Source organism: Chrysoperla carnea, chromosome 2 (genome assembly GCF_905475395.1).
Source record: "Chrysoperla carnea chromosome 2, inChrCarn1.1, whole genome shotgun sequence".
Taxonomy (NCBI): Eukaryota; Metazoa; Arthropoda; class Insecta; order Neuroptera; family Chrysopidae; genus Chrysoperla; species Chrysoperla carnea.
In genome coordinates, this window is record NC_058338.1 from 5,788,485 (window position 1) to 5,842,519 (window position 54,035).

General features: G+C 30.1%; 8 protein-coding genes across 12 annotated transcripts; 3 read left to right on the top strand and 5 right to left on the bottom strand.

Moving 5' to 3' along the window:
• Positions 1–3,280: 3,280 nt before the first annotated feature.
• On the bottom strand, positions 3,281–13,381 carry LOC123292109 (protein phosphatase 1B). Of its 3 annotated transcripts, XM_044872662.1 has the most exons (9): positions 13,337–13,381; positions 12,796–12,967; positions 12,484–12,726; positions 10,970–11,225; positions 10,645–10,902; positions 10,159–10,276; positions 7,669–7,774; positions 7,181–7,235; positions 3,281–3,395 (listed from the first exon to the last, which is right to left on the bottom strand). In XM_044872662.1, exons 2-9 carry the CDS (start codon positions 12,861–12,863, stop codon positions 3,393–3,395), a joined length of 1,107 nt encoding a protein of 368 aa, XP_044728597.1. In that variant the 5' UTR covers positions 12,864–12,967; positions 13,337–13,381; the 3' UTR covers positions 3,281–3,392. The 3 variants fall into 3 exon arrangements, with proteins under 3 accessions (XP_044728597.1, XP_044728595.1, XP_044728596.1); XM_044872660.1 differs by lacking the exon at positions 3,281–3,395 and having other exon boundaries at positions 7,086–7,235; XM_044872661.1 differs by lacking the exons at positions 3,281–3,395; positions 13,337–13,381 and having other exon boundaries at positions 7,086–7,235; positions 12,796–13,026.
• A 1,828-nt stretch (positions 13,382–15,209) lies between these two features.
• On the bottom strand, positions 15,210–16,648 carry LOC123294298 (gastrula zinc finger protein XlCGF71.1-like). The gene is made up of 3 exons (XM_044875432.1): positions 16,633–16,648; positions 15,840–16,015; positions 15,210–15,668 (listed from the first exon to the last, which is right to left on the bottom strand). The coding sequence occupies exons 1-3, from the start codon at positions 16,646–16,648 to the stop codon at positions 15,210–15,212; spliced, it is 651 nt and encodes a 216-aa protein (XP_044731367.1).
• Positions 16,649–17,816: 1,168 nt separating this feature from the next.
• Positions 17,817–21,190, bottom strand: LOC123294318 (zinc finger protein 2 homolog). The gene is made up of 5 exons (XM_044875466.1): positions 21,178–21,190; positions 20,754–21,112; positions 19,624–20,102; positions 19,156–19,467; positions 17,817–18,645 (listed from the first exon to the last, which is right to left on the bottom strand). Exons 1-5 carry the CDS (start codon positions 21,188–21,190, stop codon positions 17,817–17,819), a joined length of 1,992 nt encoding a protein of 663 aa, XP_044731401.1.
• A 1,251-nt stretch (positions 21,191–22,441) lies between these two features.
• On the top strand, positions 22,442–26,507 carry LOC123291737 (zinc finger protein 260-like). Its single transcript, XM_044872135.1, has 4 exons — positions 22,442–23,218; positions 24,579–25,072; positions 25,163–25,324; positions 25,686–26,507. Exons 1-4 carry the CDS (start codon positions 22,474–22,476, stop codon positions 26,241–26,243), a joined length of 1,959 nt encoding a protein of 652 aa, XP_044728070.1. The 5' UTR covers positions 22,442–22,473; the 3' UTR covers positions 26,244–26,507.
• Positions 26,508–28,890: 2,383 nt separating this feature from the next.
• LOC123292072 (importin-5) lies at positions 28,891–35,727 on the bottom strand. Its single transcript, XM_044872587.1, has 7 exons — positions 35,592–35,727; positions 33,481–34,048; positions 32,531–32,879; positions 32,177–32,408; positions 31,845–32,108; positions 29,929–31,635; positions 28,891–29,004 (listed from the first exon to the last, which is right to left on the bottom strand). Exons 1-7 carry the CDS (start codon positions 35,670–35,672, stop codon positions 28,915–28,917), a joined length of 3,291 nt encoding a protein of 1,096 aa, XP_044728522.1. The 5' UTR covers positions 35,673–35,727; the 3' UTR covers positions 28,891–28,914.
• Positions 35,728–37,266: 1,539 nt separating this feature from the next.
• Positions 37,267–40,966, top strand: LOC123292503 (growth hormone-regulated TBC protein 1-like). The gene is made up of 5 exons (XM_044873212.1): positions 37,267–37,290; positions 38,674–39,125; positions 39,786–40,039; positions 40,114–40,299; positions 40,596–40,966. Exons 1-5 carry the CDS (start codon positions 37,268–37,270, stop codon positions 40,668–40,670), a joined length of 990 nt encoding a protein of 329 aa, XP_044729147.1. The 5' UTR covers position 37,267; the 3' UTR covers positions 40,671–40,966.
• Positions 40,967–42,791: 1,825 nt separating this feature from the next.
• Positions 42,792–45,799, bottom strand: LOC123291980 (transmembrane protein 256 homolog). Of its 2 annotated transcripts, none has more exons than XM_044872474.1 (3): positions 45,729–45,799; positions 44,669–44,965; positions 42,792–43,457 (listed from the first exon to the last, which is right to left on the bottom strand). In XM_044872474.1, exons 1-3 carry the CDS (start codon positions 45,744–45,746, stop codon positions 43,314–43,316), a joined length of 459 nt encoding a protein of 152 aa, XP_044728409.1. In that variant the 5' UTR covers positions 45,747–45,799; the 3' UTR covers positions 42,792–43,313. The 2 variants fall into 2 exon arrangements, with proteins under 2 accessions (XP_044728409.1, XP_044728408.1); XM_044872473.1 differs by lacking the exon at positions 45,729–45,799 and adding an exon at positions 45,365–45,570.
• Positions 45,593–48,231, top strand: LOC123291981 (mitochondrial import inner membrane translocase subunit TIM14). 2 transcript variants are annotated; one of them, XM_044872475.1, is made up of 3 exons: positions 45,593–45,713; positions 46,983–47,193; positions 48,061–48,231. In XM_044872475.1, exons 1-3 carry the CDS (start codon positions 45,705–45,707, stop codon positions 48,204–48,206), a joined length of 366 nt encoding a protein of 121 aa, XP_044728410.1. In that variant the 5' UTR covers positions 45,593–45,704; the 3' UTR covers positions 48,207–48,231. The 2 variants fall into 2 exon arrangements, with proteins under 2 accessions (XP_044728410.1, XP_044728411.1); XM_044872476.1 differs by lacking the exon at positions 45,593–45,713 and adding an exon at positions 46,630–46,737.
• Positions 48,232–54,035: the final 5,804 nt, after the last annotated feature.

Sequence of the window (54,035 nt, forward strand, 5' to 3'; positions counted from 1 at the left end):
CCTTTTGTGTCCTTGTCATAATCATATGATACAATATTTAGTCAATGACAAATAGATTAGACAAAGACACATAAGAACTAATTGGCAGTCTTCTCTCTCATTCATTATATCGCAAATTTTGGACCATGGCGTTCTCTATGTATAATTTCTATGCAATTCACTTCCGGAGACTTTTTTTTCGGATTAAGTAATAAATTATAAATCTTTTTTAATCCAATGTTCGTCGTTTGTTCTTCATTGTTTGATTATTAAAATTATTTGTTCGATCGTTGTTTATTTATTATTTATTTTATCTAAAAACTTTAATAAGAAGAAAGTCTGTTAATTTGTTTTATGAAAACGTACAATATGATTTTTTCATGAAAACTTTAAACATTTTTTTTTTTTTTTGTAATAAATAAATAAAATTCGTTATATATATTTTAAATTTTGTTTTATTTTTAAAATTTCCTATCCTATTTTTCTTTCAGAACAAAATTATGAATTAATTAATATTTTATTAAAGGTCAGTATTTAGTTTATTACATTAATAATAAGCCAAGTGGCTGTGTGGATATAACACTTGCCTTCTATACAAAGTCACTGTGGTTCGAATCCAGGTGAGGATAAATTTTTACTTTTAAATTAAATGAATTTTTCCTGATGTTAAAAATTTTCCACTCTTTTTATAGTTTAAAATATCTATATAACCCGAAAATGAGTTTTACTTTTTGTTATAATTTAAGAAAGTCGAAAATATCAATATAATTATTTATTAATACGAATAACAGAGCCCTGATGGTATAATGGTTAGCGTATCTGACTTCGAATAAATAGTCCCTTGGTTCGAAACTAGGTGAGGACATATATTAAAAAAAAGTTCATTAAATCTTTTAAGCAAAATCTGATTTTTATTTTCATTTTTTTTCAAATTTCCACCACAGCATGTTTGCCTAGTAAATGATGAAAAAATTAGTTTTTTTTCGTTCAAAAACTTCAATTTTTTTCACATTTCTACTAGGAGAACATCAAGGACGGACGGAATAAGTAGTACCTGATAGCAAGGTAATTGTTGTCACCTCGTAAGTCAGAAAGTTAGTGGTCTGCACACCCGTGTTTGGTGAGTGTGACCTCTAGTGGGCAGACCAATAACTTTCTGCCAAAATAAAATTTTAGACTTTCGGGGTGAAAACACTTACTAACCTTTCTCCTTATCAGGAACTACTAATTCCCACTTATGTTCTCCTAGTACAAATGTTGAAAAAATTGAAAATTTTTTCGAAATTATATTATTTTTTGAATATAAAAAAAATTAAACTGACCAATTATTTATATTAGCTGACCAATTATCAGCGAATGCTTCCCGATCGCGCATAGGTGGAGTTTTTTCAATCTTTAATAAAAAATTTTCTGATGCTGACCAATTAATGAGACCAACTGACCTTTTATGACCAATTTCTGACCTTTCAGATGGTATAATTGGTCAATCGAAATTCCGCACATGAGGTGCTAAGATCGCGGAGCTTTCTGCTTGCTTTTTTTTTTTGTTGTATATGCTAAAACTAATATTCTTGTTAAATTTTATAATATTTTGTAATAGGAGAACATGTTATTTCCCAAAAAAATTAAAATTAATTATGTTAGTCCCACTTTCCTACTTAAGTCATAAATCACTCTTCTGTCAGAGAAGAGAGGGTGGGAATTAAAATAACATAAAATATACATATCCCCCTCTCTTACATATTTGTCGCTTTTGGTTCTCATGAAAATTATCGAAAAAAAAGACTTTATTTCGGCATATTAAAATTAATTGGGACAATGCTAGATACGAACCGAGGTACTCTGTAATCGGAAGCGACTGGGCTAGCCACCACTCTACCTTTGGCATATTATAATCATGGGAATTAAAATAACATAAAATATACCACGCTCTCTTACTTATGCGCAGTAAAAGAGGATCGAACAAATAATTTTAATAATCAAACAATGAAGAACAAACGATGAACAATGGATTAAAAAAATTTATATTTAACTAACCCGAAAAAAAATTTTGTGGGGGGTCAAATTACGTTAGCCATGTGATACTTAATTACAATAAGAAATTGATTACAAAAATATAGGTTAGGAAAAATTTGTGTTTTGGTATCATTGTCAACAGGGCTAATATATTTTTTAATTTGTTTAGGTATTCGTTATTTGAAAAAATAAAATTTATTAATTAGATTCATATTTGATCCTGTGTCGTCTGTTTAAGGCCTAGGTACTTAAAATTTTGTTAGTCACATTCTCAAAATTATTGGTCAGGGAATTGACATATGACCTACATAATTTTGTTAAAAAAAATTCTGATAACAGAGAATAGTTTCGATCTAGGGACCTCTGGGGTATGAGCCCAGCACGCTTCAAGTGCGTCACTTTGATATGATACTAACATGTACTAATTCTGTTATAAATACAGTAGTATTTACAGGACCCAAAAAGTCATATGAATCTAATCACAGAAATTAAGTACAAATATTGAAAATTTTCTTCTTTTTTTATATAGCTTTACAGAATTCTTTAGATATATTAATTGCAACAGTTTTTTAAGGGGAAATATAAATTTTTTATTTTATTATATAAATATATGTTTTGTTATATAAACGAAAAATAATCTAGCGTGTATTCTGAAATTCAATTTTGGATCTATATTAATTTGAAAAAGTTTAATTGTGTTAGCTAGTCATCACAGAAATTGAAGAATTTAAAAGCTTCGTGATCGACATAAACTTTGGCCATTATTATAATGAATGCATGACGATAAAAATAAATAAATTCCTAGTAGCATAAATGAGGAAACTTTCATAAATAGAGAAACAAAATTAGTGAATTTTACGGTTTAAGGTAGTCGCTTAATAAGGGTAATATAATAAATATTACCCTTAATGTGTAACATCTAACTTACGAAATTTTTATGATTTATGAAGAAATCCTTGCGTCAAGAATGGGACACTTACAGAATACAGAAGTGCTAAAGATGTTACACATCAATAAATGGCGATATTGAAGTATTTCTTTGTAGCACACAATAGAATGATTTTCATCTTCATACACTCATTACAATTTTCAATTCGAATTTCACAACTTCTATATAAGCACCTCTCCTAAATTTTATGTTCACGATAAATAAATCATTGTTTCTTGGAAATGCTTTTTGAAAATTTAAGTTTTTCACATTATGTTAAACTATTTAGAGACACTCTATTTAGATTCAGATATATTTTCTTATAATTTTTCACAAACTTAAAATATATAATTTTTTTTGTAGTTTTCTCCCAAATATGATGGGTAATACCAAAACTTGATTGAAATCAAGCAAGTCCAGTGTCCTCCACTCCTGATCCCTTCAGTCTTCTTACACAAATTCTGTACAATTACTACAAAATAAAACAGAAATTGAATGATTAACTACGAATTTAATTAAAAGTACAAAGTAAGCGGTATCATATAAGCATTTCACATCGTTTTGACTTAAAAAATGATGAAAAGATTTTAACATTTTCAGTTCATCAAAGAAATTGAACTTTCAACTTTTTAATTCAATTAGAGTCTTTCTACTGTGTTTATATCAAGAAGACTAGAAAAGAGGAGAGTTAACTCTGAGTTTTGAGTGGGTTCATACCTTCCGGTCCTTGTAAGTTCGCGTATCTGAATTTGGCGACGCTGATCATAGTATATATTTAATATCTACAGACTTAAATCAATGTTATTTAAAACACCAGTGCTTGCAGGTGATGCAAATGGCGATGATTCATCACCTTTCATGACGCATTAATCTCCTTAGAGTACTGGTAGTCTATAACGGAACGATTTTCTCTCCAGTAAAAGCACTGAGCAGTGTATATCGGAACGCAGCTGAAATTTGACACTAGAAGCTAGCGTCAAGCGTCATAATAAAAATGCACCTTAAGAAAGCGGTGCATCCCTAGCGTTCGAAAAATCCTGAAAGTATATGAGAAAGGAATCTTAACTCTTTATATTAATGCATTATCGCGAACAATTGTTTAGAATATAGTTCAGAAATAGTAGATCCTCGAGTCACACTCTCTGGAGTATCTGCGTCAAATTTAGCTGCTCCAAGCTAACGAAAGACAAATTTTTATCATGGTTTGGACGATTCGCACCATTCCTCCCACCAATGAATTATATATACTAAAAATATTAAGTAGCTAATACAAAAAATTAGTGAAATATTGGTGCCTAAACTAGCTATGCGATAAATAATTATTCAAATGCTAAAGCCACTTTCACACATGCGAGATATTTACGTATACAAAATTTGAAATACAATGATTTAAAAACTTACCAGATATTTACAAAATGTTCATATTTATTAGCATATAAATATTAATATGTACATGATAATTTATAATATACGCCGCGAACAATCACATAATTATTATCTCTGCAAAGCATATTGTTTTTTTTTTTTTTTTTGTTCAGCTCACACAATATAGGGTAGTAAAATATGTAGCTCAGGCAAATTTTTTAAAAATTAAACAAACAAAATCATACACGAACATTCGCACCACCAATTTTATATAAAAATAGAGTTCGCTGTGTTAATTTTACATGATTTAATATTATCTATGCATATGTAGAAAATGTTCAACCTGTGACCAAAATTATTCGAATAAAAAAGGGAAAAAGGCGATCACAAAAACAAACGAACAAAGAAAATTTTCAGCAAAAAATTTAATGAAAACAAAATCTATGATGCGTTAAAAAATATAAAGCACACGGAAAAAAAAACAAAGTTCCATTTTTTTGTAGTTTTGGTAGTTACAGTGGCTAAAAATATGGGTCGTATAGAATTAACAATTTCGTCATATTAATCTTCTATTCGGGACTAGACATTTAATTTAAAAATTCTGCTAGAACGATAAGAGTGGCGTTAAAAGGGTAGTAGTATCCTAACCAAAAAAAAAATAATAATAATAAATTTAAAATTAATGTTTACTTATATTTAAAAAAGATAATGAAAATATGCATACATACCAAAACTAAATAATGTAACACTTATTCCCATATTCCTTGTTTAATGGCAGCCCGAAAAATTACACCGATATAATAACAGACCGTGGAACACAGAAAGGGTGCTATTTTAAATGATTAGAACATACTTGAAATTTCATGAGTGGTTTTCTTTAAAAGTCTACCAAATTTCTCTACTACTTTAATCATTTGGTTAAAAAATGGGGTTATCTGGAAAGTTTTTCGGGAGTTTTGAAAGTGATTAGAATTTCCACTTTGCTTCCTCGTATCTTTGGCGCTTGCGCCCCTATATTGGAAAATCCGAAGAACTACCTACCTTTCATTCACAAAAAAACTATGCCATACTACCCAGCTACACATTTTAATGATTAGCTTAGTATTGGCCCACGTAATAGTCCTAACATATTCAATTTTCGGAAAGTTTAGGAAGCACTACCCTTTAAACGTCTCCTTATCTTCAAATCTTATAATTATTAAAATAATCAATAGACAGTACAAGTTTATACTTGAGCCAAAAGTTTTCGTACATTTTTTTTGCTTCTTTTACTGCTTATGCCGCTTACCACAGAAGCAAAATCCAATTCCCGTATGCGAGTGATGTCTTTAAAAGAGAATCGTCAGAAAATGACCACGGCATGATTCAATGAAACCTAATCTTGTAAATATTAGGAAGCATTTTATACGTTTGTCTCGGTACAATAAAATTATTTTATTTTAACAATTCAAAACCTTGGAACATAAATCTTTTCGATTATATTTCCACTTCTGTTGCTGCGAAGTATTATCCAGAATTTGCTCAAGATTTTATAACGTTTGGCTTATAAGATCTTGAAAACTTCCCAACGATTATATTCTAATTACCCCTTCCTCAGAATACATTTAAAAAAAATTTTATTGTTGAGAGACAAATGTATCTATATGTTGACCAAACCTAGCCCCAAGAATTTTAACTGTACAATAAATTCCCAAATCAATCATTTTTAGCGGTAAAAGAGAGCATGCAATGCAAAATTTTGCTCAGATGAAAACTTCTTACATTAATCTGGACTCGTAAAATAAACGGTATTTTGTAACAAAGTGAAGTTCACCGAATTCATTTCAAATATCTCATTCTCATTTCAAATATCCTCCAAGAATTTCGTGTATCTCTTGATCTTGAACTGTTTTTTACACCTGCAAGGTGTCCGGACGTCTTGCCTTCGGGTGACAGGTTGTTCTCTAGGAGGGCACAGAGGACCCCTTGATCTAACGCCTTGGTGCTAAGGACCTACTTGAGGTATAAGATGTAAACACATATGTCAAGTTAAAAAATAAGACATGTAAGATGTATGGACTTATATCCGATCTAAACTAATGTAAGAAACTTTCGTTCAAAATTTATCATTGCAGAGTCTCCAATACATAAAATGAATGATTTCAAATCTTTTTTCCAAAAAAATGAGTGCAACGTAAATAATGCCAGCGTGCTACCGCTAAAAAAACACATTTTCAAAAAAGGAAATTAATGAAAAATTAATCAATTGAATAAATTCTAACTATGTATATATAATATAATATATTTTTGATTTTTTTTTTTAAATTTTAATTAAGAGAAAACTACAATACAAGAAATAGAAGTATTTTAATGCAAGATAATACAAGCTATGTGTACATGCAAAAAAATAAACATTAAGAACTTTTATTTTATTTTTTTAAAACTTATTTTCAAAAATTTTGGTAAATGGAATGAACTATTACATTATTTTATGATTTTTTTTTTTTTTGAGAGTTTTTGGGCTATATATTTATACACATATACAGTGTGTCCTCGGATAAAGGTAACTGTAAATTTATAGTATAGTTACCTCTATCCGGGGGCACACTGTATAACATATATATCTATATACATTATATATGTAGATTAAAAATTTTGAAAAATTACTTAGAAAAACAAATGACCAAATTTGATTTTTAATGCACAATTAATATTAATAACAAAAAAAATAAAGGTAAAATAAAAATAAAAGATGACAATGAGAAAAAAATAGTATACAATAATAATAATTAAGAAAAAAAAAACATTACAAAAGAAATAATAAGCATAAGATATATTAGCTGGTTCTTTTTTAATACATAAATTGTGCAGCCGAATTTTTAATTATCATAATTATTGTTAAATTAAACATACACTATCTGCTTGTTCCGGACAAATTTTTTTAAATATGGTTACTATGTACGGTAGTCTGTAACAAAAATTATTAAAAAAATATATTTATTATTATTAATAGAAGTAATTAGGGTCAAAAAATTAATTCATTAATGTAGTAATTAAAAATCCCTTTTTTTTGCACGAGTTTAATTTTGATTTCCCGTTTTTATCGCTATTCTGTCGATAAAGTGGATGATTTTGTACTTCGATGAAATTATAATTATAATGACGATATCGTAAAATAATTTTAGTACAACATTACTCTGTCCACTTTGAAAATAAAATATTCAAAATCACAAAATATGCAGCCATGCGTTTCATCTTTAACAAATTCGTGATATTTTCCAAAAAAAATTGACCGATCGTGACGTTAAACAACTCGTAACACGAATATTTTTTTCAATCAACTTCAAAATAAAATATTCTATATAGTATGACTTTTGAAAATCAATATAAAAAAAACTTACTTTGCAGCTAAACCACCACCTGGGGGCAATCCAAGTTGAACATCTTCTTTTTCAAGTTTTTCTATGACATGATGGAATTCAACTTTGTCACCTTGTTCAACAATTTCTGAAATACAAAAAAAAAATACCATGTTAATTATTTCTCTTAATTAAAATTACCCTTGTACCGTTTGCTTCCGAATTAAATATGGTTTTTGAACTGTCGTCAATTTATTTTCTTATCTATTTGATATCAAATCACTTTCTCGACATTTTTTTCTTCTGAAAATAGGATTATGAGGAACATATTCTGGAAAAATTCTTTGACTAAACAACTAAACTATCCTGGAATAATTGTTTCCAATGTTTTTTTTTTTTTCTAGATAAAAGAAGGGGTAAATGTTTATTTGTTTTAGCCGCATGTTCTTAATCATACAACAACAGTTCAAACAGAAATAATTTCATTTATTTGAATTAATTTACAATATTTTTTTTTTAATATTAACAAACACAAACATAAATATTTATATATTTTTAATAAAAATATATTTGTCTTTCTCTAAATACAATACTTTCATGGTTAGTATACAAAGGAAAGGAAATGTCCATAGTGTTAGATATGTTAATGATTGTGTATTCGGACAAAATGAGCGCTAAGAGATCCAGATTAGTTTTCTAAGTGATCCAGATACCCATACATTTTTATCTAAGATCCGCGAACATATCTGGAGATCGGTCAATAAACTAATCGAACGTTCATTTCGACCAAACACAACTAATATCATTTTTGGCAAATTCACTTATACCATCAATTTTTAAACAACCTGTACATATCTATCACCGTGGACAAAAGAGAAGCAGGCAATCATATTTAAATTAAATTTTTGTAATATGAAAAACCACAACCGTAGCTGATAAGAACCAATGTAACAAATAAATTAGACCGTAAATTAGCAATCTAGTATGTATGATACAACATCTATGGTCACGTAAAATGCTATCAATATCCATTTTACAGCAGTAGAAAGAACCTGCAGTAAGCAAAGGAAATTTGTTTGCCCTACTGGATGCAAACTGATCTAATTAACGAATGAATATAATTAGTCGGATTAATTAGATAATTAGATGGATTTTGTTTATTCAACTAACACGATATATAAAGATATAGATTATATCTTTGTTAATATTAATAATTATCGAAACAGTTTGGTTAAATGAGCGAGAAGTCGTATAAATATTGCACGGCTCCCAATTGTAATATTAATAAGGCCTTTGATAAATAGAAAACAATTACCCTGCGCGGGTCATACTACTAAGAGCTACTCACGAAATACTTATGTTATAGCCCACGTAGATAATTTTCTTTCTATTCGTCGTTTTTTTTTTTACCCTGATTTCTAAATTAATACTGATATAGGATAATTCTTGGTAGAATTAGACAAGGTATGCTCGATAGAGGACGAGTTTTAGTTCAGTTCGCGCACATATCCAGTCGACGCCATCTTAGCTTGTTCCCGCTTCCTGATTCAAATGTTGTAAAAAACGTGAATACGTTTGCGTGAACAATCCTTGTGTGAAGAATAGTTTCTTACAATGAATGATTAATGATTAATAAACTTTTTCCGCCTCAGATTTTTTCAATTTTTTATGAGACGACTTGACATTGCAAATATGTAAACAAAAAATTGACCAACTTGACAGCTCGAACAATTTTCTCATATATAATTATGTGAGATTTTCTTTCGCTACGGTCTCGCTTTTTATTAACTAATGGTAGGCCGGAAAAATGATAAAACTTAACACTTACAATCGTGCTCGCTTCGTTGCTAGTAGAATAAAATGGTACAAATTTTCAATAACTTAGAAGCTATGACCGTATTAACAATTAATGGCCGTAATAAAAAATGCCCCCCCCCCAATTTTGAGCGATGGGCAAGCTGAAAATTTGGATTCAGCGGGTCAAAATACACGTCATGTTCGGTAGAACCTGTAAATTCATTCAAAACCTACTCAGTGCCTACACTATGAACAAATAAACAATATGACGGTGACTGGGTACAGTGCGAGAGAGTGAGAGAATGTCCCCATCCTACTTCTACCTGCATAAGAGCATACCTTGTCTAGTTCTACCATGGGATAATTGACAGATTAGTAATTTAAATGACTAAGCGAAACAATATGCTTCTTTTTACAACATTCCATAAAACTTGAAATATTTTTAAATTTTATTTTTATATCTTAGGCAGACAATTTGGTACGTTTCTCGTGAATTTAATGACTAATTTTGAATTAGGTAAAGGGTATTTTTCGGCTCTGAATAAATTTCATTTGTACTAAAGTACTCAATAACTAAATCAAAATTAGTATATGCCTTAAAATAATAAATACGTTTAAACTATTTCACTAAAAAAAATTTGCTAGGACTAGAAAAACATTGTAAATTTTTAAAAAGTAAGAGAAGAACGTTTTTTTAAGAGAAAAAATGTTTGAATTTATAACCAAAGAAATCACCTTTTACTCGTCGTTCCAAACATTGTTCTAGATGTTGCTCTCGTTGTATTGCTTCAACACAAGGACTTGGTGCTCCATCAAATACAACCAGAACAATACTCATATTATCTCGACTTCCCTGCAAAATTAAAAATAGTATTTTCAAATTTATATCAAACATATTATTCTGAGAAAATGTTTAAAGCAGAGTAAATCTACCGGATTTTGATTATCAATTCGGAAAATTTTGAGAGGTTCCGGAACTATCGTGAATTGTTTGTTCGAAAAAATTATTGGAATAATGCCCATGTCTGGGTAAATCTTAGTGAAACTCATTTATTTTGACCATATGACTTGAAAATAAAATAGTGTTTTCCGGACATCCTGTACAATAAGAAAAAATTAATAAGCTTAATAAGCCTTCCCAAAAACAAAATTTTCTTAAAATCAAACATTTTAGCGTTAACCTTTCGTGTGGAATAGCCCTTATATACAATTTGTCCGTACCTTATACAAACATGTATCAATCACTTGAGATGCGATCGCCTCTAGGTCATCGGTGACTTGTAAACGACTATGAATATATTGACATAGATCATAATTGCTCATAACATCCCAAACACCATCACATGCTAATACCAAAAATTCATCAGCATTATCCTCCCGATCCCTAACAAATATTTCTGGTTCAGGTGATACTAATTGTTCACATTGTCCTACACCTATCACTTTTTTGTAATCATAATCACCAAGGGCTCGTGATACCTATGCGCAAAAAAATAAATTCATTAAAAATTTGATTTGAAGTCATTTTAGGTCGTATGAAACTTACGGCAAGACTTCCATTCACACGTTGTATTAAAACTGATCCACCAGCTTTTTGTATACGCTCACGCTCTTGTGGGAGTCCAGGCTTATGATCTCGTGTACTAAATACAGTTCGGCCTTCACGTGATATGACAGCACGTGAATCACCACAGTTTGCTATAAATATTTGTTTAGGTGATATAAAAGCGCATACTGCTGTTGATCCAGATTTATCTTCACCACTTGATATTTCAGGAAGTGAACGCATTGTGTCATCCAACCTGTACAAATATTTATCGATTCAATTTGAATTCAAACGATGGAATACATTTAAAATTGAGGCAGTTATATAATTCAGAATTAAGGCTCTTTTATTTTAGCAGATACCCTAGCAAGAAATTTATGGCTTTTTCCATCGCTTTTGGCTTCGTTTGCTAATAATAGAAACTTTCATAAACCTAAATGACTTTGCATGTCGCTGTAAGGAAAGTTTAAAATAAATAAGGTCATGATTCTGGACAATTCCAAAGTCTGTGGAAATTAGAAGGGAGAGATTAAATTACAGCTTGTTTAAAATTTACTTTAAATCTTGAAAAGGGGAATTTAAGCAGATTACGGTCTGATTAATTAAAAGATCAAACTATTTTTTATGAGTGGAAACTCGTGGAAAATTAACTCGAAATCTGAAAATACTTCTTCGAGGATAAAATCTGTATTTTTTTTATTGTAAATGAACTAAGCTTGACCAAATGCCTTTTATGCTTCCAAGTGTCAGATGTCTAACTCTACGAAATTTAACTACAAATAGCATACAAAAACCCTGGTGGAAAAAATAATCGAAGAAAGAATAAGTCTTAAAAAGTCTTAGAAACTCTGAATTTCTCAACGTTTTTGGACTGTCTAATTCAGACTTGTCTGGATAACTCTGAATTAGACAATCACAAAACCTTGAGAAATTCAGAGTTTCGAAGACTTTCAGAGTTTTTAAGACTTATTCTTTCTCCAAAAATTTTTTCCAACAGGGAAGTAGTTTTTCGACTTTTATATAAAACGAAACGAGATATCGTAATATACAGGGTGGACCATTATAATTTATTATGGATAATAGCTCGTTGTTATTTATCAAAAAATGACTTAAACAAGGGTTGTAGAGTTTGATGGAGGGCATCATGTTCTGGCATCAGATTGGACCTGGTTCTCCAGGTTGCTACCTAAAGTTGTCAAGAGCAGTGGAGGACATTTGCTTGTGCCCATGACTTTGGCCTACAATTATCGATAAACTTTAAGCGTATTTTCTTTCAATTAAATGCAATAACATAATTTTAAGTCGCATTTCCTCCGAACTTCCTAGTTTAAAGTGTTATTCTATCTCTTGCCTTTTAGGATTTAACTTCAAAATTAAAGTAACGAGGAGAACTAAATCAATTTTGGTGTCCTCCATCAAACTTCACAACTTTTGCTAAAAATTTACTTTTAATCGACAAGTTTTCAAGGTACTAGGCCTATTAAATCCATATAGTAAAATAAAATATTAAAAACCTAAGAAAACCACTATGAATTCCTTTCGTAACATCCTCTCTAAATTCTTCAGTTTGCATTATACATTCTAATAAGTGTTCCGCACAATGTGCTGATACTTTTGCACCCGCATGCCCATCGAAAACCGCAAAATATGACCAATCATTCAACGAACTTCCTTCCATTCCATCACCAAGGCCTGTTACCGCTCTATGTGCATCTTCCATTTCCACTCGCCATCCTTGCATGCTAGCAACGCCATACCTATTCATAAAAACGTCCAGTTTTACAAATCTATATTTTGAAAACTTACGATGATCTCAATTTTCATACCTAAGACCGTTGCCAGCTCCATGTTCTGTATATTTATCGGTTTTAGGTTTCTCAAGAAATGCTCCCATCGCTCGATCGTGATATTACGCGTTAAGATTTGTTTTTAAAATAAAAAAAAACGTATTTATCTGCCTAAATGCAGCATGGTTACCACTTCTACCAAATTTTCATTCTATCATTCAACAAAAAACAAACAAAAATATTTTTATATCTCATTAATTAGAACTAAGTGTCAATCAAAAATTTTTAACACACGTATTTAATTTATGTAAACAAATTGGTAAAAAAAACACTTGATATTGAAACTACAGGCGAAAATGGATAAGAATTGTATAAGAAAAAAAACACATTATCAAGTTCTATTTTAAATTGGGAAACGAGAGAAAAATTGTTACAATCTGTAATTAAAAAACTACATAATCAACACACACAAAATTAATTTAGCAAACGTTAGTAATTAGTAATAAAAAAAACAGAATTAATACATTCACAGTAACATTTTAGTTTGAATCAAGTATTATTAAATGTAATAATTATTTACATCGTAATCGTATTATTATTTTGAAAATTATTACACACAGTATGATGATAACAAAATATATATGTATAGTCAAGTATAGCACACACAGATATACCAGAAATGGCGGTGCAAATTATTACTTGACATGCGCTGTAGTTGGTGTTCTATAATTTTATAAAAGGCTTGACGCTGACGTAAGATTACACCAACCAGAAGACAGGATACTTTAAAATAACCATGCTATGGTTACCAATTAAAATAAATGAAGAAAATTTTAAATTTGAGCGCGTTTTTTTATCATATTAAAAAATTACACAGGTCTATGACTATAAAAAATTGCATAGGATTTTTTTTACATTTTCTTATAGATTTTGACCTCCTAAAAAACGGGAAAAATATTAAAAACATTCTATCACATAGATATTAGTAACAACATAGTCTTAAAGTAGTATTATTGCACAATAAAAATAAATTAGCTTCGCTTCCAATGAGGTATTCTGTGCATATGGAATAAAACTAACCGTAATAATTTGGACATTACCCGAGGGAAAAAATCAAATATCAGGACCATCAATGGATGGTTTGTGGGGACTTCAAAATACTCACGATGTTTCTGGGTCAACAGGCAGGCTATACTAAATATGGGATAGTAGAGCCAGAAAACAGTACTGGACTAAAATTGATTGACCACCCCGAGAAACTTTACAGCCTGGGGAGAAAAATGTTATCATAATTATACTACTTTGGTGCCACCAGAAAAAGTTTTGTTGAAAATATCAAATTGGGGTCGATGAAACAATTTGTAAAATCACTGCAAAAGGATGGAGGCTGTTTTAAATATCTATTTACAAAATTCCCGAAACTGTCATAAGCAAAGTTGAAAGAGGGAGTTTTCACTAGCCCCGACATAAGAAGGCTTTTAACTGACACCATCTTTGTGGAAAGTATGATTGAGAAGGAAAAAGAAATTTGGGTATCGTTCAAGGATGTAGTGCCAAAGTTTTTGGGAAATACTAAGGATCCTGACTACAAAACCATTGTTCAACTATAGCAGCATACGAAGCTCAAGGCTGCAAGATAAGCCTGAAGGTCCATTTTTTACACTCCCACATAGAATATTTTCCTGAAAACTTGGGAGTTTACAGTGAAGAACAGGGGGAGCGGTTTCACCAGGATGTCCGCGATATCAAGAGACCGTACCAAGGAAAAGATGGGATGTCACTATGTTTGCAGGCTACTGTATAATTTTTAATAAACGAGTGCTTTATCTTTTTCAACGGAGGTTGTATCCAAAATCGTTTTACGTCATTTTTATTAAATGCCTTGTTTTACGAATATTTCTGGAAATTAATATCTGAAAACATGTAGGTAAGCTGGTTTTATGTTTGTTATTGAAATAAATACCACGATATTTGAAATAAAAGTGTATATTAAGAAATTTTATTTAAAAAACATACAACAGACTTATAGTTTGCCAAATATCGACATTTCGATTGCAATGCAATCATCGTCAGTAGCTAAATTTATTCACACATTACAAACATTTCTTACAAAGTTAAAAATAAACCTGTAAAACATTTTTATAAGTTGGATTAAAATTTGGTATCGTTTGTGAAATGGGTGTATCCAAGTTCGCTATAACTGACGAGAATCGTTTTATGGTTTTATTTTAAACAGTTTTATCAATTCAGAGTCAGGTATAGGACCTTTATCCTACTATAGGACCTAGTTCAGTCTTATTACCCGTTGGATTAAAATGCTTTCGCAAACATCGAAACTATTGTGAAACCTAATAAATTTTGTGTTTCGTACTCAAAAAACATGGTCTTCAATGAAAAATTTTTCGATTGGATGATTCTTGACATTGATTTTATATTCCTTTTTTTCATTCAAATTACGACTGTTTTACCAAATTAGGACGGTGAGTTCGTTTATGAGAATTCAAACTGCTACGCGCGCTAAATTTTTTATCACAAATATCACAAGAAAATGGTTTTTCTCTAGTATGAGTTCGTTTATGTTGAACTAAATGTTGAGACACGGAAAACCTTCTTTCACAAACATCACATGAGTACGGTTTTTCTCCAGTATGTGTTCGTTTATGTTTAATTAAATGAAAATTTTGATTGAATTTTTTATCACAAACATCGCATGAAAATGGTTTTTCGCCCGAATGCGTTCGTTTATGTTGTGTTAAATTGATTTGCTGAGAAAATTTTCTATCACAAATATCACATGTGAAAGGTTTTTCCCCAATATGAGTTCGTTCGTGATTGCTTAAATGATGACTTTGGGTAAATTTTTTATCACATAAATTACATGAAAATGGTTTTTCTTTGGGATGAGTTCGTCGTTTATGTTTGTCTAAGTATAGTTGTGAGGAATATCTTTTTTCACAAATAGTACAAGAGAATAGTTTTTCATCTGCATGAATCCGTTGATGGATAATTAGTAATTTACGTTGTGTAAATCCTTTATTACATGCACTACATAGAAAATGTTTTTCTGGAGTGTGAAATAGTTTATGCCTTGATAAATTTTGTTTTGAGGCAAACGTTCTGTCACAAGCCTCACATGGAAAACGTTTATTTCTAATATGAGTCGTTAAATTACTAGTAGAAGGTTCTAATATTTTTTCAATAATTTCTTCCTTGATAATTAATTCCGTATGTAAGCCTTGTTCAATTTTAATGGCTTCATCTTTAATTAAAATTGGATGATTTTCTTGAATTGCTTCATTTTCTTCTATTTCTTGTTTAATTAATAGTTCCGGATTAAATTGTTGCTCAACTTCAATATTTTCCTGTTTGATCGAAGATAAACTATTCAAATTAGATAATAAATAATTAGCCATTATTCGAATTGAAAGGTAGGTGTGTACTATTTTTAGTAGAATTAATTGTGAAAAGGCTTTTGAATCAATAAATTCATGAACCAATAAGCATATTTTATCTCAATAAGCCTAAAATCACGATATATCGACATTGGTATAGGGACTGTCGTCAGCTGCAAATGGTCGGTGCAAAATATTTTAAAGGAAAGGGGGTACAGTAAGTTTTTGGAAAAATTAATTTGGGGATCATAATTTTCATGACACAGAGATATGGCGATAAATTTCTAACTAAAATTACTCTCCAAACACATATAACCTACACATTCAACAAGTAATTTTTTCATCAAAATCAACAAAGATTAGTTGGAATTTTGATTTCCTGATTCTTAAATAGCCCTCTAAATAATATTAATTTGATATTTTTTTCCAATGAACAGAAACCACTTGCTGCAAGTGTCAGCGACCGATCGATTGTATCATTTACCTATTTGACAATTCATTAGGAGCCAATAAGGTAGTTTCCTGATATCGAATTTGCCAAATTACTCATAAAATTGTAAAAGTAGATTTAATAACATAACAAAATTTGAGAGTTAAATTAAAATTGATAAAAAAATGAAGAAGTTTAAACATTCAAAGATTGTTGTCTGTCTCTTTTTGGAAAAAAAGTTTTATATATACTGTGCAATGACGTCATTAGTCGATATTTTCCTTTTTGTTTGATTAGGAGTTTTAAACGTTCATATTTTGCGCATTTCTAAAGATTTTCCAAAACTAATGTCCGACTGAAACAGGATTTTTACCCGAAATCAACTTCATCCTAGGTATCGTTTGTTTTTCACGTCATTTAAGTGAAGAGAGATAGCCACTCTTAGATAGCCAGCCATACATACATATCATACACACATGATTGATATTCCCATATAATATATACTATACAATATTTGAACCTAATTTGCGCCCTCACGGGTAAACAGTGATGTTTTCGAAAAAATGTCTCAAACAAAAGTTGTTTATTATTTTATGAGGAACATGTCTTACATTTAAACTTTTGTTCTATCTCTAACGGTTTACAAGATGAGTCCTACGGATCCAAGACCCAATTGGCCTATGTTGCTCATTTACGAAGTAGACCTCACTTTTTACGACCTGAGCACGCTGTAAGACTTTCAACTTGATATCTTTTTTCGTTTTCGAGTTATCGTGATGACAGATGGACAGACAGATAGACGGACAACCGGATATAGACTAAATAAGTGATTTTATCAGTAGCATCGTAGCTCGTAAACGAATGAACCAATTTCGATTTTTGCAATGCCACACACAAAAAGACGCGTTAATTTCCTTGTAACTCTCTTCAAAATTGATTTTCCTGATACATAGCTAAGAATACTCCCGCTTAATTTTACCTTCAAACAAACCTAAAATTTTACCTCCTAAACATCCGTTTAGAAGCTATGATGCCACAGACAGATACACAGATTCGTGGAATTTATATAACACTCCTCTTTATTAGTCAAAATATGCAATTGTATAACTTTTATCTCAAGTTATACAATTACTTTTTTCGTTAAAACTGCAAGGGAATTCTGGAGATAAGGCAGAAAAAACATCCTTACAATCTTCCAGGATTATATAATAGTAGTCAAATTTATTTAAATAATTACATCAATTATTGTTTGCTAAAACATGATTTCTCTTCTCAATATGAATTCGTTTATGTGAAATTAATTGATTTCTTCTGGCAAATTGTTCTCCACAAACATCACATGAAAAATACTTCTCTTCTGTATGAATTCGTTTATGTTCGACTAAATGAGAAACTTGACGAAAACTTTTATCACAAATATCACACGGAAATGGTTTTTCTCCTGTATGAGTTCTCATATGTTGAATTAAATACTGACGTGCGGAAAATGATTTCTCACAAACATCACATGAAAATGGTTTTTCCCCTCTGTGATAAGCTCGCTTATGTCGTACCAAAGTATTTTGTCGACAAAATGTTTTATCACATTCATCACATCCAAAAATTTTTCCTTCTGTATGAATTACTTTATGTTTTATTAAAAATTCATATTCTCGAAATTTTTTATCACAAAAGTCACAAGAAAATGGTTTTAATTCATTATGAATCCCTTTATGTCGAAGCATACTTTGTTTATGTGTAAACTTCTTGTTACAAATATCACAGATAAATAGTTTTTCCTTTGAGTGAACTCGTTTATGCTCACTTAAATTTTGAAGTTGTGTAAATCTTTTATGACAAATATCACAGGAAAATGGTTTTTCCCCGGTATGTGTTCGTTTATGAATATTTAAATGTTGACTTTGGTTAAATTTCTTATCACATAAATCACAGGCATATGGTTTTTCGCCTGTATGAATTCGTTTATGAACAATTAAGTACTGTCGTTGCGATAATATTTTACCACAAATATTACAAGGAAATACTTGTTGATTTTCATCAACTAATTGTCGAGTTTCTTGAAAATTTCTATCAGAAATATTACAAAGAAAATGTTTTTCTTCTGTGTAAATTTGTTCACCAATTAATTGTTCTTCTTCATAATTATCATCTAAATTTTCACTTTTAATAATTTTTTGATCGCAAATTAGTTTATTTTCAAATTTATAATGATTTTCTTCAAATTTTCCATCCGATATATTACAAGATAATGATTTTTCTTCTGTATGGACAAGATAATCTTCATTTAAATTTTCACTTTTAATTTTTCCCCCATCAAAAGTTAAATTTTCAATCAAATATTGATTTCCATCAGAAGAAGAAAATTTTTCTTCCGTATAAATTCGATTTTCATCACCTAATTGTTCAATTTTGATGTTCATATTCAGATGTTCAAATAAATTTTGATTTTCTTGTAGTTTCCCATCAGAAATATCACAATTTCCCTCTTCAATTGGTTCACCATTAATATTTTTTTCATCATAAATTACTTGTTTCAATAAATTCTCGGTTTTTTGGAATTTTCCATGAGAAATATACGATTTTTCTCCCGTGTGATGAGTTCGTTTATGTCGAACTAAAACATTTTGTCGACTAAATGTTTTATCGCATTCATCACAAGCAAAACTTTTCCCCTCTGTATGAATTATTTTATGTTTAATTAAGAATTTATTTTCTCGAAATGTTTTCCCACAAACATCACCAGAATAGGGTTTTTCTTCGTTATGGGTACCTTTATGTCGTATCATACTTTGTTTAATTCCAAACTTTGTACCACAAATATCACAAGGAAAAAGTTTTTCTCCTGTGTGAACTCGTTTATGTTCCAGTAAATTTCGTCGTTGTGTAAATCTTTTATTACAAAAATCACAAGAAAATGGTTTTTCTCCGGTATGAATACGTTTATGGGTATTTAAATGTTGACTTTGTTTAAATTTTTTATTACAAAAATTACAAGAGTATGGTTTTTCTCCGGTATGAATTCGTTTATGTACAATTAAGTGTTGCCGTTGAGAAAATCTTTTATCACAAAAATCACAAATGAATGCTTTTTCTCCGATAAAGCTTTCATTTGTTAATTTAGATTCAATTGAATTGTTTTTCTCTTGAAATTCTTTCTGTTCATCTTCGATATGTTTTCGATCAAATAAATATTGATTTTCTTGTAATTTTCTATCAGAAGAAAATTTGTCTTCTGTATAAATTCGATTTTCATCAACTAATTGTTCAATTTTGAGATTCATATTCAGATGTTCAATTAAATTTTGATTTTCTTGTAGTTTTCCATCAGAAATATCACAATTTCCCTCTTCAATTGGTTCACCATTGATATTTCCCTCTTCAATTGGTTCACCATTGATATTTCCCTCTTCAATTGGTTCACCATTGATATTTCCCTCTTCAATTGGTTCACCATTGATATTTCCCTCTTCAATTGGTTCACCATTGATATTTCCCTCTTCAATTGGTTCACCATTAATATTTCCCTCTTCAATGTGTCCACCATTGATATTTTTTTCATCATAAATGACTTGTTTCAATAAATTCTCGGTTTTTTGGAATTTTCCATGAGAAATATACGATTTTTCTCGCGTGTGATGAGTTCGTTTATGTCGAACTAAAGTATTTTGTCGACTAAATTTTTTCTCACACTCATCACAACCAAAAAGTTTTCCCTTTGTATGAATGATTCTATGTTGCATTAAATATTCAATTTCACGGAATTTTTTATCACAAACATCACAAGAAAATGGTTTACCTTCTTTATGTCTACGTTTATGTTTGATCATACATCGTTTCGTCGTAAATGTTTGATAACAAATATCACATGAAAATGGTTTTTCCCCGGTATGAGTTCGTTTATGTTGAACTAAATATTGATTCAAACTAAATGTTTTATCACACAAATCACACGAAAATGGTTTTTCTTGTGTATGAGTTAGTTTATGTCGAAGCATACTTCGTTTATGTATGAATTTTTGTTCACAAACATCACAGGAAAATTTTTTCTCACCGATATGAACTCGTTTATGATCAGTTAAATGTGAATTTTGACTATATTTTTTCCCACAAATATCACATGAAAATTGTTTTTCTCCCGAATGTAATTTTTTATGTAGAACGAAATATGCGTAAACAGTAAATGTTTTTTCACAAATATCACATGAAAATGGTTCGTATCCGGTATGAATACGTTTGTGCCGAAGTAGACTTTGTTTGTGGGTAAATTTTTTATTGCAGATATCGCATACAAAAAGTTTCCCAGCTCCGATATCTTCATTTTTAACTACTCCTCTTCCAAGGAACTCTTGTTCATTTTTAATATTATCGTCATTAAATAACTTGCAATGTTGATGTTCCGTGGGAGAACTGTCGTCAAATATTTCTTCTTTAATAAATTCTGCATGAAATATTTGTTCGAACTTTTTGGTTTCATTTTGTTGATTTTCTTCCATTGAAGTATTTTCTTCTAATATTTCTTCTTTAACTTTTAATTCTGTAATTAAACTTTCGTTTTTTATGTCTTGACCATTAAATAATAAAATATTATTTTCTGAATACCTTGATATTCCATTGTAACACTTTTTTCTTAAAATTTTTAGCTTTGTTGTACACAAAACGTAAATCAAGATCAGAGGCATATCAGAGGAGAGAACAACAATTTATTGACACAACAATATTTTCTAGTGCCTGGTTAACATCAAGCAAGTTAAACGTTAAAGGTTCACTAAATTGAACTCTGCTCTTGCGCTTATGACATGATGAAAATGCCTAAATTCTTCGTTTATAAAAACCAAAATGAAATTCAAACTGAGAAAAAATCTGAGAAAAGATAAAAAAACTTAGATAATATTATGTTCACGCTAATCATCTACTCCAAATTATTTTAACGTGAGACTCACGCTAAACATACGATAGCGTCCGTATAACCTCACCCTTTTATTTAACCTAAAAATTACTAAAATCGAATATTTTGAAAGTATTCAAAATTTCAGACCTTTTCAATTTATAAAATTCATTTCTATTTTGTTTCGCGAATAATCTATTTTGTTTCCGTAACTTTATTGACTGGACATTTCAACTAAACCATTATTTTAGTAATTAATATCTTTTTAATTACTTAAAATTAATTAATAAAAGTACAAATTCAGTGAGGGCATTTAAAAATTTCTAAAACGGAAATTCAAATTTTTATACGGACGTGACATCAAAGTACGGGCTTGTCAAATTTGTTGACATACTGTATGATATTAATTACTTACATTTTATATGGTATTTCATTAAATTATATTATTCTACGGCTTTTTATTTGAAAACTTAATAATAACGAGTGTAAATTCTGTGTTGTAAACTCATTTTTTTTAAAGTGTAAATTATATATTGAACTACCACCAATTGACACGTACTTTACGTCATCAACAGAGAGCGCCAAAAAACTACGTTTAAATATCTCAAAATTATAATGTATTTTAAATATTTTTTTACACTTAATAACAGCATTTTTAAACAGTATTTATATTTTTTACTTTGTTATAACGGTGTAAATAATTAATTAAAAATATAAAAAAAAACACATGAATATTCTCTATAATGAAAGTGGACACAGTAGGGTACAAAAAGAACAAACTTATTATCTATAGTCGTAAATTGCGTCAAAATAGTAAAAAAGTTAAAGGAATTTATATTTAGATAAAAAAATTCACTTTAAAATGTATTTAACTTTGTAAATAAATAAAAAAAAATTCAATATAATTTTAAATAAATGTTTATCAATTTAAAAAAAAATTTATTACATTATAAAATCCAACCTCAAAAAGTTTCTTATTTTAAAATTTGAGTTCGCCAAACTTGGAAGCAATGAATGAAGAAAAATTCAATTGTATAATTTGTGATACAGATGTATCAATGGAGAATCGATATCCAATATTTGAATCATTTACACCGCATAGTGGCATACCATTAAAAGATTTTCTACATAAAGTAACACGAATTCGTATAAATGAGAATGAAAAGAATGCAAATAGTTGTTGCCTTTGTAAAAATTGTTTTATTCTATTAGAACAATTCGATTTCTCCGAAAATTATATATTAGAAATAAAAAAACAACTTTATAATCATTTAGAAATGAAATACGGCCGTGAATATGCCCAAGATGTACAATTTATTGAAGTTGCATGTCAAACGGAAAAATACTTACTGAATATTCAAGAAAATGTTGAAGATGATGATGAAGTCGAATCGGATATTAAACCAGATTTGGAGGAGGAAATTTATAAACCGTATGTGGATGAATTAACGGAAAAAGATCAATCAGAGGATGATGATGATGATAGTTTAACGTGTCGATTATGTAGTGAATATTTCCCGTCATCCGCTGATTTAAAGAAACATATTAAATCACATGAAAAATCATTTGAATGTAAATATTGTATGAATGGATATACAACAAAAAGTGGTCTTAGTGCACATATTCTAAAGAAACATAAAGGAAATGTTACAACAAATTCTATGTTTAAAGTGGAACCATCTGAATTGCTGGAATGTGATATTAAAGTTGAAAGTACAGAGAGTGAAGGGATTGAACGAAAAAATGAAAGTACAGGTAATTATAAGTTTTTAATCAGTACAGGGTATTCCACTCTTTTTTTGAAAAAGTACTTCAAAATGTTGATTTTGTTAATAAAAAGCCACCAAAAATTTATTTCGGAAAAATACACAAACTTTCTTGTCAAAAACTTAAATTTTGAAGTTTTTTTAAACTGTCAAAAACGCAGGCATCCAATTTGATGACGTAATATGTATGTATATGTACGTATATATTCATAGACATCTGATTATAATAAAAAATAAATACTTATTATCTTTGTATTATACCCAGCTGTCTACACTGACCTAATTGATGGTCTATGACTCATACCGATATGACATCACAGCAGAGCTTACCCGCGTTTTAGGTCACGTGATATACAGTTTAAAAATTACGATATTTAATTTTAATGACTCGAAATCAGAATATTTAAGATATATTTTTACATAAATTTTAACTTTTTTCAAATTTCATGATTTATTTTTGACTAACGATAATACCCTATTGAGTTTAGCTAAATACTCCAGTGAACGAGGAGAAAAAACAACGAAATCTCTTAATTTTGACCTATAGCACCAATTTCTATTTAAGATTTGTTTTCATTGGTTTGGAGATGGTAATTCCATCCCTTCTAGGGGGTAGAAAATATATGTTGAAAATAGAATCGTCAATACTTTCCGAGTTATTGTCGATTGAAATTCGGAGTATTTAACATAAAATAACTGAAAAGTTTGACGTTTTTTAAAAAAATATATCGCACACTTTCTAAAGTTCTATAAAAAACCTTGAAAATGAAAAAAGTTTCAAGTCATTTGATATAAAAATGGAAAAGGCCATAAATTGTATCTTTCATGTTTTATGAAATGTCAAATAATAAATCTATTTTAATTTAACAAAATGCATAATACAGCCCACAGAAATTCTCATCTTGATTTGAATAAGTTTTTAAATGTAAAAATTATGTCTGATAACCTTGATTGGCAGATGTCCATAAGTTGTCTCCGTCACCCTGATTCATGAAATGTCAAAAAAAATTAATTTTTTTTTATTTTTTATTTAAATATATCATTATAAATCATAGCTCATGTGTTTTTCTGATGTATGAGCTATATTATTGTACAGTTTCATTTAAATCAATTCGCTAGTTTTAGCGTGAAAGCGTAACAAACAAACAAACATCCTTACTTTCACATTTATATAATATATAGATAGGGATAACATTTTTTCGTAAACCTTATAATAAAAATTTTTCTATATGGAGTCAACTTAAGTAGACACGCTGTATATCAGTTAAAAAATCAAGATAGGCAAGATTATGCTTGCCAGCTATGTTTCTAATTTAAATATATAGTAATTCTTAGTATTCTCCGAACAGAATCATGTGATCAATTAGAAAACGATACCATCGAACCGACTACCGCGAGTAGCGATATAGAATATGCACCAATTAAACAACCGAACAATAATCGACGCCGTGGTCGTCCTCAAAAAGGACGAATTTCTAAAAATATTGTAAAACAAGAACAAAATAATCTTTCAAATGAAAATACAATCCACAACGATGACAAAATAATATCGGATGATGTGAAACAAGAAAAAGATTCGGATGATAGTAATTCAGATTTCGAGAACCGTTTAATAAATTCAATGAATTTACATGATGGATCATCGAATCAACAGTTTACTATGGGAACAAAACGTAGACGTGGCCGTCCCAAAAAGAATAGTGAAATGGAGCAGCGTGTTGATAGCATATTTGTACGCCCTTACATCTATCAATGTCCACAATGTCCGAAGAAATGGCGTACGAAATCCGAATTACGAATACATTTATGTTCCCATAGTGATGTTCGAGCACATGTTTGTGAGGTAAGTGAATTTTTCAATCCCAAGGAAGAAATGTCTGCCACATATGCTTTTTTTTGCTTGTATGTGATTCGTAAATTAATTTTTTTTCAGATATGTGGACAGGCCTATAAAAAACGTGCTGCATTAGATATCCATTTGGGTATGCACAATGGAATCAATCCGTATACTTGTAATGTATGTGGAAAAGTTTTTACACAAAAAGGTGCTCTTAATCGACATTTGCCAATTCATACTGGGGAAGCTAATTATCAGGTAATTAATACAATTCAAATATTAATAATTCGAACAAAAAATTGGTTTTACCAACTTAGTTTAGGATTTGGGCCGGTAAAAATTCTAAACCCTAAATTTCTGCCGCGTGATAATAACCCTCCTCCTAAACGACCGACGTCGTATTCATATTGAAGTACTCGATTCAAAGACAAAGTCAAAGAATGTACCGAGCTCAAAATATGCATGGATATCTGATTCGTCAGTGGAAATGCGTCTCATAAATAGGTTCATTTACAGGACTATATTGTTAGTTCAAAATTTATGTGAACAGATTCAATGGGAGGGGTTTTGACTCCCAAATTTGGTAATATATCATTTTAATGTTCTTTTATTTTTACAGTGTGATCTTTGCGGGAAACGTTTTATTCATCACACATCATTTAGTATGCACGCACTAACACATTCTGGCTTAAAAGCGTATAAATGTGAGATATGTGGATTAGGTTTAATGTCAACATCTCATTTAAAACGACATATGCGTGCACATTCTGGTGAAAAGAAATACGGTTGTTCACAATGTGGTAAACGTTTTGCTGAACGTTATAATCTAGCTGCACATGAACGATTACATTTCTCACCGGGGGAAAAACGAAAACGTACACATCCATGTCCGCTCTGTGGTGATACATTTCAACGACGACAAAAATTGGAAGAACATTTGGCTAGTAATCATAATAAAATAATTGATAACGATGAATCGCGAAAATGGACGGGAACGGTATTAAATAATAATGCGGCTAATTTAAATGCTGCTATTGCTGGTATTGCGAATAGTGTGCTTAGTAATGCTGTTGCACAAACATCTACGTGGCCTGTATTTACATCGTCAGATGTGGTCACATTTTCAGCGACTAATATTAAAACACAACCACCAGAAGAATCTTCAGAGACTGTTTGAAAAGTATTTTTACATTTTTATTTAAAAGTATTTTCTTTTTATTTACAAATGTGTAGTGCATGGTAGAACTAGACAAGGACTAGACTCTTATGCAGGTAGAAGTAGGATGGGGACATTCTCTCACTCTCTCGCACGGTACCCAGTCACCGCCATATTGTTTATTTGTTTACAGTTCAGGCGGTGAGTAGGTTTGGTATACATTTACAGGTCCTACCGAACAATGAAATGACAACGAAGCTAGCACGATTGTAAGTGTTAAGTTTTATAGCAAAAGAAAACCCCACATAATTATATATGAAAAAATTGCAAATTTGTTCTAGTTTAAGAATCTTTTTGTAGGCACTCAGCGCCAACACTATTACGTTCGAGCTGTCAAGTTGGTCAATGTTTTGTTTACATATTTGCAATGTCAAGTTGTCTCATAAAAAATTGAAAAAATCTGAGGCGGAAAACGTTCATTAATCATTAATTATTCGTTCATTGTAAGGAACTATTTTTCACACAAGGATTGTTCACATAAACGGATCCACGTTTGTTACATTTGAATCAGGAAGCGGGAACAAGCTAAGAGCGGGAACATACCTTGTCTAATTCTACCAAGGTGTAGTGTATTCGAGTTGAAATTTTTTTTCGAAGTGAATGAAAATTATCAAATAAGGCAATAATTTTTGTTTGAAGGAATTCTAACAATTGTTGTATATCGACATAAGGTCAAGGAAGATAAATATACAAAGTGCCTACGATGACCGGCCATTAGAAGTTTCTGGAGAACCAGACATAATAGAAATCTAAAAATTGGTATTCAACCATAACTGCTTGAGATATATCCGCCTAAAACTATTATACTCAGAACTATTGACTTAAGCGAGTTATGTAAAAATAAAAAGGGCATTCCACTTGAAATAAAGATTTTAGAGTCAACTTTCGGTACATAACCGGTAGTGTCACAAATCTATTTTAGGCGGATTTATCCCAAGTAGTTATGATGGAATACCAATTTTCAGATTTCTATTATGGCTAGTTCTCCAGAAACTTCTAATGGACGGTCACCGTGGGGGGCACCCTGTATTGAACCCGAATACACTCGAATAGAATTAATTTTTATGCCTTTTTGTATTGATTATATTGATTTAAAATAAAAAAATCATGTGTTTCTGATTTTGTTTGAAAAGTAAATTTTTGTATATAATTCATATTATCTATTAAGTTTCTCCCCAATCATGTTATTATTATTGATTATCAACACAAAATAGTTAATTTTATTATCAGTATTTTTTCCGTTTTTAAATATATTATTAATTATTTGTTAATGTATTCATTTGTTTTTAAAATACATTAATTCCAACTTTAAAACAAGCTTTTATTTTATTTTATTTCCTACACATCCACCAATAGAGAATAATCATGTATTTTTTTTATATTTTTAATTCATTTTTTACACTCAAAACGGTTTTCCTTAAAATGGAGTCACTTCCCCCGACTATTTTTGTAAGGATTTTGTGCCTTTACATTCAGTACGGTGATACTGAACCTATTTAAATAAAAAAATAACCCATGTAATTTAATGCAGAAAATAATTTTCTGTAGTCTGAAGTATTACCTGTTAATTTTCACAACTGCTAAAAACTAACGATTTATTCCGTTCAGTAAACTTTTCCCTGAAGATTGCACACGATATTTGGCAAAGACTTAAGGATTCTCTGATGATTTTTTTAGAAGGATATTTCGAGAGAAGGAAAGTTGCAAATCTTGTGAATACTTAACATGCTATAAAAAAAAAAACTATAAAAATAATATTATTGACAAAAATATTTATTTCAGAATATACATAGTTTCAAAAAGCTATCACATTTGCTGAAAAATGAATATTCAAATCTGTTTTTTCTTTTGAAATAATTATTTCTCGTATTTTAACTTTTAAGATTTAAAAAAAAAAATCAGATAATTTAATTTGCAAGCTTTTATATATATTTTTTTTAAATAAATATATAATAATAATATATATTATTTTTTGAAAATCTTCAAAAAAAATATATTCGGACATTAATTTAATTATTTTTAGCAATAAAAAAAAAAGAATAATAATATATATATATAGATTGTATTCTTTTAACTAAAATAATAAAAAATAAAAACTTGAGTTCGTTTTTTTCTCTCAATTATTTTTTTTTCAGTCTGCTAGCGCGGCTAGAAATTAATTTTATAACATTTTTTTAAAAAGAAATCGTATATATATACTACGATTATTTCTCCTCTTACTATTGTTGTGTTTTTTATCGTTCGGAAAAATTTTAATGACAAAATTTTGTACACGTTTTTTATTAGTAGTAGTTTAACTAATTAAAAAAAAATTTATAATTTTTCATAAATATGGATAACCAATTTTTCAAAAAAAATAAATATGTATATATTTATAATATCTATTGACTTATATGTTTATATTAAAAAATAATTTTTAAAACTATTTATTGTTTCTTGTGTAAATATTTAAACAATAAAAATTATGAATAATTTTTTAAAATATAAATATTAATTTTATAATTTTATTCATATTTTCCATATGTATAAATATTTGTTAAGTTTTTCGAATATTTTAATATATTCATATAAATTTTTTATTTAAATATATATATATATACATATTTAAATATATTTTAATAATATATATAACTTAACTTGTAGCACTCAGCGCTTCTAATAAGGCCTGTTGTTGTTCTGCATTCATTGTGGCTAAACATCCTTGGAACAGTTGTTCGTTTCTCTGTGTAATGAAAACAAAAAAAAATCAAAATTTAAAGCTCACTCAATAGCACAAATTAAAAAAAACTACGAATCAAATAAAAAAAGTTTGAAAACATTTTTTGCTTGTAAGCCAATGATTCCCAAAGTGGACCATATGGACCCCGCAAGGCGTCCACAATCATCTACAAGGAGTCAGAGGAAAAAAATTGGAGGGTCTGTGAGATGTAAACGGGGGTCCACGATCGCATCTAAGCAGGTTGCGACTTTCATTTTCACTTTCTATTAATGAAAAAACTCACGCAAAAAGATAGTTTTTTGTGCTTAATTTTAACCTGAAAACATAACGACCAACGACGACTATTTATCAACTAATTTGTTCATCAACAAATTAGTTGATAATTTGTCACAGATAAACTGCCAGGAAGATGACGTTTTAACTTACGTTCTAGATTTATATGTCCTCTATGCAGACTTTGAAATAAGGTTTGAGGATGTTATAAATATGGTAATACCACAATGAATAATCAAGGTACACCTTAGAAACGTGAGGTAGCAATTTTGGCTTCAAAAAGATATACCTGTAGCTTATCCCGCTTACAAAATGATCAACTTACAAATCTTTCCAAGAGTATCATTTATTCTTAAACATATCCTTTGTAGGAAAGTAATACCTCGATAATAAACAAGTTTTTACTCCAATTCGAGCTTGGCCGATTTTCGACTGGCTGTGACCAAAACCTTATTTGAACCTCCTCCTTTTTTGTTTGAAGTCGGTTAATAATTATAATTTCATCATTTGTAAATTGAAATTATTAGCGTGGATTTAAAAAAAAAAACTATTATTGACTGAGTTGGGTTTTGAACGCAGGTTAAAATTCATTCAGTTCAGTGCTTTTTTCCCACCCCAAAAGTGTTTAACGAGCCTAAAGAAGTTTTCACATACCTGAATATAACGAATAATATTACATATTCGTTTTGAAACATCTAATTTAGAATGGATTGCTTCTTTTTGAAAGGCTGTTGCAAATATTTTCAATAAATGTGGTATATTCGCATTATCTGGCCCTAATACAATTGTATTATTTTCTTCAATTAAATCACAGAGATATCCATAAACATGTGGTGCTTCATCTTCATCCTCAAACACTGGTAACCAACTTAACCAATGCGGTAATATATCATTCACATTTATCACACCACTATTATATTTTAATATTTTTGTTACCGCTGATATAGCATTCTCTGTTGGATTGATATTCTCCATTTTTTTACTTTCTGGATCATTGATTACTTTTATTAATATTGGTATTACTTCAATTAAATGTTGTGAGAAATGTTCACCACCATATTGTCCTAACACACCAAGACCATAGGCTGCAGCTTGTCGTACATCACCCGATTTATCTGTTGCATATGCAATCAATGGACGTAAAAAGATTGCTTCGTATTTAACACAAGCCGGGCCAGTGAATTCGATAACATCATCAAATATACATAGACCCCACTGATGATCCGACCATGGTCGTTCAGGTTCTAATAATTGTGCAAATAATGGACATATTTGATCAAAGAATGGTAGAAAATCTGTTTTATAGGTGGAGAAGAGTGAATGAACTATATCGGCAATTTTGGATAGGGTGTAAATATCTTGATTATCTTCGTCTTCCAATTGTTCTTCAACTACTTCGTCATAATCTTCGTCTAAACGTTTTTCATGTCTTTGAACATCCCGATCGAAGTGTTCTTTCATCAAACGATGAATAATACGTAGTAATTCATGCATGGAATCTTCATTCAAACATCCAGCACCGAGTGTTTCAATACATTTAGCTAACGAATGCATTAGTTCAAATTTCACTTCGGATTCTGGTTCGGTATCGATTGCTTTTAATAAGTCAGGACAGATAAAATTCCACATATTTGCTAAATATTGCGGACCTTTGATTTTTGCACAATCTAATAAATAGGGAAGTGATTCAGCCGCAGCAGTTCGGACACCATCATGGAAATAAAATTTCAACATAGGTACCATTAATCGAACAACATCTTCAGCGTAATCAGCAAATCCTTCTTTTAATTCACGCGCATAACATACTAACATTTCACAAGCGGATGCTTTATCTTCAAGTCCAGCTGTGCGCACTCCAAAGTTTTGTTGTTCTCCCAACGATACAAATTGCCAATCAACATCACCTTCGACACCTTCCATATCTTCGTTATCTAATAAAGCAACTTCGGGTTTCATTGATGCGGTACGCATTACTGGGCCCATTACTAGAGGTAAATATTGTTCGAATTGTTTGCCCAATATTTTACATATTCGTGCCCAAGCTGATATTAAGTAGCTAGTTTGAGGATCATCGTCAGCTAGTTCGCCTTCTGTATGTGTTTTTAATAGCATGTCCATAATTTCACCAGCATCACGCATAAATTTTTCTGAACCCACAGCTAGACCAATCAATGATATACATTCAATTGTTTTGCCACGTAACATTTTTAATTCCTCAGTGTTCGCATTTTGAATAATGTATTTCAAACATGGTATGAGGCGATCGTAATATGTTACGAACTCTTTCTCAGATGTGTCAGCCACTGATGCAATTGTTGTCACCACTTGTTCCAAAACAAGTTTTGTTCCTCGCTGTACAAGCTACAATAAAATCGAAACAAAAGTGTTAAAAGATATTTTTAACGCAATACAATACAAATCGGAACTGTCATTGAGGACTCCTGAGTAAAAACATTCATTGATGCAACCACAGAATATAGTTTTTAATGGAAAGAAATTTGTGATATTGTTCGAGACATGCTAGAATGGAGAGTAGCTGTAAAATTTGATTGAAAGAACTTTGAACTCACCTCATTAAATTTAGCAGTTAATATTGCTTCTAATTTTTGCATAATAGCATCCAAATAAGGTGTTAAAATATTTTTTGGACAATCCTCCGAAAAGTTAACTAGAGCAGCGCCAGCATGTGCCTGCACACGTGGATTTGCATTATCATCTAACACCATAAGAAGACCAGGAACAATTTTATCATGAAATTTCTTTTCAAATATTGGTGCAAAATCTGTGGACATTTGACCAATTGCATTACAAGCAGCATAACGGACTCGTGGATGCTGTAATAAATAACAAATAGACCATAAAAAAACTAATAAAATTTCTTTGAAATGTGATTAAGTCTTACAGGATCGCATAAAAATTTCAGAACAGCATCCATAATTTGACCTAACATTGCTTCCATTTGTTTGTGACATCCTTCTCCGATAGCACTTACAGCCATTAAAGCTGCATGTCTTTGCTTCCAATCATGATTTTGTAACATGGATGGAATAGCTGCCATTACTTGAGGTAATATTGTTTTTCCGCCTAAGCCACATGAAAGACGATCTAAAGCTGATTCGGCCGCAATGTTATTGCTAAAAAGGAAACAGATAAACAGATTAAAATAAAAAAGATTTCTGGTTGAGGCGCTAGATTCAATCAGTACTTTGATAATTCATCGTTATAAACGATTTTAAGTTAGTTTGTTTGTACTTACCTATCATTGTCATCTTCAACGAGTTCATCACTAACACTCCAATCGTCTTCGTCTTCCAAGTCGGTCATCATTTGTAATATTAATGGTATAAGTGCTTCAACATATTTATTACATACTTTACGGACCATTGCTGGTGCTGTTTCAGACATGGTGACCATAACTTCTAATGCCAATTGTCGCCAACTATCCATAATTTCAGTATTACTAAATACTTTCATACATATTTCAAAAACAATATGTAATTGTGGTCGTAAATATTTTGGTGTACATTCGGCCATGTCAATTAATACTTTTAATAAAGTATCATCATCTTGTTTTTCGATACTTTCAGTAAGTACTTGTATCATTCCTGAAATTCATTAAAACAATCTTTTGAACTCCCCTTGGATGATTCCAGCTATGGTCTTTAAAAATAGGTTAGTTAGGTGGTTAAATAGGTGGGACACACTTAGACCATAGGGTCCGTTGTGATACCGTTAATGGGTTGGCCCATCCTCGGCCACTACTCCATGAACCATTCGGAGCTGTTTAAGATTAGCAGGAGGGCTTTGACGTCGACTGACTTTAGGTCGGAGAGGTCGTCAAAGAGAGGCTGGCTCAAGTAAGCCCATCTCCTCATGACAAAAGCTGGGCAGTGACAGAGAAGATGAGACATTGTCTCCTCCTCTTCACCACTGTGACAGCTCCTGCAATAGTCGTAATACACTGCCAGGCCTAAGCGTTCAGCATGCTTGCCGCCCAGAAAGTGTCCTGTGATAGCCGCAACAACTTTGCGAACAGAGCTAGCTGCCATTTCTGGCAAGCTCGTCGGCTTCACAATTTCCTGGAAAGTCCCTGTGTCCCGGTACCCATACCAGGTCTACATTCATTCATTCCGCCAACTCATTTAAGGACATACGGCAGTCCTGTGCTACCTTAGTGCTAGGTTAGTTAAAAAAGGAGGTTATTACCTGGCAACAGATCCCCAAAATGTTTTAAAATTGGTGTTTCTTTTTCATGTAACAATATAAAGGCACCAGCTGCTCGTACCGCTTGAAATCGTACCTCATACGTTTGATTTGGCATTAATGATTGTTGTAACATTTGTTTGATCAAATCCAAATAGTTTGCTTGTTGATTACCAAACACACCCGGTACAACGGTAAACATACGTAATGCTGAATCTTTCATAGCTGGATTTGTTGAATTCGCACATTGAAATAAGAATAACAGGAATTCAGGCCATTGATTATTGCCATCATCATCAACTAAATTACGGGCCATTTCAGCAGCAACTTCACATACTTTACGACGCATTGCATCATTTTGTTCCTGTTGTACACAAATTAATACACGCTCTTTTAATTGTGCTTGAGCCTCTGGATTTAATTTTGTGTAGAAGTCACTGAAATCATTTGCAAATAAACGTCGTAATAATACGGCCGCCATTTGTCGTATTTCTTCTCCCATTTCCACATTTTGAATTGTTTCTAATAAGACTGTTACTTTTATTTCAATTGGTAAATTGTTATATGCTTCCTGAAAATTAACAACAAAACATTTTCATTGAGAAATATATACGAAGGAATTATAAATCTACACTAGAGGAAACATTTTGATGAAATCAGGAATTCAAGAGGAAAGATCTGATTAAATTTGCATTTTAAAGACTTTCCTTAAAAAAGCTCCAGGTAAAAAACAAAAATAAAAGCATTTTTTACATAGGTTACTTAGCCGTTGTCGGAGCTGGTGAGAAATTGACAGTTTTTATGAGATTATGATGTCTACTTTTAAAGCACCTTCAATCTCCATTATGAATGCTTCCATATCCTCTAATTCACGGGTTGGTCATGCATCTAATAGGGTCGAATTAGTATGGGTCTGGGTGTTTTTGGTCGTTAAGTTCATCCTGTGATTCACGAATTTACTTTGCAAAAAAACCGTAAGAAAATACGGTTTTAATTTTTAAAAAAACTGTTAATTTTTCACTTGCAACAAATTCGTAATTTACGTAAAAATACTTTAAATTGGTTTTTTTCCTAATGTTCTAGGAGCATTTTTAAGAAAAGTCGCTAAAATACAAAACCCTTTTCTGTTTGTAATGTTTTTAAATTGAAATTGCCCAGCGAAGCAGCGGAAAAATAACTGCTAATCAAATGGGCGAATAACTGCTAGTATCTTTATAAATTATTATAGCCTATATACTATTCTGATATATAAGCTATATTACAGTAAAGTTGCATTAAAATCCATTCAGTAGTTTTTCCGTGAAAGACTAACAAACATTCATACATTCTCACAAACTTTTGCATTTATAATAATTATATAGGGATTTTTATATAAGCTACATTACTGTAAAGTTGCATTAAAATCCATTTAGTAGTTTTTGCGACAAACTGTCGCATTGAAAATGCAATATTTATTAAAAAAAAAAAAAACACCTGTGGATCTGTTTAAAATACTAAAAATTTCCCAGAGCTTTAAGTTCACTATTTAAATTTTAATAAAAGATTATAAATATTAAGGGATAGATTTTATGTATTTTAATAAATATATTATTAATTTATATTTGATGTAATTGAATCATAATAGATTTTCATTTTCATTTGGGTCTTTGTTTTACAACGACGACCTTTATCCTTTATATACAGTAATTAAAAAAATTTTCCGAATCATGATTCATATGCCAAAGTGAATTTGACATTTTCTACAAACCACGAAATCGATACATGTCAGGGATCTTAGTTAAAAAGTACCGAAAAATTAGCTAAAAAATTACAATTTTTATAAAAACCATGTGGCGTAGTCATGATTTAGCGCCATTTTTAGCACTTCTCAAATTACAAATGTCATTCTTACAGGTAACAACAAATTGAAAAATCAACAAAATAATTACATTTTATGAAAATTATAATCGAAAATACTAGGGAAATATATAAATTTTTAACATTTATCGTAAATAAGAACCATGCGTTTATGACATACATTGTGTGACGGTACCTTTGATGATACTTTTGTGGGGAGTGTATTACATGGAAATCTTTGGTGAAACTTTTATCGAAACAAACGAAAATTTGCATACCTCAGCTTGTGATCGAATATCATTGTCAGTGGATAATAATGTGTTCAAAAGTTGACGGAACTGCTCCTGGTCCGCATCCATGGTCCGTGCACGATTATAAAAAGACTAAATTGTTACCACTACAAAACTAATACAACACGCATTTAGGTATTTTTGGTATTTTTTAGTAAATTTATAACAAAAATCTCTAAAAAATAAATATATGATAAAACGCGGTAAATTTAATATATATTGTTTGGGAATTTATTATATCAGAAATTTTAAATAAAATGAAATAATTATACTTTTAATATGGTATACTTTTTGATAAATAATTCACTTGCACTTTTTTTTATTTACTAACATAATTAATTGTCGTGTAATCCTATCTGATTTCATTTTGTTTTATTTATAATTCATTTCTATGAATTCATACCTATATTATTTGTGGGACGAATACTTTGATCTAAATGACTTTTTTAATTCGAAAAAAAATTCGGGGATTAATTTTTTTTTCTACGTTTTTAATTAACCTTTACAAATGTTTAGAAGTCAAATTTATAAATATATCAAAAGATTCATGATTCGTCGTTGATTGTATTTTTCTATGATTCATATGAAGCCTTTGCAGCTATTTTTAATTAGCATTATTAATATATTATGGGTCCGTTGAGACTAATGAACCCTTATTTAAAATAAATTTTAGGTGATATTAATAAAATATTTTTAGTAAATAAATTATGTCATACATAATTGAAGTAATATGTGATAATCATTTTGTTAAGACAAATGTGCATTTTTTAAGTGAGAGCAGAGAGGCAGGCATGTTGAATATGTGTTGAATACATGTCATGATGTTATTAGCTCAGGCCTAAATCTGGCCTATCACAGACCTCGATTTGACTTAGGCCTGGCCAAACTCTGACCTTGCTGAGGGTTATAATAATAATAATAATAATAGAAGAAATGCATTATCTTCTGGAATTTCTCTTTCCCAACTACCAGGCAGCTCTTTGCTACTAAGCCTGATATAGTGCTTCAGGATATCTCATCCAAGACTCTGTACGTCATCGAGTTCTCTGCGCCTGCAGAAACGAACATAGTCACGAAGGAGGAGCAAAAGCAGACTAAATATCTTGATCTCTTACAAGAACTACGACAACTACACCCTGGCTACTCAGTCAAAATGGTTGTCCTCATTATCGGTAGTCTTGGCGGAATTTGTCCCACTCTCGAGATGAATCTATCTCAAATTCCGGTCTGCAGGTCTCATCTTCGTCACCTTATCTCTTCTATGCAGAAGGCTGTTATCATAGGCACCCTTCGTACATTGAGATCGCATCAGACTGTCTTCAAGTAACAGCCCTTAAAGTTTCTTCCTCCACCTCCAAACTATGGAGAAATTAGTCTAATCCCCCTAATTTTCTATAAACTGAAGCAAATTTCTGAAATTTCCAATACAATCAATATTTTTTTCAATTATATTTTAAACAACTGACATTGTTACATTTGGTGAGGGTATAATTGGTACAGGCTCCTAATATGAACATATGTCCAATTTGCACACTATTTTCATATATGTTTTTTTTTACTATGTATTTTCACATAAATGATTATATTTTTTAAGTGTAATGACCATTTTAAAATAAGTAGGTAATGTTGCTTCAAACGAATTTTATCTATAATATACCAAAATTATGGCACAAAAATCAAATTTTAGGTAAATAAAAATCAAAATTTACTTTTTATTTATTATTACACTTCTTAAAACTTTCGCTTGATAAATTTAGGTTACCTACACCACCTACCCATAATATGAATCATGTATTCCGTTGAGATTAAAATTTTCTCAAGTGTAGATAATAAAATATGCACTTTAATTAATGAAAATGTATGTAATAAATTTCCTATTGCAGATTTTTCAAAATAAGGAAAAACTAGTTTTGATTATTTATATGGTATATCAACAATCAATCAAATTTTATATCTGAAAATATTTGTATTAAATTTTAATTTATAAAAAATATTTTGTACACTTTTGACGCCCACTTTTATAAAAATACAAACTTTAATTTATTAGATTTATAAAAATCATAGCTTCCTCTTTTGAAATTCGAGAAAACAACATCAAATTTTCCCTGAAAATAATTTAAAATAAAAATATTAAAATATTTTATTCATGTAAGCTCATAGTTTCGGGAAAATATTTCTTAGAAAATATTGGAGTTTTAGTCCAGGATCACGTTTTTGAAAAATAGTCATTTTGGGATATCTTTTACATACCCCTGTATGTGCCAAACATTCTATGGACTCCCTATTTTAAATATTAGCGCATGAAATCTGTAATAGTACCTCTCATAGTGGCAAAAGTACTACGGAAGACGGAATTTATTTCTGAGTATTTGTAAGAAGGGGCAAATGAAGTATTCGCTATGCTAGTTTGGGATAAACTGTCTGGTTCCAAACAGCCATATAGAATCATCAGAAATTCATTGCGAAAATTGCGACGATTTTCTCTATAAAGCAAGATATTATTAGAAGCGATAAAATATATTTTAACTTTGCTAGTACCTATTAATATACTATTAATAATTGTAGGACTTGTGTAACCTTCAGAAGCTAGTGCAGGGAGTCAGATATAGAATGTTTGGATTCTAAACCTAGGATACATCGAACATGAGACCCACCAATCCCGGTGGAAAAGCTGTGGGTTTCATGCACTGCTACTGATATCGACAGAATCATATATCATCAACTGATTAAAATAGTACCTTCCACTCTAAGACCTTCCACTCATTTTTTGATTAGTTAACTAAAAAACGAGCCATTAGCCATAATAGATTAAAATGGTACACCCAGTATACTAAAATTTTTGCCTATATTTGTCTTTTTTGTAGGAAACAACTTTCTAAGTTAAAGTGTTATTCTATTTCTTATCATAAATGAGTTAAAGGTGACCTCAGATGCCCTTGAACATGAAAATAAAGTTCAAGGTGTCGAAAAGACATTCCACTTCAATTTGGATGTTTTTCGATCTGTTATTAATTTATAAATGAAACATATTTCCTTTTATGACCTAATATTTTTGATTTGTTAAATATAGTAAAACCGATGAATATGGATTCGAACGTCCTGAAGATTTTGATTATGCAACACTTGAAGAATTCATGTCAATTTACCTACCAATATTAGCAAGACGTGCAAAAAAATGGTCCAATTTTTTAAAAAAGAATCCTTCGTTACGTCCAAATGCTGCTCTTAAACGATATATACGTAAAGGTGTTCCAAGTGAACATCGTGGTCGAGTATGGTTGGCAACATCGGGAGCCGATGTGATGCGTGAAAAAAATCAACGACTCTATCAAGAACTATTAAAACAACCGTACAACAAAGAAGTAGCTGATACAATACGGATTGATTTACCACGAACGTTTCCAGATAATATTTATTTTCATCAGACACAAGATGTTCAGGATCAATTATTTCGTATTTTAATTGCATTTTCGATTCATAATAAGGAAATTGGATATTGCCAGGGAATGAATTACATTGCTGGTAATTTTAAAAATATTATACTTCTCTTGTGGAAATATTCTAGACAAAAGACTTAAAAAGTCTTACTAATGCAAAACAAAATTTTGCTTGTAACTTCGATGAAACTAAGTATATTCGATAATGTTAATCCAAAACATACAAAAATCGGGTTCATTTAACGATTGGACGAGTATTTCCCGACATATCACCCCAAATCGTATACCAGAGAGATATCTTGAAGCGATTTCAATCAATAAAATTCAAAAATTATTAATCCAGGAATCAAATGAACCATATTTTTGTGTTATCAAGTTAAGTTTCGATTATGAATCAATTATCTATATCCTAGACTATATAAATACGTATTCCGACTGCCATGTAGTCATCATCAGTATGAATTATCTAATCTACCTACTCTTGTATGTTACTCGTTGCAGATCGTCACTTAAATAACAACGAGTAACACACACAATAAGAGCAATTTACGATTAGCTAATTCATACTGATGATGACTACATGATAGTCTAAATACGTATTTATATAGTAAAGTTTAGTTCAAAATATCTTAGAATTCTCATCTATTTTCTAATTTTCCAATTTAGTTAGCGGATTCTTACTCAATCAAAACTAATAGTATCCGCATATACTTAGTGATTGAATAATTTTTGTTTTCTGTTTTAGGTTTATTACTTCTCGTTACAAAAAATGAAGAAACATCGTTCTGGTTATTTTTAGTTTTAATCGAACATCATTTACCCCCTAATTATTATTCAAAAAGTATGCATGGATTAATTACAGATATCAATACGCTGGAACGTCTTGTTGACGCTGTTGATCCACGTATCAATCAACATTTTAAAAGTTTGGATGTAACATGGCCAATAGTTGTCACTAAGTGGTTTGTTTGTCTTTTTGTTGAAGTTTTACCAATTGAGGTCAGTTTTATCAATTTTTTATATTAATTATGTACTTCGTTGTCGGAATACTTATTATATTTGTTTTATTTTAGACAGTACTTCGAATTTGGGATTGTTTATTTGCAGAAGGGAATAAAATATTATTCAGGGTATCGTTAACATTAATTAGAAAAAATCGTGATCAACTATTAGCATGTACGGATTTCCCAGCGATTATTACCTGTTTTAGAAACATGACAAGAGATAAAGAGGTAGTTAATTGCCAACAATTTTTAAAGGTTTGTACAAATTTTTCCATTTTAATTATATAAATATTTATAAAAAGGTATTCAGAGCTCAAGCTTAACTTGAAATTTTTATTTCAAGTGCTTTTGTCTGCTAAATGGTGTCAATTTCTATAAAATTTTGGCAAAACAGTCTCTTTGCATTTGTAGAAGGCATTTAAGATGTGAATCTGTAATAATCTGTGATGTGAATAGATTTTTATCGTTGCTTTTTCAAGGCTCGTGGTTCCTTGAGCCGCGAAAATAAAGCTAATATTTAATACTAAATTGTATTTTTTTTTAAATTTCAGAGCATGTTCAAAGAATCTCTAGCACGTAAAACCATTGAAGAATTACGAAAAAATGTTCCAAACAGAGTCAGTTAGCGAAACGTAAATGAATCGAAAATAAGTGATACGTTTAACGACTTATAATAAGTATTTTTTTTTTACTTATACAAAAAAAAATTACAACACAATTTTTTTTTAAACATTCCCAACACATAGGTAGCCGATTTTTTTTTTAAATAGATGTGTTTGTCCGGATCACAAATTTAGAAAACTATTCCTGATATACAAAGGCATTTTTGATAAAATTCTTCCATTATTTATTACTTTATAAAAGTTTGAAAACTTTCAAGTTTTCAAACTGTTTCGAATCAACAATAACAATTGTTTTATTTAAATGTTTTTAGATAATTTCTTTTTATCGTTCTAGAAATATCGAACAAAAATTTAGTTCGAAAAGCGTATAAAGCTCTCTAAAAAATTATATCGAATATTCCGTAAAAATTCGATAATTTATAAAATACTTTAAAAAGGTAATATCAATTTATCGATAAATAATATCGATTCTAATATATTATTGTTGTTTGTTGATTTAAAAAAAAGTATATTAAGTAATTGTTTACTTATTTGTCAAAACGAAGTGTTCCTGTTACGAATAATTAACTGTTTGATGTCGTTAAATATTTGAATTTTCAAAACAAAAAAAAATATATAATTCAGCTTCATGAAAATCGTTTAAATGGAAAGAAATTCGCTTAACATCTTAATTATTTTAGTAAACTTACTTCTCTTCATTCATTGATAGTAAATGTTTCGTACAAGGTGCCCGAGAAAAACTGGATGATATGTCAGGATATCTCCGATGATTTTTTTTTATCAAAAAAAGGGTAAAATTGAGATCATACACACTATACTTGTACGCCTGTGTAGATATAACTAGATCTTTTATCTCAGTTTTACCATTTTTTTTATTTAAAAATCATCGGAGATATCCTAATATATATTACAGTTTTTCTCGGGTGATATCTTTACTAACGGAGGTAACTAATATGCTTGAACATGTTTAACGTTAAAGGTAGATATGTGGAAGAATCTACGTCAAATGAGGATCAAACGTACAACCTCGTTCTTTCCGAGCCAGTAGTACTGATTCAACTTAATTTAAAAGTTGCTGAAAACAAAATAGTAGAAAAATTGCGCTTATATTAAGGCAGAATTACATTTTTTGTGAATTTCAGTAATGAATTGAAACGATTATCATGAAACTGAATGAATTTGTAAAAGTATTAATAAAATATTAAAACCCAAAACGTCATTCTAGTCAACAACATAATATTTTGACCAAATGTTGATGTTTAAAATAGCAACAAAAAATAGTCTTGGTAGTGTCATTTTTAAAATATTAAACAAATTGTAAAAAAAAAAAGTATAATTTTGTTTTATAAAAAAGCAAAATGTGAAAATACATAATAAAAAAGTGAATCGATTTCTTTATACATTTCTAATCCTTTTTTTATTTTTCGTCCAACCAATTCTGTGCTCATCCTGGCGGGAGGGGGTTCAAACATTTTTCATTATGTTAGCTCACATTTTATTATGTCAGAATGTGAAGTTTTCAAGAATTGGAGTCCTGATCCCTGAATTAAGCATATAAGTGATAGCTAGCGAAAAACTGACATCGCAGCTGAAAAGAATGACCCAAAATTAGTGGGTTTCAAAAAAAATTCCACTAAGATCGGCTTAAGTTTGTCTATGTAATCAAAAAAATAAAATTTTTTAACTTTATGACGTCATCAGAATCCAAAAAAATTAATTTTGCTCTATCACATCCAATTTTTATCCAATTTTAATAAACCAAGTATGTAATCGTACCAAATTTGGGTCATACTTTTTAAATTTGTAATCAAAATTAACCTAGCTCTAATAAATTTGAAGAATTTAGAGTCTTGGTCCTGGAATTAAGTATATAAGTGATAGCTAGCGAAAAATTGACATCACAATTGAAAAAAATTTTCCAAAATTAGTGGGATTCAAAAAAATTCCAATAAGATCGGGTCAAATTTGACTGTTATCAAAAAGATATTAATTCATCATCAACAACTTCTCAAAAGGGGGAAAATTTGGAAAATAAATGTAAAAATTTTACCTGTATCTTCACCCATCGATTTTCTCTTCTGTTGTAAATAAATGGTGTCTTTTAATTTCAAAAAATGCTACTGATTTTCAAATGATAAATAACATGGTATATTTTCTTAAACGTTCAGCCAAATTTACATTATGCTAATGTTTCAAACCAATTTCTAATAATTTACCATTAAATGATTCAGTAATTGAGACAATACCCTCATGCAATCAATACTCTTATCGAGCGGGAGATAAAAAAGAAGCAATAACCATTAACTAACCAAAAAAAATTAGAACAAAATTGATTGGACTAGAATTATATTTTTATCCAAATTATTCCACTAACAGTTACGAGATAATATGGACAGGTATAAAACTATCTTGGGATAAGGTGCTTTTTGTTGTTAAGGAATTAATTCATACCCAAAATTAGACCAGTTCCTATGGGTTACTGATCTTAAACATTAGAATATTGTAAATTAGAACTCTACAAATACTTTTTTGTTTGGTAAAGTACAATAATATGTGACACAACAAATAATTACGTTATAAAACAACTTAAATTAATATAATAATTCAATTATTTAAATTAATTTAAAAACACTGATTTGTTTTTATTTATATAATCATTGCTAACCATCCAATTATTAAACAAGTACCTCCGATTGGAGCCAATTTTGAGAATTTTGTATCACCGGTGAATGCTCGATAATACAATGTACCACTAAATAAGATGATACCAGCGGATAAAAATGTTGCACTCTGAAATAGAAAAAGTGGTTATAACAAGAAATATAACAACAGACGGAATGTTGATTTTGCTAATAAAAAGCCACCAAAAATTTATTTCGGAAAAATACACACGCTTTCTTGTCAAAAACTTAAATTAAATTTTAAACCTTCTGTCAAAAACGCGGGCATCCAATTTGATGACGTAATATGAGTATCATTATACGAAATAACACAAATAAGTTTGACAAATATATTCATAGACAACTGATTATAATAAATATAAATACTTATCTATGTTTATATTATACCCAACTGTCTACACTGAACTAAATGATGGTCTATGACTCATACCGCTATGACATCACAGCAGGGCTTACCCACGTTTTAGGTCACGTGATATACAGTTTAAAAAATACGCTTTTTAATTTTAATATTTTAAAAGAAAAATGTGCTTTTATGACTCGAAATCAGAATATTTAAGTATATTTTTACATAAATTTTAACTTTTTTCAAATTTCATGATTTATTTTTGACTAACGATAATACCCTATTGTATAAAATACTTTGTTTGTACTAAGATAAATAATCAGTATTTGATGTTTGAGTAAAAATTGATAAATCTACGGCTATTTGACAGCCAATTCAAAACGACTGAAAAATTGAGAGGATTTAGTCAAGTAGTTCGCGGGACAACAATCTTTTTGTTCAATGATTAATGCATACTTCAAACATCGTGAGTGATTTCCTTTTGGCAAATCTACCATGGCATAACAACTTTTTCCTCTGTCTAATTCTTCAAAGCTGGACTTTACTTTCGGGTCAGATCGATGTTGTGTGGGGAATTTATCTAACAGCCACGGCCTAACATATTAAGCTTTGAACAAATGAGATATTTTCAAGAAATACGCTCTTGAAGTTTGCGTACTTAATCGCATGGACTTTATCTGCTTTATTATGGATACATTGTGTATACTGGGTGTTCCAAAAATTACAAATATTTGAAGAGCTGTGGATATGAGGTAGAATTCTAAGACGCAAAGTTATGTCGTTATTTTCGATCTGTTGTTTAAGCCGTCGACAATATAGGAGTTCAAAATTATTACTTTTTATAACTATGAGAGATTGTGATAATGAATTTTGGGGACACTCTGTATACAGGGTGTTCTATGTTCTATTTATATTAAATTAAAGTTTTTGAGACTGTAAGAAATTCATAGTTTTTGTATGCAAAATATAATTACCGTTTTTGGTGCCCGGCAAAGTGGAGTCGCTAACAATGCTAACGTATGAATGAAATGATATCGATTTGCTGTTTCAAAAACAACTTTTAAATCAACATCCTCCTTCTCAACCGGTGGAAACTTTCGATGTGATCCATATGCACCTAAAATAACAGCTGTTGCACCACTTAAACCAGCTAATCGAACCATGGGTCCAGCATTTCGAGCCAATTGATCAAGTGGTATTCGTTCGGTGATTATTTTAACTGTTTGAGTTCCTGGTTCACGTGATTGTAAACCCAAATTTGGTAAAATTGTCTAGAAAGAAGAAATTACATTTTTATTTACTATTCATTTTGTCCATTTTAAAAGCCGGTAAGAAAATTTGTAATATTAATAAAATTCAATTTAAGGTTTTTTTAGATTGAAAATCGTCGTCGATATCTCGCTCTTTGATGAACAAGTTAACGTTATTATTGATTAATTAATAAGGGTGCGAATTAATGATTAAATTTCCAACCGGATAGGTTTTGGATGTATTTTTTCAAACTACTGATACGCCCGCAAAACCAATATTCAACAAGGCAGATACATAGATTTTCAAAAATGACTCGAATTCAATCGAAATAAAGTAAATAATCAATTATTTTAATCGTAAAATAATAGAAATTCCGAAAATTCTTTAGAGAAAATATCTTAAAAAGATTGATCACTTACATTACTTGTACTTTTCGCAAGATTTATGACACCAGTTGATATGGGATTTGAGAAAACTATATAATCAATTACGCCCGGTAAACTCATTATTCACAAATAATTTTTAATCAAAAATTTAAATTACAATTATTAATTTATTTTTATATAAAACTCGAGATTGATTTTTTTACCAAGTCATAACAGTCCAATGTATTATTAGTGTGTGTAGTACCAACTTTATAAAATTTATCGAATGAATTAAAGTTTTTTTTTTTTTACATTTCTTTAATTTTTCAAAATGATTATTAGCAAGATCAGTAAATAAATTTTTTATTTTTTGGAAATTATAAGCTAAAGCAGCATGTCAAAGGTAATACTAAAATACCTGTTTTTTATTATTCATTGCTTATTAACGGTGTAATTGTTCTGTCAAAATATTATTATTTTTTAACCGACTTCAAATCAAAAATAAAGAGGTTCTCAATCGTCACCCATTCTTTTGACTGGGTGCCGATTTTGATGATTCTTTGTATATTTGAAAGCTCGTGCTTCCCGTGTGGTTCCATTTCAATTTGGTCCAGTTCTGACAATGGTATCCATGGGAAGACCATATAAGTCTTAAATTTGCATTAAGTATGTGCGCGAAAAATGGACGAATAACTCAATATCACGTCCACCGATTTCGATGATTCTTTATCTATTTGAAAGCTCGTGCTTCCCGTGTGGTCCCATTTCAATTTGGTCCAGTTCTGACAAAGATATCCATGTGAAAACCATATGTCTTAAATTTGCATTATGTGCGCGACAAATTGACGAATAACTCAGTTTCACGCCCACCGATTTCGATGATTCTTTTTTTAGTGAAAAATTAGTTGGTGTACTTCAGATTCACTAAAAATCATAAAATAAAAAAACTTTTTCAATTCAAAAACAAATTAATATGCACTAAAAAGTAAATAATAACGAAAATATAATGTAGTTACAATTATCGTTATTTTTGGAGTCGGTGTCAGCCAAGTTAATGTATCAAACTGTTCTGTCACATTTGTTTCCTTGGCTGACACCGACTCCAAAAATAACAATAATTGTAACTACATTATATTTTCGTTATTATTTACTTTTTAGTACATATTAATTTGTTTTGGAAAAGTTTTTCTTTTGAAGTCGGTTTTCTTTTTGTTAAAAGTTTTTTTTATTCAAAAACCTACCTTCGATTGCGCATGTGCATTTCGGCTTCCACAACAAGTATAGCCAAATTACAAAAAACAAAGTTAAATGTCATTTATCAGAAAAATACATGCTTGCAGCGCTAAAAATTCTCAAAAGTATTTTACTTTTTAAAAAAAATTAAAAAAAATAATAAATATTTATAAATTTTTAAAAAACAAAAAATGGTACGTAAAAAGACAAAACACTCACTTTTCATATTTCACAAAAATTATAAATTGTCATTTTGATTTAAAAAAATTTGTACCATGATAATTGAATATATTTAGAACGAAATAATCCTTATTTTTTGCTCTCGGAAAAATGTATGAAAAATTCTCTGTATTTGATTTTCCCAATTTCGTAACGATGAGTTTAGCAGGTAGAAATTAGTATTATATTATTATTTTTTTTTTTGTTTCATTTAATTTAGGCCAGTAGTGTAATTGCAGCTGGTTTGGGGTTAGCGGTATTGGGTTTTGGTGGACGATATGTGTTACGTCAAATGCCGAATGTAGCGAAAACAATGCAAGAAGCTATGAAAGCTATGCCCAAAATTGATGCAGAAACTGTTGTTGGTTCCAAATATTATAAGGGTGGTTTTGATCCAAAAATGTCGCGGCGAGAGGCAGCTTTAATACTAGGTATAATTAATACTCTGACAAATTGTGTCTTCCTCAAATATTTACATGTACCATAAACTGTCTTGGCTCCGTGATGGATAATAGATATCTGTTTCACCAGGAATACCAGGATGATGCAATAAGTAGAACCATAGTACGTAACAGAAAAAATTTCAATAGCCGTGTATTCTGATTACGTTGACGGGCGAACGAACTGTTTTTGTATTGCAAAATTCTTTCACACTAGCTTTTAGGTCGCGAACTTAATTTTTACAGTAGAGCATTGGGGTATACAGGGTTATTCACGTGAAACGATACAGAAGATTATGGCTAAACCTTAATTTTAAGAAAATTTCCTTTCTTGGGTAGGTAGAGGATTATTGGCTGTACATACAGGATGTCAGGAAAACACGATAAATATCAAAACTGTGTTTTTTTAAATCGAGCATCCTGTATATTATTTTATTTTCAGGTTCTATAATTTTAAAAATGTAAAGCCAATATGCTGTTGGTTTTCTGACTAAGGCTCAAAAACGGGCTTAACCGATTCGATTATTCTTAATTCTTTTTTTGATATGTTCGTAATAATACCAGGAAGGTATAGAAACCATAATATTGGGGAAAACGCAAGATAACAGCCCGAAACTAAATAAAATCCTCTCATAAGCCTTCCCCCCTCAACTGGTGAAGCTCGTAAGGGCAAGACTACACTTCAGTACATATTTCCATATAAAAAAATAGAAAGAAACGAAGAAATTATCCAGTAGTCGGGAATCGAACTCTCTAAATATCTAGGACGTCTAGAACGATTTAGATTATCGGATAGAATTAGAATTACATTGAAAAAATTTCTTAAACTAATGGTTTTAATATCGATCCTACTTTTAGGTATCAGTCCAACTTCAAATAAGACAAAAATCAAGGATGCCTTTAAAAAAGTGATGTCTGTTAATCATCCAGATCGTGGTGGATCACCATATCTAGCTGCTAAAATTAACGAAGCTAAAGATTATTTGGAAAATAATAAATCATAAATTTATTTTATTTATGTTTAGTTAATTTAATTTAGGAGTTGTACAGATAATTTTTTTTGGTTGTTTTCAATCAGAATTGTTTTTAATTCAAATGTATATAAATTATTTTTTCTAGTGAAGTTATTATAAAAAAGAAAAAAAAATCAATAAAAAAAATTTGTATATTATATAAAATTTGACATTCTTTTAAAAAACGTAATTACCCAAGTATTGGCAAAACAATCATCTATAGTTACCAAGACAACTTTTGAAGGTAATTCGCCATGGGAACTGATTCCAGCACTTTCTAGTGGTAGAAAATAGAAGCTGTCTATGACTATAATAGAAGCTTCTACCACCAGACAGCGCTAGAATCAATTCCCATGGCGAATAGCTTTGGTAATAATAGTTAGAGAGATGTACATATGATTTACTGATGGTCATGGTAACCGTCTTCTGGGCCATAAATATGATAGTAGGTAATGCTCCAAGTCGCCCTGTAAGGTTCCTCGAATTTCTATGTGTTATATTCCCTAGAATTTTTAATTAGAATTTTCTAGATGATTATTTATTACGACATGGAAATAATTTTATTTACTTATACTTATAAAATGAACCATGTACTTGCAATTTTGGAACAACAAACATATGGACCTTGACATTATTCAGTTATGAATAGATGAAATATTTTAAAACTAAGTACCTGGCTCCGTTGGCAATATAATCGAAATATTATTTTATATAGACAGTTATAACTATATAAAAAAAATATTTTTAATTTATATCCTAATACTAGCTATTAATATTTCAGTGAAATATCGTTATTACTTATTTTTATAAAGTATAATCAAAGAATAAAAAGAGTTGCTGGTTGGCATAAAATTACAACTGAATCCGTAAACTGAATCAGTTGGTGATTAAATTTTTTAGGTGATATGTCGCAGCCAATTAGTTTAATTAGCCCATTAATCAAAATCTTTTTACTAAACGGCGCCGTTCAAAACTTGCGGCCTGAATAATATTCAGACGTAACGTCTAATACAACATTTAATGAATTGGCGGGCTGATGTTTAGGCAGTTGACTATTTAACAAAAAACGATGAAAATAGGTATCTAACATTAGAAATTGTAAATTTAATAACGTAGGGAATGGATTGAGTGTTTCCAATTGAGCTGATAGTAAATACAGGCAAGAAACTATGAGAGAGATAAAGCGAATGTACGGCCAGTAGTTGTCTCTTTCAAGAATTTCTACACACCTGTAGATCTACAGAGCGTCATTCAATATCAATTTTGTGTGGGTATTGCTCAGTCCATTCTCTATGTCTTTGATTTTTTATGTCCTTATAGCAACGGTGATATTGTTACCCTTCATCGCTAGGATGGTGAGTGGTGACTGCTCCACACCCTTCTCTTATCTGGTCAAGAAAATGCTCTCAAAAACAACTTTTTTTCATAATGGAGGTACACATATTTTGTATATCTGGTATTGAAGCGAAGTCATGAAGTGATAAATTCTCAGCTTACATACACTTCAGGGAATCATGCAGTCTGTGTAGCTTGGAAAATATATCCACTGTTAGGACTTAGGACCATGAGACATCAAATTCCATCATAATCGTACACATTATTTCGTTCAATTTAACAAATATGGTCAAAGAATTTTGTAAAAAAATTTGAATATGTCAATCATCACCGTTCCAAATTAGCCTACATTATTGATTACAAAATATTTGTTTATTAATAATCAATATTATTACACTCATGTTATTATTATGGATTGTAATCGAAATATGAATAAATTTTTTCCATTATATTCATTCAAATATATTTTTATATAACTTTTTCTTTGTATGTACATACAAGTACACAACAAACACCTAAACCTTCTACCTACACTGTTTATTAAACCACACTCACCTACCTCAAAGAACCAGTTTAATAAATAAAAGTAATTTTTTAACATTTTACCATAAATAGATGAGAATAAGAATCAATATAAGAATGGAGTCTACGTCACATAGTAAGTATATATGTTCATGACGTAGACATGAACTGCTTTCGAAGTGTCTTAGTATGGTATTTTTGGTGGAGTCAAATAACAGATCATTTTATTTTTATTTATTGTTTATAGTGATAATCCTCCACTCACTATATGCTTCTTTTTTTTTACCACAAGGCAAAGAACAGATTCGATGCTCCATCACAATGAGTCATAAATTGGTCCTTGTCGTAAGGTTACTTATAGTTATTGCTAGCATAATTAAATCCGCTTAAAATTTTATCATTGTTATTCTTATTAAAACAAATTGAATCTCCTGAATCTTATTTAAGTCTATAGTTTATAATTTGAATAACCCAGGGCAGGGTATGTTGTGAACCTTTTGGGGATCGCCATTTGATGATTGTGGGTTCGCGACAAGATTTATGTAATGATGGCTGGGTGGCTAGTACAAGCGTGGTGTGTAGATTGACTTACCTTTATTTCCCTTCTGCATGAATTTGTTACGGCGAACGTACTCGTGAATGGGAAAATAAGAGGGACTGAAATGTTATTATCCAGATATTGATAACACTGAATGTTATAAGTTTGAGGAACCAAGATTCAGGGTTAAAAAAAAATCTTTTCGATACAGTAACGTAATTAAACTGCTTCTGTTTCGTTATCGTAAATATCTGATAATAATCTAGTTTATACAATATAACGTGTTAGGAGTTAGCTTCATTGAAACATGTTACGTCACTTCATTGAAATCAAACAGATGGACAACGAATAAGATTTTCATTCGATTGACAAAGATAACGCCAGCGTTTTACGTCTGTTAATGTTTTAGTGAAGTTGATTCCTACCTTTAATATATTTCGGGGAACTTTAGTGACGGTCTGTACTTATTTAATAGGTCCGTAATTGAAAGATTTTAAAAATTCGATCTTTTTGATCCATTCAAATGCGTATATTCCAAAATTCACTCCAGTAGTATATGCTAACTAACTAATAGATACTGGATTGAGTGTCAGAACACACGCGTATAGTGAGGATATATAACCTGAATATCATCCTTTTAATTTCCAAATTAAGTAATTATACCGCCGATTTTTTTGAAACTCTCTGTCTGTGGTATAAAGAGCTTAAAAAAACTTATAAAATGAAGTCACCCACCCGTTAAATATAAAAGCTCAAACACCTAAATAAAACTTTTTTGGCAATCAAAAATTTTGGCACATATCTGATTATGTCTTAATCTTTTGAGTAATGATTTTTTTTTTGATGTCCTAAATCGATAATAAATGATAAAAATCAAAAAAGACAAGTGACATTGTTTCATTTTTATGTTTATAAACATTAATTTGATCGTAAACGACGCGTGCTATTTTCAGTATTGTTACCTACAATTATCAATATTTGTTTTTTTGAAAGTTATTATTGTCTGTATAATATTTTGGAATAAGATTATTACATGTCTGGAGTAATGTGTATTGTCTTTAAACCAAGGTTTAACAATCTCTACCATTTATTGTCATGTAACATTGTAGTCGAGTTTTATTGTTTTGCGATTTTTTTTTTAATGCTAAAGAAATTTTACCTTGATTAATATTTGTCTCAATTTTATTAAATAATAATTAATGCATTTTTATTTGGTTTGTCATATTTTTATATATCATTGAAATTTCTTGAAATTACAGTTGGAATTATGAAATTTGTCCTTTAAATGGCGCCTCTTCTTGGTTTATTATTTCTTGTAATTTGTTGGAATTTTATTGTTCGTATAAAAGAAGCTTTGGTTTCGAGAACACTTTAGAGAACACATCGCTTATCTTTCCGTACAAAGAGAATATGGAGGGTAGAGATAAGGAGAACCATCTCTGTATAAAAAAAAGTGTCCATCGAAAAACAGCAAATAAGGGTGGCGCTGCTGTAGCAAAAGTGTAAGATTTAAAAGAAGTGCTCAAAGTAATAAGAGTAAGATAAAGATCTAAAAAAGTTGTTCGAGAAGGATAGAGAATTTCACATCAAACACCTCCTTAACTCCTATTTAAGATAGTTCTCCCAACTCTACCCTCCATAAATGAGAAACGTTCCAAAATCTGAGGTAATTGTTTAGGTCAGATAGGGATTTTTTGCTTTTTGACTAAAAAAAAAATACAATATATATTGATTAATCAAATTTTCAATATTATATTGATAAGAAATTAATTATTATGCATACTTTGTTTCTAAAATGAAAATATTTTATTTATATTCTGATGAGGTAATAGTGTAATACAAAATTATGATGAATGTTTATCATAATAAAATTCGAGAGAACAAAATAGTGTTTACATTAACATCTCATTCAATTAAGAAAATGGTGGTGTGTAACACTCACGAGACCTGCATACACAGTTGTCATTAATGAAGCTTCGAGAATAGTCATATTCTCTTTATCGAGCTGAAATATCCGGCTTTGTCTGGTTATTGTTTAACCTTTAAGATTCATCATTCTTAATAAATGTCAGACCATTCTCAAACAAATTATATATGCATTCGTACAATTCTATAATGAAAGTAGTGTATCGTTCCCATGGAAACGCCTCAAATAAAACTCACACATGGTGCGAATAGGTTGAAACCCGTAAGATATTTCCTGACAAATACTTTTCCACTAACCACATGTCTTCCGCCGTTCTTGTATGTGGAGGTGAAAAATAAATGATTAAACAAAAAAGTATTAATAACTAATGAGCAAGATACATATAAATTTTTTGTGATGAGTATTTTTTTACTCCTACATTTTTTTTTTATCTATCTACAAGAATAGTTCAAATTCCGACCTTTTACGAGAATATTCAATTGTTTTTTTTCGATACAGACAAACAACTTTGTAAATAAATTGTAGGTATTAATTTTTTTGTTACCAATATCGTTTTTGTAAGTCAACCTACGCAAGATTGAACGATATTAGTCATAAAATAATCGTGGGCTATTTGTGCAACAAAACAAATCTATATTTATTATTTCATTTAAATGAAATTCTTTTATCTTTTTCTATTATTTAATAAAATGACGTTGGAAATTCTTCTTAATGTAGAAAAAGAGAAGTAAAATATAAAATGACGTGTCCATATTTCTTTATTGTACACACAAGGTCGTACAAGTTAATGTATTTGCACAAAAAAAAAAAGCAAGGTATATTTTTGCGCAAGTAAATGCATAATGAAAAATGACGTCACAACTGGCGGGAACTTTGAATCGTGTTAAATGTTAAATGCATTTTAAAACATTACATCTCCCATTCTTTGGATTTTTTGCATAAAATCTATGATACTTTGTATAATTATAAATAAAACTAAAATCAATGAAAAAGCGAATAGGCTGTTATTTCTCGGAATCCTAAATCTGAATTTTTCATAGCTTTTACTGAAAAATCAAAATTCATAAAACGGCGATATAATATAGTTTGTTCTCCAAATATTTGGAAAATTGTTAAGTTTATCGCTGGCATCAGATGTTTTTTAACAAAATTAAACTCTAATTTCATTCCGAATAAAAATGTCTCATGTTTCATTCAGTCATGTTTCAAATTTTTTTGAAACATGACTGTCAGATTGTGAAGATAAGAAAAAGATCGACAGAGAATTAGGAACAAAATAAATGATATTTTATTAAAAAATTAGCAAAGCAAAATTAAATTTCCAGATTAATAATGATTGTCTAAGTGTGATTTCTCGCATTTTCTTACCAATGAATGTCGGATTATTATTAGATGGGTGGGTGAAATATCCTCCTCGTCAAACCTTTTTTTTAGCCTCCAGACTTTAAGCGGTTTAATTGGCTATTGCTTTGCCTCATTGAGAAAATTGTTTTTGATT

What these genes read in the sequence shown, in the direction of transcription:
- LOC123292109 (XM_044872660.1), bottom strand. Translation starts at nt 12,863, where the DNA reads ATGGGAGCATTTCTTGAGAAACCTAAAACCGATAAATATACAGAACAT. An exon ending in TTGATACATGTTTGTATAAG is followed by an intron (nt 10,277 to 10,644) that starts GTACGGACAAAT and finishes TTAATTTTGCAG; the next exon opens with GGAAGTCGAGATAATATGAG. An exon ending in GGTGGTGGTTTAGCTGCAAA is followed by an intron (nt 7,236 to 7,668) that starts GTAAGTTTTTTT and finishes TTTTTGTTACAG; the next exon opens with ACTACCGTACATAGTAACCA.
- LOC123294298 (XM_044875432.1), bottom strand. An exon ending in AACAAAATTTATCAAGGCAT is followed by an intron (nt 15,669 to 15,839) that starts AAACTATTTCAC and finishes GACAAACATAAA; the next exon opens with CGACGAACTCATCCCAAAGA.
- LOC123294318 (XM_044875466.1), bottom strand. An exon ending in TTTGTGAAAAAACATTTACT is followed by an intron (nt 20,103 to 20,753) that starts GTTTACGCATAT and finishes CACATTGAAGAG; the next exon opens with GGAAATATTAATGGTGAACC. An exon ending in GATAAAAGATTTTCTCAACG is followed by an intron (nt 19,468 to 19,623) that starts GCAACACTTAAT and finishes TTGTAATAAAAG; the next exon opens with ATTTACACAACGACGAAATT.
- LOC123291737 (XM_044872135.1), top strand. Translation starts at nt 22,474, where the DNA reads ATGAATGAAGAAAAATTCAATTGTATAATTTGTGATACAGATGTATCA. An exon ending in ACGAAAAAATGAAAGTACAG is followed by an intron (nt 23,219 to 24,578) that starts GTAATTATAAGT and finishes TTCTCCGAACAG; the next exon opens with AATCATGTGATCAATTAGAA. An exon ending in TTCGAGCACATGTTTGTGAG is followed by an intron (nt 25,073 to 25,162) that starts GTAAGTGAATTT and finishes ATTTTTTTTCAG; the next exon opens with ATATGTGGACAGGCCTATAA.
- LOC123292072 (XM_044872587.1), bottom strand. Translation starts at nt 35,672, where the DNA reads ATGGATGCGGACCAGGAGCAGTTCCGTCAACTTTTGAACACATTATTA. An exon ending in TAACTGCTAAATTTAATGAG is followed by an intron (nt 31,636 to 31,844) that starts GTGAGTTCAAAG and finishes ATTTTATTGTAG; the next exon opens with CTTGTACAGCGAGGAACAAA. An exon ending in ATATTATTCGTTATATTCAG is followed by an intron (nt 29,005 to 29,928) that starts GTATGTGAAAAC and finishes TTCATTACACAG; the next exon opens with AGAAACGAACAACTGTTCCA.
- LOC123292503 (XM_044873212.1), top strand. Translation starts at nt 37,268, where the DNA reads ATGGCACAAAAATCAAATTTTAG. An exon ending in GCACAAAAATCAAATTTTAG is followed by an intron (nt 37,291 to 38,673) that starts GTAAATAAAAAT and finishes TGTTAAATATAG; the next exon opens with TAAAACCGATGAATATGGAT. An exon ending in GGGAATGAATTACATTGCTG is followed by an intron (nt 39,126 to 39,785) that starts GTAATTTTAAAA and finishes TTTCTGTTTTAG; the next exon opens with GTTTATTACTTCTCGTTACA.
- LOC123291980 (XM_044872473.1), bottom strand. Translation starts at nt 45,451, where the DNA reads ATGAGTTTACCGGGCGTAATTGATTATATAGTTTTCTCAAATCCCATA. An exon ending in TTGCGAAAAGTACAAGTAAT is followed by an intron (nt 44,966 to 45,364) that starts GTAAGTGATCAA and finishes TCTTCTTTCTAG; the next exon opens with ACAATTTTACCAAATTTGGG. An exon ending in TTTGCCGGGCACCAAAAACG is followed by an intron (nt 43,458 to 44,668) that starts GTAATTATATTT and finishes TTTCTATTTCAG; the next exon opens with AGTGCAACATTTTTATCCGC.
- LOC123291981 (XM_044872475.1), top strand. An exon ending in AGAGGCAGCTTTAATACTAG is followed by an intron (nt 47,194 to 48,060) that starts GTATAATTAATA and finishes TCCTACTTTTAG; the next exon opens with GTATCAGTCCAACTTCAAAT.